This window comes from Manduca sexta, chromosome 6, assembly GCF_014839805.1.
Source record: "Manduca sexta isolate Smith_Timp_Sample1 chromosome 6, JHU_Msex_v1.0, whole genome shotgun sequence".
NCBI lineage: Eukaryota > Metazoa > Arthropoda > Insecta > Lepidoptera > Sphingidae > Manduca > Manduca sexta.
The window spans coordinates 8,618,615-8,679,562 of record NC_051120.1 but is presented as its reverse complement, the minus strand read 5'-3'; the positions used below and the strand labels follow the sequence as shown (position 1 = coordinate 8,679,562).

Sequence of the window (60,948 nt, the reverse complement as noted above, 5' to 3'; positions counted from 1 at the left end):
GGGTGCTGTTTGTAAATCGTTCTAATGATCATAATTCGATGTTACATAAACTACCAAAGGATAGCCGGTAGGAATCGGATTATATGAACCGTTCTACTGCAACCAGAACACATGGTTCTATTAAGGTAAATTCTGTTTAGCAATTATCGTATCCAATGCTGAAGGAGATTATGGAGAATTCTAGGTTTTACAAACCTAAGAATTCTACATAAGAATTCCAAAGGTATAAGAACTCAAGGCGTACTAAGCGAGAGCGATGAATTAAAGATTAAACTCCAGTAGAAAAGGAGTCCCATGATCAGCAGTAGGAAATGTACAAACAACGATGATTTTTTTTACTGAGTGACTCTCGCGAATCGCTCAATTAAAACCCAGAAATATTAAAAGAGATTTTCAAGCAAAGTTTTTTTTTATACGGGCATTGCAAAGTAATAGAATCTTGACGTCGCTATGGTATTGGTTTCTATTGTGCTTTTACAGTATTCAAGGAACAAAAAAAAATAGGCAAAACAAATTCATAATTTATTAAAATCTATATCTCATATTACAATAAAATTTAACTATTTATATTTCTTATCGCCCATAACATTTTTCGGAAATATCAAACAGTAGACACGCTTCAGTGCCGAAATTGACAAAATCACTAATATGACCACTACAACTGCTAAGTCCAGGTACATTTTCTGGTACCAGGGCACGTTGATAGCCGGAGAGCGTAAATGGGGAGCCCCTTTGGTCTGTATGACGTGTTCTACCCAGTGGACCAGCTCAGCTCCAGGGCGCACTGGCCGATCGTGGTATATGAAGGATAACTCTTTCACTTTCTCTCTGTACCTGAGGATAAAATTTATAAAGTTAGTAGTGTCCACACAGACATAAACGTACTAAACATACATCTAGACAATCATAACATATCGACGATCCTTATTAAAATGAACTGCATTTATTTAAGACAATAAGGATCGAAGTGCTTATCGCCATGGTAATATAACACTAAACAAGCGATGTATATTCGACGGTCCCTACGTAAAGTATTGAATCCGCAAAATTGCATTTTGCAAATTCGATACTTTATTATGATAACAAATGGAAAGATGAGCAAGCAGCTCGCCTAATGGTAAAAGCTTTACGTCAATTCCCATACAGACATATGAGAGATCTACCACTAGTAACTTGGTGATAGTGTGAGATGTGAGAGTCCGCCTGGGTAGGTACAATCGCAAAGTCTATTCCTGCCGCGAAGCAGTGTGGCGGTTTGAAGGACATTGTAGCCAGCGTAAATACTGGGCATATTAATACTTAATATCTCATGTCTCAAGATGTCGAGCGCAGTGGAATTTCAATCAATATTTTATAATGCAATGTGTTCGATGATGTTTCTACTGTTTATGGGCGGTCGTATCGCTTACCATCAAGCGAACGACAAGCTCGTCTCGTCATGCAAAGCAATAAAAAATAATCATAAACAGTAGCATCGAATAAAATTTTTGAAATTCAATTTTGTTTTTTTTTTTGTTAAATGTATCTTCAGTAATGGCAGCAGATAATGATATTTATTTTTGATAATTAAAAACGATTAGTGTTATATTAGCTCGGATGTTGAAGATAATGTTAAGACCCTAATATAACTAAAATAAATAGAGAATTAACTCACTTCGGATTACTAGTCATTTCTACAATATTTTCTCGTAAATCTTCAGCCATTGTGAAAGAGAAATCAACTTTCTTCGCAATCCCCTTGCCTACAGCTCTGTTCACATTGACAAACTGGTCAGCAAACACCGGGATTCCTATGATGGGAACGCCGTAGTGAATGGTTTCCGTGGTTGACAACAGACCTCCATGAGTGATAAATAGAACACAGTTGGGATGAGCTGAAAAATATACAATTATTATAAACAAATAGATAGAGAAATTGTTCTTTGAACAAAACTCCTCTAATTATGTCCGTAAGACGAATTAATTCCTTGTTTAACATTGAAATGAAACTATTTTATGGATTTTTTCACGGCCTTGTATAGTATAATTTTTAACTGACGTTTCTAAAACTGCAGCCTTCGTGAGAGAGACAAAATTATAATGTAAAAGCGCAACAACATCCATAAAATAGTTTTATTTTAATGTCTGACGTCCTCGTAAACATAAGAAATTAGTATTCCTTATCTAAACCAATACTTGTTTGAACACCTACCTATTAAATAGGTTCAGAGAACAATGTTTTTTAGCATAACTTTATAAACATTTACTTTTTTTAAAACTAGGCGTTGATCGCGGTTTCGCTGTCGTAAAACCCTATGCCTACGAAAGTCTCTTAATTACTGTAGCTATACGTAGAGCCATATTTATCACGACAGCGCCATCAATAAAAAAATTTAGACTAAAAAATATAAATTATTCCTGTGGACGCAAATTGTCGGTATAAATAGTACTACTACTAGAAAGGATACTTGGCTTAAGCAACATTTTTTTTTCGAAAATTTGTAAGTAGGTTACAAAACGTAGAAAAGGGTGCTAATTTTAAATAAGTATGAACAGAGCGTCTCAAAAAAATTACAATTAGCCTTTCAATCACCTATTTGTTAATCCAGTCTTTCCATGTGCCAAATTTGATCCAAATCCGTTTCGGGTATTTTTGTGTCTACTTCTGACATTTTCGCTAACAGTTTCATTTGCAATATTAGAAATAAAATAAAATATTATAGGAAGAATTATGTGTTTAAATAGCACTCGAAAATATTAACAAGAAATAATTTTTAGTAGTCAAATGTAGGTCATAAGATCTGGATTATATAAAATTAATAAGTTATGACCTAAGCGTAACAGATAGTTACTACAATCAATTTCAAGTTATAATTATATTGTATTGTTTGTATTGTATCAGCCTATAATGTCCCAATGTTGGGCACAGGCCTCCCCAAGATCCTTTCATGTATCATGATCCTACGCTATAGTGACCCAATTATTTTTTAATAATTCCAGTTCGTTTCGCCATTTTTTCTTTGGTCTACCTCGACGTCCACGAAGTGTCGGTGCTGCAAGATAGAAATCCTGGCCCTAAACTCGTCAGACATGCGACAGTTATATTATATGATATAATTTATAACACATAAATCAATATTTGATTAACCGCTCATCAACAAACATCTACTTGACTAGCAATTCGAGTTAATAATAATTTATTTGCTTAATTTTAGGAAACGCGTTATCGTTTGATAGTTTTATCATTATTAAGCCCCAAGCAGACGGCCTTGTGCAGTCGTTCCATACATTAATGGAGCACGAGTAACAGGCGAGAATATGGAGACTTACAAATATTATCTTTAAAAATCAATTTTGAAACTTTTAACATACCAAAATGTTCCTTAATCGTCTTGTGTTGATTGCAAATTAACTTAAATTAGTAAGATATGCACGTAATCAATAATTTTAGTGGCATTTTGATTATGAAATTAATGATACAATATCCATAAAACAAAAATTTTAAACAACTAAAGTAAATATAACATATTGTAAAAATATGATGTAATTTAAAGAAATGGCTTTTAAAAATACGGTTGTCCCAAGATATTAATGATTATTAAAGATAATTTTACTATACCTATATCGACGAAGATCGCATTTATATTGAGTCATGCGTTGTAAAGACGACAAATAATGACAAGCAAAATTTTGTCAAATCATCGAAAGCATTAAGTTCAAAGTGCGATGAAAACGTCGCGACCTTTATATAAGATGAGGCAGTCACCGTTCAATCGTCTTATACTCATGGCCATCTGTTTCTGCTGCAGCAAACTTTAGTTCTAACTTCAGGTTTGAGCAATAGTTTATATGGACATTCTATCCCTATATATACGTCAATGCTCGTGACTTAATGCAAAGCATAGAAGTTGCACTAAGCGGCAGCAATTCAACTCTAAATTGTCATTAATAATCGCATCGACGCGAATGTTTTTTTCAAAATTATTCTACTAAAATTACTAACTAATACAAAAGTAACCTCTCAGTAAAAGCGAAAGCCCGTCTCAACAGTATGCAGTATTTAATAGAGAATAAAAATAATTTTAACAAAAAATTAAACCACCTTCAAAAACTACTCAAAACCAAAAAATAATTTCACATAACAGTTATATATTGGATACCAATTTTGGTGTCGGTGCCTAATTAAAATTGCTAGCTGCCTTGACCAAAGTTCGGCTAGGATTCATACAAAATCTAATCAGTAAAAGATGCTGCATCATTCAACGCTTACTAAATTATTATCAGCATGCCTTACTGTATCTATGTGGTTACGATGAGCTAGTACTCAACCACGTAAAATTAAAATAGGCGTTATAAATAAAAATCACATACGACGAAAAACTCTCAAATGACAAGCAAGTACAAAAAAACATTACCATCAAAGGATCGGAATTCAAATAATTAAAACCAAAACCATATTTCAGTAAAAAGTATTTGCGTCGCCAACACTATGTATATTTTGGACGGTAATTAGTATATTATAGCATTCTGACCAACTCAGAGCTCTCAAAGACTAGGTACATTGAAATTCTTACCTAAAATACTTGCTTGCGGTGCCCATTCAAGTATGTGTACATTCTTTGGCACTTTAGGGAAGTCTTCCTCAAACTTCCAGAACACAGTTTGTTCCAATTCCCCAAACATATCAAGGAGACTCTTCTTCAAACTCTCTGGCATGTCCTTGCTATTCAGATTAGATCCCATACTGAAGTAAACTACACCCTTTTTCGCATTGTCCATGATTTTTTGCAGATCCTATGAGCAAAACAAATTCTATGTTACACAACCGTATGTAATTTGGTAGTTGCTTGCAAAGTTTCATTTGCCAGGTCTAAGATTTAGATTCAATGAATTTATAAGGCTATTTACGTAAAATACTGAAAATATAGGTATAGGCGTTAAATACTCAATTTCAAAACCAGTAGCACCTTAGCACTTACACTCATTTACCAGAAATCTTAAAAACAATTACTAGAAACTTTTAAAAAAAATTGGGCTTGTATAATCTAAATCTATTTTGAATGAATTAATGAAGGTAGAATTAGATTATTAACTTATCGAACTATCTATTGATATCTATTTTGTGAACAATTGCTTCATCTGTTCCAAAGCGATTCAGGATACAAGTAATTCGGGTCCAAGCCGACAACCGCGGGTTTGTGTTGTACGCAATGAGAGTACAAAAAAAACTATCAAGAACCTTATAAACACACGTTCTGATGACGTTGCAATGGACATTGCTTAACATTGAATTTCTTAACATTTTCGCTTATAACTTTTTTATTTATACTTAGTTCTACGACTAAAAGTTACTGGACCAAAGTTGTAGAGAATTTAATTTGCAACAAAAAATGTTTATAATTTTTTTTGTCAGATAAATAGTTTAAGAGATACATCTTAAAAACCATTTCAACCCCTATTTTCAAGATGGCGGCCGTGGGACAAGGGTGGCGATCCCACAAACTTGGTTTTAGCTTTACATTGACCCCCCCTACACTTCAAAAAAATAAAATTGCGTCCTCTAAAAAACGCAAGGTAAGACCTAAAAAATGTAACATTTCAATGGACTAACTGTGTTTGAGGGAATTTTGTAGGGTGAAAGGCTTTTCACGTGGCTGACGCCGCGAACGACACCCATTCTATATTCCTTAATAGTTATTACCTCTGGCAACGGTTTGACTTCTTCGTTGATGTGGTACCCTCCAACAGCCTTGTAGCTTTGTGGCAGCCGCGTCGCCATTCCAAGGGAAACGTGAGAGTTTCCCAAAACCAGAGACGCGTTGTATTTTACTTCTTGGAACGTGGCCGGCACCCTCCCCCTCTTTCGTATTAGAGGGGCGATGACTTCATCGTACATGGCGCTTTGTTGGGCATCATGGTACCTTCAATTTCGATAAGTAAGAATACTATTTGGAACGTCTGACTACGGGCTAAGAATATAGAAGTAAATGATGAATTCATACATCATTTTGCGAGGCGAAGTAAATTTTCTTAAAAAAAACCATGTACTTAATCGTGTACATCTTTCAAAGAGATAGAGCACGCTGTAGATTGTAGACCTAATATTCGTCACACAACACACATAGCTACTGCGCCGTCTTGTCCTTATTTTACCTTACAAATTATATTAAAAAATCTTCAAAACAAATGCGGGATTCTTGACGAGTCCTCAATAAGTTTGAAACGCAACCGAAACAGTACCTGGGCTTAATTTTAAGGCCCACCTCAGTAAAGATGCCAACGATCCAGCAAAACATTTACATCCTGCCTACCATTGCTTTGTTATACTGTAAAACAATTTACATTTAAACCGACTGAAAACTTACATATGCATGTAGTAAAGGGTTTTCAATTGAATCCACAACTGCTCCGTCCTCTGCCAGAAGTTAAAGGGTGGAATATTTTCTCTTAAAGCATCTCCGTGGTACGCAGGATTTAGTCCTTCGTCAATCAGTCTCATTACCATCCAATGAGGTTCAAGACTCGATACCCAAATAAGTGGTGCTTGTACTATTTCTGCAATACTGTGAAAATAACATTTGTATCAAAAAGAGCTATTTATTCTATATTATTGTTATTTTTTCTAAGCTTCGGAAAATATGAACATAGTTTCATTGATTATTTGATTTAACCTAACAAAGATATCATAGTACTAATTTATTTGCAATATTTTGTAGTTTAGTATTAGCCTATAATATAAAGTTTTCCATAACCTCAACTTGTATAATACTCGTTGCGTGGTTAATACTCCCTGAGACGCAGCAAGCTTCCGCTCAGAATCATGAAACTTCTGCAACTGTCTATCCTGGCTTACTTGTGTCAGATGAAGTATCCCCAAGTCACTGTTAAACGTTGGTACATAAAGAAACATTAATAATAAATTTATCTTACCCGGCCCCTAATTCGCAATACAGCCATTCTACTATAACTAAATCGAATTTCTGATCAACGTCATTTAGTAATTTTTGTACATTTTCGTTTCGATAAGTCGCCCTTAGCATCAGATTAATTGACGATATTATTTGATTTGGATCATTTACCGTTGATTCTTTGTTCAAGATGCTTTTTAAATCGAATGTATTTTCTGCAATAAAGAATAAACATTGAATATTTTAAGAGATTATCGTTGTTATATGAGATGATTGATGATGATGTTGATATAATAGAAGTCACTGGATATAGGCCGTTCTAACAGATTATATAAATCTGGACGCCTTCAGAAGTAACTTGCTCGGTGACGTAATGTAGCACGTACCCGTTGCCACCACCGATCTGAGATATCAACTTCCAATCTCAAGTTGAAAATAGTAATATTGCGTTTTTCTGCTCAGCATGAGCTCGAAGTCTAGAATTACTACCGTTGTTGCTAACGCTCGCCCCCTGTCACACTATAGGACGGAATATATACAGCGAAAAGCGGGTGCCTTAGTTGTGCCTCTGCTTACCATTTCGGTAATTATAATACGTGTGTGTATATTCAGTATTTGACGTCTTGGGGCTAATGAAGATAATGCCGAGGCAATTCTTGTGCGCTTGGTCTCCACACCAAATGCACGCCCATACATGTGAGCACATTTGCCGCGACCCTAGGCACACAGTTCAGTGTGTGTATCTCATGGTTGCTACGTTCACAGTGAGGTCTATAAGGGTTCGTGAACATTTCCCATCCCTCTCCTTTCCAACCATCCTAATAACTCCTACTGCTTCCTCTTCTCTTCCTTCCTTCTATCCCCTCCCTTCTTCCTTCCGGGCCCTAAAACCGAGTAGCTGCTTGCTGCCAGCTAACCGTCCGCTGGCGCCTACAATAATTGCGGTAGGGCCCACCAACTCATCACGGGACTGCCGTGGTTGCTAAGCCGGGGGTTCGCCTGTACACCGTTAGCAGGGTACCCCCGGTGATATCCAGGGCAGTTGCACCAAAAAAAATAATTAAAAAATGAAGATAATGATGGTTGTTGGTTAGGTGGTTTATTTATACTCATGGCGTTAGTATCTTTATCGTGGCGTCAGTATCGTGCATCGATTTAAGTTAGACATTATCCTAGAGCTGATGTACGACAAGCAACTGATCGTTACATACTGCCAAATTACCAGAAAAGGTAATACTGGGTAGGAACCCACCATAGTGGCCCAGATGTCACGTTCCTGGGTCAACCCGTATAAACCCGGTTTTAAAGAAGCCGGTATAATTAGGGACCGGACTCATTTTTGTTCTTTATTACTGTCAAATATTTACGTTATATAAATTAAAACACAGAAAGAATGATTTAAATCCGGTTAAAAATCAAGAAGTTATAAGTCTTTCAATTTCGGTAGAAGGGGTAAGTAACAAGAAACAGAAAAGAGGCGCAATAGCCACGTGTGACGTCATCGGGCATTACGACGCGTGCGAAAAAAAGAGATGAAGCGATATAACCACTTGGCGCCCACTTCGGCACATATTAATATTTGAAATATGAATTACTTGCTCATTTTTTAACCAATTTTAATGCAGTTATCGCAGGAAGATTTCTTTTTCGTATTATTGACCATTACATATAGAATAATGTACAAAATCAAACACAGGACGGTCCCCTATTATTCATTTGTGAGGGATAATTCGGGCCAGTCAACACTATCTACAGGCACTCCACTTACCATCAGTTGCAATGAGATCACTTTCATGTGCACTTATAAAAATGAATTTCGTAGGTACGTACTATTATTATGTAAGTAGTCACTTACTTGGTAAATAATCGAAATTCTTGGAGATATCGATTTGATGCAGTTTTGGATGAGGCGACTTCTCCAAAATAGGAGTGACGAAGGTGACCTGGAGAAATAAATTAGTCGTATTAATTAAGTAAGTGATTAGATATAATATTTGAGATATCTGCATCTATAAAACAATATACTATTAAAATATTAGTAACTGTAAATGATATTTGTGAGAATAATCAATTTTGTTGGAAATGCAGAAAAATATTTACAGATATCGTACATTAACATACAAGGCTTCTTTTTACCCCGAAAAATTACAAAATGCACCTTTTTTAAATTGATAAAGACCGATAACAGATTTAAATGAGCGACTCAGCTGATTCCAAAAAAGCAATATTCAGGCCTTAGACAAATAAAATGAAAACTAATATCTTCTCACTTCAATTATCTCTATTCTCTTAGTTGGAATTGACAAACCTCGACACAAAATTGATTTGATCGAATGTATATGCTTACATTTGTTGTACATACATTTGCCTTCACTCAGTTCACTGTATATGGTAAGGTAATGATACCAAAAATAGCTCAGTACCTAACAAAGCAGTAATCAAACATCCTAGTAAAAAAACATACAATATTATGCGAATTTATGCGACCACAGACAAAATTGTAGATTTAAGTTTGGTTCCAAACGCGATGGCATTTTAAAACAGTTTTTTGCGGTATGAGGCGACAGAGAATATTATTATTTACAAGAAGTATCTTTTTATAAAATAAGATAAATTTAAAGTACTGCCTCGACGACTGCCTCGGTGGCGTAGTTGTATTGCATGTCCGGTACAATAGCGCTCTGAGGTCCTGGGTTCGAATCCCGGGTCGGGCAAAGTGATATTTGGGTTTTTCTGCTCAGTATCAGCCCGGAGTCTGGAATTTGTGCCCGATATGGCGATAGGCTCGCCCCCTATCACATCATGGGACGGAACATACTTGCCGAAAAGTGGGTGCCCTAGTTGCGCCTCTGCATACCCCTTCGGGGATAAAATGCGTGATGTTATGTATGTATAAATTTAAAGTACATAATATATTTACTATTGCCATTGAAGTATAGGTGAGTTTTATTCTGCATTTGATTTCCACACTTATTATATTTTCACGACATTTTACTGAACTTAAGTAAAGTTAACTGATTGCACTAATTGTTTGCCAAACATACAAAACAACTAATCAAAAACGAAACATGCAACAAATTTATTGCCAAATATTATGCAATTTATGAAATATTCAATTACGTGGGCCATAAATGACTTCCTTGCTTAGCGAGATATGTATCATACTTATCTACTTCTCATATAAAAATATTTTTATTATTTCATAAAGTCAGGCACTGACTCAGTAAATAATAACATTGATAGTAATTTTTAAGGAAACTGAATATATTATTCAGCAATAAATTTCAATTCTATGGAACAATCTTAATAAATAAAACTGATTGAGCATTATTTGAAGTATGGTCGTATAATTCAAAGGTACGCGCGCACTTTATTTTATATTTTCTACATTATCAAAATTATGATGTATATCATGAATGTTGTTTTAATTAAAATAAGTTTGTTTTACTGTCATTATTTGATGTGAATCTATATTGCTTCATATTTTTTTTGGAAAAGATGTTTACGCGAACATGCGTAGGTGCTCTTGACCTATCATTTGGGTAAAACTACGCAGAAGTGCGGCTAATAGTGCGCAAGCAGGAAAGTTACATGGGTAATGGGTACATATAATTGTACACACACGGTTTTTTTTTATTGATTTGAATGATGAGACGAGCATGCCGTTCACCTGATGGTAAAGGATACGACCGCCAATAAACAGTAGAGACCAGCACCAAATTTAACATACTACATACATACATACATAACATCACGCATTTTATCCCCGAAGGGGTATGCAGAGGCGCAACTAGGGCACCCGCTTTTCGCCAAGTATGTTCCGTCCCATGATGTGATAGGAGGCGAGCCTATCGCCATATCGGGCACAAATTCCAGACTCCGGGCTGATACTGAGCAGAAAAACCCAAATATCACTTTGCCCGAGCCGGGATTCGAACCCAGGACCTCAGAGCGCTATTGTACCGGACGTGCAATACAACTACGCCACCGAGGCAGTCAACATACTATATTGAAAATATTTGATAATTAATTGAAGTGATAAGAATGTTTGTATTTTTTACATTCTGTGTTTGCTTGTAATGGACTGTGCAACTTATTGTTAACTATCGTGTATGTTTTATATTTTTGTAAAATTGTTACAACTGTAAGCAACCCCTAAATAAACAAGTATATGTCGATGCGTGTGAGCAAATGTGGCTTTTTGGAAATTCAATCCCAAAGTTGGTTAAAACTATACCGGAAAGCCAATTTGCTATTTGCGATCCCCAATGGAGGTTAGTTGGGTAGACAGGCCGTTTATCCCTCCCTTTCTCCAAGTATTGTGCCGACCCCACTTCGAAGTGGAATAAGAGTAGATATAACTCGGGGTCCTTCAAAAGGAGCGTGAAGAAGCAATTATGCAGGCCGGCATGACTGTGTCGACCGTTCAAAGATGCTTGTATCTTCGGCCAATCGGCATTTTCTATGGACTTAACTTTGCTTATCATGAGGTGCAATGAAGCCAGTATGCCAAGATTACACAAAAAAAAATAATTAAGAATCTTACTTACGTCATGTCCAGCTTTGAGTAGATGATTGACAACTCCAAATCCTAGAATGCTGTGACTTTTTCCGGGAAGGGGGAAGACGACCAAAATTCTGTATGCATCGCAAAACTGAGACGCCGTCAGGAGGCCAAGTAGGAGCCACGTGGATCTCGTCATTTTCTGAAAGTATATAAATATCATTGTAAATGCAACGATACTTTGGCATATAGATATTATTATATGAATAAGTTGGTGCAGTTTTGGCTTGAAATATGACGTGTTTTGTCTTATATGTTCCTATAAACACTAAGGATGATGTTAATCTATACAGATTTATAAATCAATGTTCCTTTTTTAGTCTGTATGTTATCGATTTACTCATTTCTACTCAACGCATTATTATGAAATTTGGTATGGAGATAGTTTAAAACATTGAGAAGGTTAGGCTACTTTCTATCCCGGGATAATATAAGCGGAACTTTTATCCCCGAAAATTCATTCACGTGGGTGAAGCCGCGAGCAATGGATAATTATGTACATATTGCGGCATGCAATCCGATAATCAATAATTAACCGATTATCGCGCCATTCAAGAGAAACGATACATATCGGAAAAAAATACCGATAAATATCGATTATCGAAAAAAATACCCTATTGCTTTTTTTACACTAATTGCGAATAAATTCGCCGAATAACTTGGCCTATAAATATAACTATGAATACACTCGAATAGTAGCAGTTTTTACAAACACGTATTCAAGACCCGTACTCAATTTTTAACTTTGATGTAAGTCGTTTATCGTAATGTTGAATTACTTTACAGAGACATATAGTCAATAGTTAAAAAGGTAATTTTATTTAATTAAGAAACACCTGAGTTGATTTTAAAAAAAAATATATTATAATTTTTTTCAATAGTTGTATACGGCTCAAAACAATATAGGGAAGGGAATTTTCTCTTTGATGGGTACGCTTCGAAACTCATGACGGTAAATGTCTAACTTCCACAGGGTTCGGTGTTGTCGCCTACTTTATTTCTGCATAATGATATGTTATCATTTGGCAACATTCTTTGTTATGCAGCACACAGCACGGTTCATGGGCGATACTGTTATGGGCCTCCTGGTTCCTTGTGAGGAGGTGCGAGGATCATGTCATTGGGGTCAACCGGACTTTGGCCTTATTACTATATGGGTTTCCAAGAACTTAGTTGCCATTACGCTTACGATCACTTGCACTGCAGTCACTTTACCTTGCCAGAATTAAAAATAAAAAGGTGTTAATACTCTTTTAGCCACTTTATTAAGAACTACTACCAAAAATGGTGATCCTTCTTTGGTTTTTAATGTCGGAGGAAGCTATGTGTCCAGTTGATTGTTGTCTGCGTGCATAACGCACAATAATTGTTAATCTAATATTATTTGATTTGTTACCTTTTTCTATTACTTAAAACCTTACGCCTTAGCCATAATGTAATAAAAGTTTATTATAATTATATATATATATATATTTTACGAAACGACCAATCAGAGCAAGGCACGTGCCTCGAGCGGGGTCGAGGCGCCATCTTTACTATTCAGGTAGGCCATGAGTGCTTTGGACATAGAATGGAGGATTCATGATAGTGACTGATCGAGTTGGATCGTTGAGAATATTAGTTGGTTTAAGTAAGGTCGGTGCCCTGAACCCGCTGCTCGGTCCTAATTGTCCACTTTTCTATCATCATTATTGTAAAGTGACAAAATATTGTTTAATTTAAATTGAAATATAAAATATCAGTGATCATTGTGTTTTGTGCTCGCATTTTACCCCGATGACGCCCACTAGTCTGCAACCACTAATGACGATGTTGACGGGAATAATGCTTCTCCGACATCAGAAGTGGGATCGGTGCAGGCACAAAACGTGAGTGGACGGATAGCGGCAAATGACGGATGGTGCACGTTATTCGAAGCACAATGAAACCAGTATGAAGCTACTCGTGGAGCGCTTACCAACTCATCGAATATCTCGGATAAGGGCATCACGCTGCCTAAATTCCAACTGGCACATACAAACAAACACTGATGCCCAGGCCTGGCTGTCAACGGCAGGCCATCTGCTTATCGGATTGTGATAAAGAGGGAAGTAAATTAATTCTCACACTTAGTGCGGCAATGAGAGGCTCGTCTACATGGTTTTCTCAGATAGCTTTTCCTAATATGTAGTGGATAAATTTAAGGAAATTGTTATTTCTCGTTTTGATACCTTTAAAAAAACATGTGCAGCGACCAATGACGTTTTACAAATAGAGTCGTCATAGACTAGCAAAATTGCACAAAGGAGCAGCACACTATTTACTAAAGTCACATGCTTGTACAGCCCTTGCAGCTCATATTGATACGGCCCGAGCATCGACCGCCGTGGCCATCTAGTTTATTGGTCTCTGGTCGCCATGACAGTCGAATGAAATGTATTTATTGGTTAAAAATGAGTTGAATTATCTATACTTATTACTAACGTAAGGAATGAAACGTTTTTTTTTTCATTCACAGTTGGAGTATAATTTGTACATCGTCTAAAAACACAGGAGGGCGTTTTATTTATAAAAATACAAAATGATTGTGGGCCGACTAGCCGCGACAGTGGTTGGAGATTGACTAAGTGAATGTCGGGCAATTGCCTTGCTTTCGTCTTGTCAATATTGAGCTCGGACAACATGTCTATGTAATGAAAACATCTTAGGCAGCGACTATATTAAAAATGCTTACTGATAACCCGCAAGAAGGAGAACGTCTTGCTGCATATGCAAATATATAATCACAATGCACACATTTAAAGTCTCAAAGATTGATGTTAAGTTACAATAATTACATAAGTTAACATACTAAGTACTTAAGTATTTTACTCAGCAAAAAATATATAATGTAATTTTTTTTATTCATTCCACTGAGAACCAATTAATGAGACCATGCTGCCATGTCATAAGCAGATAAAAAAATATAGGCCATAACCATATTGCTATGTGATAAGTAGATAAATAATAATAATTATTATATTACTATAAATGTACACTTATAACAGAAAAAATAGAAGGAAGCAAATTCAAACAGCCAACAACACTCACCTTTCTTATACGCAGAAAAAAATCACCCCAATTTCATATGCAAGGACCTAATATTTTAGTTTAAAAACCAAATTACTAAAACGACTTTAAAAATAATATCAAATGTTTAATGGAACCACTCTGGAAGTATATTCGTTGAAATAAAAACAGAATTATCGAAATCAGTTAATAAATAACTTAGTTTTGATGTAACAAACATTAAAAGAATAAAAATATACGTCCAAACATTCTATTGCTATATAAATTATGGAAGTGTTTAAAATAAAACAATATCTTTAATGTTATCTAGACGCTATTATATAAAGCTGAAGAATTTGTTTAAACATGCTTATCTCAGATAATTACTGGTTCGAATTGAAAAATTCTTATAGCGTTGAATAGCCCATTTATCGAGGAGCGCTATAGGCTATAAAACATCACGCTTAGGCTTATAGGGCGGAACATCAATCAGAAATAAATTCAATTTCATACCTGTGTTTTTAATACATGTGTAAATACTTCTCAAACGTGTCACGTCACAAAACAAACAAAAGAACTGAAGAAAGAAACTTATGTTATTATAGAATTATAATGCATTAGAAATTTAATTACTAACATAATGTAATGTTATATTAAACTAAACCACGAAATATGGTTAAGTCAAATATAAATGATTATGGTTCAGTATTTTCATTTCATTATATATTTATTAGTACCAGATTCCGTTATATCATAGTACATATTATACTAAAACTCGGTAGAATTAGCAAGGTGTAAGAATAGTGAATTTTTTCAATAGGGAGCCCGACACAACATTAGATATTATAGGTACTAATATGCATAAAGAAGTCTGCAAATAGTTCCGATGATAATACGATTATACATAAATTCTATATAAAGGGAAGCCGACAGTAATCGGATTATAGGGACCCTTCGTCTCTGCATTCTGCAACATTTGTAAAAACTATACCGACATACCTCCTAAATTTAAACCTGATCCTGCAATGCGACTTGCCGAAAGAACCCTCAGGTTTTTATTAGGTCTAAGACCCAGGACAAGGTCCCACGAGGGCACCAATAACTCGAGAAGATAGCCTTGCTACAACATAACTAAAGAGCAACTCGTCGAAAACATGGCGCCCAAAAATATTCCGCAGGAAGCGCTCGAATAACATAGACCGGCAGTACGAAACACTTTTTGTATTTTTTTTATTGCAATTGAATGACGGAACAAACATGACGAGAAGAACATGTCGCTAGCCTAATGGTAAGCGATACGATAACTCACAAACACCAGCAACACCATACAGAACTTTAAATTGTACAAAGTTGTGCGAGGCACTCCAATGCGCACTTCACCCTGAGACATAATGATGTCTCATAAGACTCTTGTCCGTAGTCTTGTCGAGTCCTGTAGTCTTGTCCAGGAATTACGCTGCCTCCAATGTCCTTATCGGAACTCAATAGTGCATATACATTGGTGCTTGGCGGTAGATATAGACATTCCGATGGTAACAGCCAGGTTTCCCAATAGCCCCTCACATAGGACAGACCTACCACTATTATGCGATGATGTACTTCATATAATCGATCGTAAAAAGCATATCTAAATAAAAAAAAAATGCTTCTGTATCACTCTTTTACTTTTCTACCTCATTCGTTAGTTTAAAACCTTTCTCGTGGAACCCAAATAGGCAATAATTGCATTCATTAAACATAACTTTAAAACCATTAGCGGTTATGCCTCATACCGGTATTTGTTTAATTTGAATTAAATACAATTAAAATCACATTCACTTGATATTTTGAATACATCTAATTATAATAATAATAATAATAATAGCAGCCCTGTATTATATACTTGCCCACTGCTGAGCACGGGCCTCCTCTACTACTGAGAGGTATTAGGCCTTAGTCCACCACGCTGGCCTAGTGCGGATTGGTAGACTTCACACACCTTCGAAATTCCTATAGAGAACTTCTCAGATGTGCAGGTTTCCTCACGATGTTTTCCTTCACCGTTAAAGCGAACGATAAATTCACAAAGAATACACACATGATTTTTTAGAAAAGTCAGAGGTGTGTGCCCTTGGGATTTGAACCTGCGGACATTCGTCTCGGCAGACCGTTCCATACCCAACTAGGCTATCGTCGTAACATCTAATTGCAGCTATTGAATTATAATTAGAAGAACTGAACAATTTTACGTAGAGTTTGGAGTTCTAAATTAAATTATAGCGTTTAAAAATCTAGAAAAATCTGATCAGGAAAAATAAAAATCATACAGCGTGAGCAGCAGTATTCCTGACAATATTCAATGGCTTAAATCAACGAACGCGCAAATTAATATAAAGCTATCTGAATCCGCAAAGATAATTCGAGTGGATTGATTTACTCACTATGAACGTTATCGATATGGTATTTGTTGGTATATGCTACCGACTTTTATTGTTAAATGCAGCATGGCGTGGACTTGGTTCAATTAAATTGCATCAGACGCAAAAATTTACTTCAAGTTTCATGCTTTTTATAGCAAATGTCTAACGGGTAGATCAGTCATTAATAAAATGGTCTCCGTAAAAACTCTATGCGATAATTACTAATCTGTACACTACTATAGTATTTTCAGTATTACGAAGAGTTCAATACATTTTCATAATAGACGACAATTTTGGTCTTATAATCCTAAGTATTAACATAAAGAGAAATTGGGAGCTAAAAGATTTATCTCAATACCATCATCATGGATCGGAACAATAATTCCTAGTTTTATATTTAAGTTTACAGACGCTGATATTTTTATGTTATCCTATAAATTAAATGCTATCTACTTTCAATAATATGAATCGTAATATTATTCAAGTGTATCTTTTCCTTACTAAAGTACAATATAAAATGTAGAGACTAAAGATGCCATATTGATAGAGAACGAAAATTAATTCATCACGAGCGTAATACGCAATATCTACTGCCTTTTCACTTAGTTTTTACATTGATATTTGGGATACCGGCTCATCTTGACTTTACTACATTCGATTGCTGTTCATGGGCGTCGATAATCACTAAACATCAGGTAAACTGTATACTCGTTTGCCCTCTATGACTTATTTAAAAGAATTTGAAAAACTAAACATGTACCCGCCCAAGAGAGTTGTAAAATTCAACGCTAGTAAAATTTACTCGTTTATGTTATTTTCTACACAACTCCCACCGCCTCCAGGGTATAACAATACCAAGAACCAGAATTGCGAAGTACTGAACTGAGCTAATTCCCTCAAAGTATCTCTAAACATTTCCAAAAAGGTTTACTAGACTTGCAGGTAGGTTAATTTCATTAAATACTTCCCATTAATTTGATATTTAATAAACGATATCTCAAGTGGAAAAGGATATGATATTCTATCATTATTTCATTAATCCATGAAGTTTCAGCTATAAAAGCCATGGAGAGATGAACGGATATTCATTCCTTTATTTAATACTAAAGAGTTTTAAGCAGAATGAAGGCTGTTATTCTGTGCTGCATTGTATCTTTGGTACATTGCTACGTTCCACATCCGATTGCCTATGGTAAGTGTATTTTTTTCATATATGTTATAATTATCTTTGGTACATTACTTTTATTGCAAACTATTTTGCTGAAGGTTCTGCTGGTGGAAGTTCGTTTCCAGGGAAAATGTAGACTGTTAATGGAAGTTCATTCAAAATCTGTTAATTAGGCTTCCTAACCAAATACAATGTTAACATCCACAGACAATACACAGTCTAAACGAGTGACTATAGATTCCAGAGGAATACAATTTTCTACAATTCCACAGAATATAGTAACGGAGGTTAACAACAGTATTTTTTTTTTTTTGATAATCGATCGATCTGATCGCGATAAATACTTTGGGCTTGGATTTCAAATTCCAACCTTAGTGATTGGCCATCAATGACTTCACACTATAAAGGAAACCATAATATTTACTCATCTAAATCACTTCAGTTGGTGTTTGAGTAGCAGAGACTTGCAAATTAATCAGTTAACAAAAGGGATACATTATTGTAGTCATCACATTATTATATATGTATGTCAACTGAAAAGACTTTTAGAGATAATAGTTATATCTTGCTCGACGCTTCCATAATGTTTTACATATCGACTCTAGTTGATCCTGTCACAATATCACTTATTTCTGACGGTTTGAAAGTAAAAAAATAAGGTGCAGGAAATGGTAACGATTGCTGGGCTTTGAGTAATCTTATAGCTAACTCATACTTATTTTTAATTCACAGGCGCATCACGATGCTTCAATTTGTGGGATGAAGGATGCATCAACGGACAAATTGCAGGAGCAGGTCAAAATATTACTATTATTGATAAATGTTTTTAATATGACATAATTATTTTCACATAATTGTGAACTTATTTGCGAGGCTGTAGATCATGGCGTATGTATTCTTCAATAAAATCACCGAAATTAGTATCAACAGTGAAACCTAATTGGAGTGCTCGCTCTTTGTCAAACTTGCTAGGAAACGTCGCTACAACCCGACTTATGGTCTCGTCTTTTTTAAAGCGCACCAAATCAGCCACTTTATCCCCTGCAACAGCTCTCAGAGCATCCACCATCTCACCAACAGATATACAAATACCAGGTAACGTAACACAACGCCATGGTCCAAGTAAACCAGTTGGTAAAACCGCAGCATGAACAATATTCTTCACCACTGTACTAGGACTTGATAACCATAACTCTTGCTCAGGAGGCACCGGGCAGATCGCAGGCACACCATTAAGTGGTTCACGAATAATTCCACTAGCAAATGACGTCATAGCCCGATTTGGGGCACCAGGCCTAACGCTTATTGTTGGCACGCGAAGTATACGTCCATCGACAAAACCGCGCCGTGAATAATCGTTCACAAGTAGCTCGCTCATGGCTTTAGCAGTGCCATAGGAGTTCTGTGGCATAACAGCAGTTAGGTCGTCGACGATTGGAGGCAGGTTTCCACCGAAGACAGCAACAGCGCTTGTATAAACAAATTTAATTTTCGGCACGCGTTGCCTCGCAGCTTCTAGTAGGGCTCTAGTTGATTCAAAGTTGACTTTCATGCCGTACTCGAATTCAGCCTCTGCATGGCCACTGACAACGGCTGCCATGTGGAAGATGACGTCAGTGTCTTCAGTTATTAACTTCTCAGCGGCTTCGGGGACGGACAAGTCAACAGCAACAAGTCGGACTCGAGGATCATCGCGTTTAGCTGGCAATCCAGATCCTGTTAATACCAATTCAGTTACGGGGAAGGGACAGTTTGGTCCAAGCAGGAAATCTGCGACGCGCGCCCCTAAAAATCCTCTTGCGCCTGTCACTACAACTTTCATTTTGAATTTAGTAATATAAAATTATACGTGCGGTAAGATTGCGGAAAAAATTTAAACTAATAAACATCTTGAACTTTTTCGATAAGAATTATTTCGTTCAAAAATAACAATGATAACCACGTTACATAACATGGAACATAATATTTTTCGATTGTATTTACAAAAAAAAACAAAACGCTATCCGTGTGATAACCTTTAACAAACACGTTAAGTAACTGGATAGATACATACGTTTCGAAGCTGTCATGCTATTCAGTCTTTATTATAGCAGAAAGTTAACAATTGACATCTCCGGGAGTTAAATGATCTCCAGCGTCTATAGACTTGACCATTGTTAAATTGATCGTTTACGACTGTATCTACCCCACGTAGAAATACTCGTATACCTACGGCGGAAGGCTCCGAGGTTGCGATAGTGATATCTGAATGACTCTATAATTATAGTAACTTATAAAAAATCGTTAATGAAATAAGTAATTACTGCATCCTGTACCATCTAATAAATATTGAATTTGAATATCTACTCAAATTCAATGAAATATGTTTTGAGATGTAAAGTTATTATTCGTAGTATACTCTGCAGGTGGTGATGACGAATACCTAAATGGTGGCTTCAATCCCGGCAAACGGTGTGTGAACATGTGGGATGAGGGATGCATTAACGGACAACTCAACGGAGCTGGTAATAAATGAGATAATTACTAATTAAAGATTAAAATTATATACGTCGCTCACCTGCCAGTCTTACAAAAAAATGCTTCCAGAAACCATCAAAAAATAATTGACTTTACCTACACTGGTTACCAAATCCGACGTCTTTTTTAAAGTTCGTTTTTTGTATGTCGGTTCAAAACAAAATGTAAGCTCATTGGATTTCTGGAGTAAAAGGAACGTAGAATTCCAAAACAGGTATAAGTTATTCAGCCTTTACTTTCACATAATAACATTTTCCTTAACGATGAAAATTTGGAAGTCTCTACAAAAATAGTGCAAATAAAATCAATAAATTAAAATGTTTATTATTTCCTTATGATTATTTCCCGAACACATAGAGCAGGGAAAAACTGCCGTAAAATGGCGACATTTAGGTTCCATTTTTAATACCCTTTTTAAATCGTTACCCGATGAATCATTAAAATGGGATAAAATTTAAAAGGTATGTTTAAATAAAGTTACAAATGCTGCCTATTTTTCCTAATAATTAATCGATATTTTACCGACACGTGGCAAATTTTAATTTAAAATACGAATTTGATTCTCAGGAAATGACGACTATTTCCTCAATGGCGGATTCAATCCGGGCCGCAAGCGTTGCGTCAACATGTGGGACGAGGGCTGCATCAATGGACAACTGAACGGAGCAGGTAAATTGTAAAGTAGGTCACACACTGCAAACTGCTATTGACGTAGAAACGGGTTTTTTCAATGCTCCGTTGTCTTTCGACGATGCATTATGAACAGTTTGATCATGTTATAAATTCGCGCTATCAAGACTTATTGAAGTGTGGCCAGCATAAGTTTTCAAATATTTTATACTTTTCTACTGATCTGGATAGTAAGGTATATAGACAGGTGTGTGGAGTTGTAATAGATTTAGGGTGTACACCGTAGTTGATTTCTCTTTTCGTGCTTGTTTCTGGTCGACCTCACTCTTTTAACTAGAATGAAAGGCGCCTTAATCATATTTTCATTGCATCTACACATAGCAACTAGGTGCATTAATGTTCGTTTCACATTCGTAATAATAGGCGCTAAAACGTGCATTACAATAGCTTCAAACTCGTGAAATTAAAATATAGATTGAGTTAATAAAAAAAAACTAGGTGTTAAGAAAATTTTTTCATATACTTAACAATTTTAAAACATTATTTCAGGTAATGATGACGATTATTTGAACGGTGGTTTCAACCCTGGAAAACGATCGCTACACATTTTCCCGAAAAACATGCGCAAGCTTCAACCCAAAATGGAATAATGAAACAGTTACCTTCCACACAAGGACTTCACATCTTTAAGTTCCTACAACCTGCTTTTATATTTAATTTGGCGTTGATATAATTTGAAATTGGAACACCAGCTAATTTCCTCTCTGTTTTTTCTGTTTTCAAAATAAATTGGTACACATTTATTCATGTTGACTTTTACTGCACCTATGCCAATATTTTTTTCCATCGAATTGAACTTGCGTTTAATAATTATATGTTCTGAAATTTGTCCACCTAGTCAGAAAAATTTCGAAGGTATAAAAATTAGCAAGAACTAAGAAGTATATAAGTTTACAAACAAATAAGCAGGTAAGAAGTACCTAGTTATTTTATATTAGGTAATAATACAAAAATTGATTATTTTTATACTTACTAGTATATCCAAATCAAAAACAATATAAGCAGCTTCATTTCGAACTCGATAGGGATTCAGTTTTAATTGTTCGTGAGACAACAGGCGTTGTTGATACAAAATTGCGTCATATTTAGTTTAGTATCCATCCGTCGCTTCCCAAATGCATTGTCTATTTTAAGAAATGTATCATCTTGCTCCCATGCGTGAATGATTAAAATTAATATTACTTATTGTCTTAGTACCATAAAATGGAACCTTACCTATATTAGGTACCCAGCAAGTTTATTAATAAAAATTGTGTACGTTATCTTCATATCGTCCAAAATTAAAAACGAAATCCTATGTATACGTAGGTACTTACATAAAGCGTTAACTATAAATTAAATAGATATAATAGCTGCTCATATTATGGGAAATTCATTCACATAAATTTCTCTGCTGGCTGGTAGTCTCTGCTCTATTCTCTCTCTCTTTTTCATATTTTACACGTAAAATGTGATTGCAACAACCATTATTTCCCAATAAGAAATTGAAAACTTCCCATTAGGTACTTGAAAAGCAGACATTAAACAGCATAGGGTGAAAGATATTTTCAACTATGCTAGCTGCATAATTAGGGCATCTAAACTAAGACGCTGCCCGCAGCAACACGGCGCGGTGTGCTAACCGTATTTTTGGAAGTTAATTGAAATTTATGATGTATGTAGAAAAAATAGTAACCTTATTTCTACAATATGTTATCTATACTGTGGTTGTTTATTTTTTTATCTTTATATTAATTTCATAGTGAAAATGCCACTACAATTGTGGTTCCGCGCATTCAGTAATTCGCAAACCACAAAGACTATTAGATTGACAATTGAATAAGCAATATTTTGGCATCTAAAAATTTTTAAAGACCTAAATTTTATTTATAAATTATTCATAAATCTTAGCATATTCCCGCCCGTAACTTATACGCTGTAAAAATATAAAACAAATTCTCAGTCGCTCAGTTCAAATAATATGAAGTAGAAAAAAAAAACAAATAAGTGTAAAACTTTATTGAATCCACATAGATTGTGCCAGGGACACACAAAAACAATGTAGAAAAATATTCTTCGTTAGGAATTTTACATCTAAAAATATTAAAATATTCTAAATCTATAGCTATGTACATTGTATAAATGCCTAAATTTATTGGACGCAGTTTGGCTAACGGCTCAATTGCTTGGCAAGTATAACAAGTCTTTATGTTGTACATTTTAGTTATGCTATGCGAAAAATGAATTTTAGTAACGCCGTATAAAACTATTCACTATGCCAAATAATAAACATGTCGACATGTTGAATAACGTTGCGAAACTGTATTGGCAATTTTCCGTTTCATAATAAAAATGGTCGACGCGCGACATTTTTCTAACCGCCACGCAAGCAAATAAGGCCATGTAAAAACCTTGCTTTAAAGCTACAATCTGGCAAAAAACGAAGATTTTATGTTTGTAAATATTATGAATTGCACAAATCTTATTGGTTACCGGTTTCGGTAATTTATTTTTTAATAAAAAAAACATCATAAGGATCGTCCTCGTAACAGGCAAGCATTTATAAAGGATAGATTATAAGTGTTGCAACATGTAATTTGCTGTAGCTTGTAAATGTTAGATGAGTTTTTTATTAATTCAAGAGACTAAGCGACGTTTTGCGTGCGACGTCATTCCTTTAGTAACAGCTATGTCGGGCAATCTTGAAATTATGTTATGACTAATTTTGTGTATGTTTATGGCAATTTTTTCGCAATATAGAGTTAATAGTTATTTCTTATGTTTACACGAATGTTAGACATCGAAATAAAACTAGTATTCAAATTTTATCGCGGTTTTTTTTAATTTATTTTTTCTCGATATTTCGACTGCAGCTTTCATGGTTTAGTTTCAGCAGTCCGTTCTGTGACCATGAAGGCTGCAATCTTCGAAACGTTGGGAAAAAAATAAAATACAAAAACCACAACAAAACCCGAAAACGAGTTTTATTTTGATTTATAAATAATTGTCAAAGTCCTTCAAAACGCCCTTTCGAGTTGCCCAATTAGTCTCTAGAATTAAGTAATCGACTACTGTAAAGAACACATACAGTTAAAAATAGATAGCCAAGTCATGAAAAAAGTCTAAATCGTCACCGGCTAATCATATTTAACAGGCAAAAAAGTAATCAGTAGATAGACATCTAAATTTGAAAATAGAACTGTATTAAAAAAAAACTTGTGTCGCTTAATGTGATTGGTTGAGAGACTAACACGTGACTGACGTATTGTTCTTTCGACCAATCACAAACATCAAAATTAAACGACATCATCTTACTAGTCGCCTTTTTGAGACCAGAGGGGCGTAAGAAATAAGTATGTGATAGAACTAGCAAACGAAAACTGAAGGAAGATTATGGCGTTTATATTACCTACATTCATTGACCTGTTTTACTAATATCAACTTAGTAAATAAGTCAATACAGAACAATTTTATTATAACAAGCCGGTGCTGAATAAACATTTCTCGAAAATATAATAAAAAAGATTTGTGCGAACATAACCCAAAACAACTATTTAGTTCTATCAGATTTATCACAAAAGCGGCTCAACGAAAACCAACTTATGAAGTACTACTAGTTAGTAGGTACATTGGTATTTCTAAAAGCGGTGGGTAAAAGCATTGTACTTAAAGTATGGGCAAAATACTATTACAGAAAATGTATCTTTGTATGACACAATTCAAAAATTACTATGAAAATTTACTTCCCATCTATTTGCAAATGTTTAGAAGCCATGTTTGTTGCACTGGGTATTTCAAAATATAATATAGTTTAACACTGATGCAGCAACTACTTGACTTTAGAATCCAGTAATAAACATTAGGGCAATTATAAAACCGGTGGCAAACTGCCTATATTTTTATTGAGCGATTTTTGAATTGTGTCATATAAGTAAAATGTAACCACATATGATTTTCTTTTAATAGATCAAATCTCATCAATTTTACAACAAATTCAACGACATTAAAATCACATTTTCATTTGTCTATGAAAGTCTTGTTTGAATATCATATTTTATTGTCAAAATAATATCAATCAACAAGTATCAATGGTATCACAGTATCTTATCATTGTCTATGACTTTATCATTTCAATCAGGGCTTATCAGTGATAATAAATCAATTGCATTCTTCACATGTTAAACGAACAATATTTTTATGTTAAATGTTACCTAAGAAATCATAAGCAAATAGAGATCTTTACTGTCTTCGCAGGCTAAGTACATTCTATGAGCTAAAAATTAAAACTAAACATACAAAGTTACACCGATTGACACAAATATAATAAATAAAAACAAAATAACCACCACAATTTCAATTAATCTGTCCCCGATAATGGTCTTGTGAGTACTGCATCACATCTAAAGGTGGTTTATTATATGCAGCATTCAAACCAGAACTTTGTGCTGTATTCTTTTGAACATTAGCTTGCCTAAATTTCGTAGAATATTTATAAAAGTCTGACATCTCAAAAGGTTTTGTTTCTTCCCTATACGGTATACATTTACCCTGTTCTATAATTGTCAAGTTTTTCGGCGACTCAAGCGACACCGCTGCTGGAGACAGCATGGGAGGACTGTGTGGCATTTGATTAGGACTCTGCATTGCCGAATGGCGACCGGATGAGATCATTATCTCATATGCTTGCGAATTTCCTATACTAGATGTTCTCTTCAAGCTAGAACTCTTTTTGAGAAGAGGTGCTTCAGATTTTGTTGGAGAGTCTAATGACGTCTCGTACCATTGTTTCTCTTTCACTTTCATGTCTGCTTGAGAGAGTGGCGAGAATTTGTTCATACTAACAGAGTCGAAATTTGAATACCCTGATTTAATGCTAACAGGACTTAATGCGTCAGGGTATGGTCGTCTCTCATCCCTACTGTAATCATCTGTGGACACTTGCAGTTGTAAATGCATTGGGTTTCTCATGACATTATGCTCTCGTAATGGCAGTACATTTGGTACAGCAACTACCCTTTCTGTGGGCAAGTGGGGTTGCTCCTGAATATCAGGCTGTGATCTGTGTTGATACATGGGCACTGGAGGTCTGTAGCCATCCGTCATATTCTCCAAATGCTGACTATAGTCACTATGAGACGTTAAGTGATAGGTTTGAGTCCTTTGCAAAGTGTTGCGACGCACCCCATCTGGTCGTCGTTTTGACTGCCCCTGCATCTGATGATGGTGAAGACCACCTAAATGCTGGCTTTGAGCTTTAAGTTGGGACGCATAATGGTATAAAAGTGGTGTGTTCCGTATACCATTTGGTACCACATGTGGGGCAACAGTACCATGATTATAATGAGTTGCTATATCAGGATGGCTAGAGCTGAAATGTGTTTCTCTTAAACGAGACACATTATGAGCCTCTGGAGCACCATTGTAGTATATCTTATTCATATACTCAGTTGTCATAGTGTGGTGTCGATAAATAGTACCATCATTTTGGACATTCTCATTCATTTGCTCCTGTCTTGTAGACAATGTGGGGTATGTATGAGACGGATGCATAGAAAACGTGTCTGTGTTCCGCTCCTGAGGCGGAGAAGGAAAGAAATTAGAGCAACTAGTCTCTGGTCGCCGTATATGCCTTGAATGTGAACTCTTTGTCGACACACCTGATATGGAAGGAGTAGACAGCCTGTGCGTGTAGTTTTTACGGTCAGCATCGTGTGGACGTTCTATTGGTGCAGCCCGGAGACGTCTCGACGAGTTATCCGGCCCGTCCTGAACATCATTACCCTCCGAACTTCGATCGACACTTTTTACACTACCTAATCTCTCTCTTTGCGGTACCTCAGGACTTAACGGCGCTTCTGGTGGCATAACACCAGTCAATTGTACTTCTTGCACGCATAATTTGTACAGTTCTTCGTTTTTGGCAGCGAGGATTTGTTCCAATTCCTTTTTACGAGCTTGCAGCTTGACAAACTTGTCCTGCTTATCGGAATGCAAATCGCTACCCATTGTGCTGGTGCCCATTATCAAAATCAAAACTTAGAAAACACAACACATAAGTCAATACAGCAACACAAATAATATACAAAATCAAGACTGTCAATAAAATAAACGAAATAAACAAAGAAAATCATAAATTCTTAAGCGTTGACACATTTTACTACACGCACCCATATTTGTTTTTTGAAAAAAGTTACGTTCGCAACAAGTTTGTCTATGGTTTTTATTACATCATAATTTCAATACCCTGGATTTAAAATAATTACTTTCATTACGTACATCTATCAGTCTAACTTCCATAAAATACAAATAAATGCTTAATTTGCCTCTTTTTTTATTTATACAATCCTAAATATATATTTCTTTTTTAATTAATGTCTGTATAGTCTTTTATCCTTTAACTAATTTTAAATAGAAAAAAAATAAATTAAAACATGATACGGAACGTCAAGTTGTCAAATTGACAATCTTCGACGTCACATTTTATCTTATCAAAAATTGTAACAAGGTCTCGCCACGGCCGATTTAAGTGGTCATGTAAAGTCTTTATTAAAAAAATCTAATTATTAGATCCAATTCCACTTGCCCCGGTACCCATAAGCCATAAAACGCCATCAAAATGTCCCGTGTCTACAAGGCTATTATCGGCGCTGCTGATAAGTTTGTGCCTGCAAAACTCCGTCCTCTGTGGGAGCACGATGCTGGTGAGTGACTTATAAAAGAAAAATTCTATTGACCTGGAGGTTCGAGAAATTTTGTTATTGTTTCTTTATTTTTGTAGGACCAAAAACAATTTTCTTCTGGGCGCCCGCATTCAAATGGGTAAGTGAAAACATAAATTACATCAAGGTCGATCTATTAATATTCATAAACCTTGTTCAAGGGTATGCGACAATACGACACTCGTGTAAATAATATACAATTCTATTTCCATGTGCATAAAGGAAGTATTTCTCTGTAATTGAATCGGTCAGTTAATGTGACAGTAAACTAATGAATAAATATTCAGTTACTGGATCATGGTAAAGCAAGGGCATTATGTGATAATGATAAATGAGAATCTATACATAAGTAACAAAATAGTATTAATAATTACATCAACAATAATAAAATGTTATAAAATAATAAAATAACATTATACTTTAATCTGACCAGTATATTTCTAGACTGTTAATTAATAATTTTTGTATGTTTATTAATACAATATTTTTTAAACAAAATAATCATAATAAATTATCACACAGGTCACAGATATTTACCTAATGACTATAAATTATAAATTAGTAATAAATTACAATATTTTAACAATATCATAAATAACATATTATGCAATTCAAGATGCACATTATGAACTTCTAAGGGTTCGAAGTATAACATTAAGTTTATTAATATTTTATTTCATGCATGATGTATGGAATTCAACTCTTAAAAACCACCCAAGTGAGATAAAACCATTTTGTGACACTCAAATGAGTTGGGAGTGTAAACAGTAATCTTGTATCTAGTGTGAATTTAACATTATCAACGGATTAAACTGTCACATTGCATCATGATAAGATGAAATAAAACTCAATTAGGATCATAAAACCAGAGCTTAATATGATATAAGATAATTAATTTTTCACAATAACAGTTGGAAGGATTTAACAAAACCAATATACCATATTCACTTATTAAAAAATACTTAAATGGCTCTAAAAAGCATGCAGCCGATAAAACACTATGCATATTAATAAATCATGCTAACTGCATGGTTTTGTTAAGTATATTATTAAGTACTCAATAAAAAACATAATGGCCCTTAATATGATAATGGCTACATAAATACAACTATTTAGGTATTTATGTATGTTTAATGGATTGATGTATAAATAAAAACACTTGAACTCATGGTATTTCGCATGATAATATTAGTCCTATCACAATTGTTAGAATTATTTCAGTCTTTCTCGGTATATGTACACTGGCATTTGAAAACAGGCTTGCTGAAATGCCCATATGGTCTATCACAATAAGTGTAACGGTAGCTTTCTAGATTTGTTTAAAAACTACAACTTAAAAGAAATTAAGAAAATTGTATATATTAATATGAAGTAATAAATAAGGTTTTTGATTAATTATGAAAACACAGTTTGTGGAAACATCTTTCAAGTTTTCAGATATTTGGTTAGTCTTAGAACATAAGTATATATTTTCAAAAAAAAACCTACATTAATTTAACTGTTAGCCGTAATATATTACATTATTATTCTGTGTATCCACAAATCTCAATTGTGATTGTTGTGAAAAATGTCAAACTAATCTGTGTTTTTTTATAAAAGAGGGTAACTATTTGTTATGTATGTCTTGTGCCTAAGGTCCAAAGGCAGAGAAGATCATTGCACACTATGGCACTTCACTTCATTGTACTATATAATACCCATAAACATATTGTATCATCAGCAGTGTCTACAGTCCAGGCTAATGAATTTAGGTAAAAGGAGTATGTAAATAAAGAACTAAAATATTATACATAATATTTATGTAATAACTAACATAAATCAAACAATTTGTAAAAAAACACGAATCAGGATGACGCATTTGGAAGCATGTCAAATAAAATTTATTCTGATTCATAAGTTTTTGCAATAAATCCAAAGATTGATGTTAAATCTGTAACAAATATATTTTTATGGATTGTCTTATTTGTCGATACAGATAATATAATTTATTATTTTCATGAGCCTGGATTATTAGCATGCCACCACAAACTATTATTTAAATTTGGAATTCCTCCAGAACAACACGCAAGTGAATGCTCATGCCCTCTTAACACTTTCAGGGATTGGTGATGGCTGGTTTGGGTGACTTGAATCGACCTGTCGAGACCTTGTCTATCCCTCAGTCCGCGTCCTTAGCAGCAACCGGTATTATCTGGTCGCGTTACTCGCTCGTCATCATACCGAAAAACTATAGTTTGTTTGCAGTTAACGTGTTTGTTGCCATAACAAGTTTATACCAAATAGGCAGGGCTATCAAATACGAACAGAGCCTAAAAAACAAAGAATCAAAGCAATAACAGTAACATGGATGTGATATAGTTATATTTAAGCCCTATCGCTAGCTTGGCTAGACGCTTAGTGGATCACATTCGGTTCTCCCCTAGTATATAGAGGTATAAATAGCTTATATTGGGATTAGGGTGTCCAAAGCACATTTTATTTATAAACAAGGCATTTCGCCTGAAATTCTGACATTAATGACAACTTCAGTAGTGATGCATAAACTGTTGATAGATATTTAAGTTATTTATTTATGTAGCTCAAAACTTGCGTGGCAATATTATTTTTATAGTATATTTAAACGCTTGATTTTTAAGAGTATTTTTGACTGAGCATATATGTAAAATCATCTCCAATTTATTAGATGTGTATGGTAATATATTAAATGTTTTAAAGGGATATCAATATGTTTCCAATGTTGACACGGATTTATGAAATTCGCGATAATGGTTTTTCTCGTCCAATATCCAGTCCTATTCATTTCCAGAATAGCCTAACATATCTGATGTCTTATTGCTAGAAAGAAATTATTTCGACTTAGATCTTTTTCTAATAATAGAAAAAGTCTTCATAAGGCTCCTGTGAAAGGAATGTGACTGTGTTCCTTTCTGAAAACAAGCATTGTATGTTAACCAATAAGTGAACATTTAATGTCTTTTCTACTTTGTGTTGTGTACAACTGACTTTCTAAATATTCGGTCTTTTTTACTATATGTTGTGTCTCGTGTTTAATATGTTACCATAGCTTCGTGTTGATACAATGGTGCTCTAAATTTTAATAAATTAAGCTATCTGGATCTGTGATAGCAAGTTAAACAACTCTTACATTCATGTTATATCTCATGTTTCTCTACGGTATATTGTAAGCATTATGACGGTTTATTAAAACGTATTTTTTATGAAATGTGTCTCTATTTTTGTAACCTTTTTATTAGAAATTATATTTATTTATATTTTAAAACTTTCTGTTATTTATATCTTCTATTCTTTTTTTCTATATGTACACTGGATTTATTTTATGTAAGTATTTTATATATATATTATGTCATACCTTTTATGACTACTGATGTTGGAAACGGTGTTGGATTCTAACTAACTAATGCGCACTTAGTGTAGACGGTCATTTACAACTCGCATGTTTTTCGCTACAGCTATTCTAACACGTATGCTTGCAGGTATGGAATCGACACCCATAGTATGGTAACGTATTAATAAGCTCAAATCTTTCAGGCCCTAGTGATGGCATCTATCGACGACTATCGACGTCCGCTCGATAAAGTATCGACAACACAGTCGGCCACTCTAGCTGCCACCGGGCTCATTTGGACACGCTACTGCCTCGTAATTAAGCCGATTAATTATTCGCTTTCTCTATGCAACTTCATGTTGGGAGTTGCTAACGGCGTACAATGTTACAGGGCTTATAGCTATCAAAAGAAAATGGGGATTGTTGTCTAGAGATTGTCGGTTTATGTAAACGTTGGATTTTTTTTTTATGCATTTTTAATAGTTTTAATTTTACACAAGCGAATAATCGCGGTATGTGTTCACTAAAGATAATAAGTCACAAATTTTCACAAGTTCAAAGAACAAATTTTATTTATAATTTACAAGAGTTCTAATGGGAACTTTAAATTGTTTATTTTAATTTGATTGAAATTTTTTATAAATATTTTTGTGTGTACTAGTCATGATCAGTTCCAAAATCTTGCCATAAATTGCCCACCATGAAGGTCAAAGAAACTAAAATTATGTGCCAAATTATATTCTTTGTATCGTATATAATACAAAATATAGTATTGTGAAACATAACTACCTCCACTAATACGTATTAATGTACATATCAGTAACGTGTTTTGATATTAATTTAAATATAACATGTAGAAAAATCTATTTTGCTAAAAATATTGCAGTTAACCCATACAAAATCTGAAAAATGTGAAGTAGAAAAATAATAAATACTTCTAAAATATGTACTTAAAAATACTGATATGGGTAGGTACTTAAAACATACTTTTATAATACCAATAAGGTAAATAACATTTTACCATTATATATATTTTTATTTATAAAAATATTTATTCCTAAGGTTTTCTTTTATAGTGCCATGATATTGTAGAATGTAGATTATCGATATCCAAGCTAATATTGTTACTAACATCACTAATGCTTGTAATAATAGAAAAGTAGATGTAGAAAGGTAATGCACGCATGTTTATTCGCACTTTGTTTCCTTCATTAAAGATTTGAATTTCATATTTTAGTTTATTATTCTACTTTATAGTATTTGACTGCTGTTCTGGATGATATTTTTTTCATTATACCTACCTATATGTAACTATACCACTTCGATGTCTTATTATTACAAGATTCTATTGTATATTTGATGTGCAATTGAAATATATAAATCATATGATTCTAATTTTAGTGAAAAAATCCAATAATCCCAAAAGATGAATAAAGGAAGAACCAACCATAAATTACTGTCTCATATTTGCCAACTTGAAAATTTTAAATCAAATTTTTGCAACATAAGTAAAATTAACATAGGACCTTGTAATAATGAACCAACAACTTATTTATGAAATAGAGAAAATTTCTGTACAAGTATCTCTAATTTTGATCATGTGACATTGTGTTTTGTGATCTTTAGCACGCGAGTCCTGAGTTCGATTTCCAGGTAATAATAATATCAACCCTGTATTATATACTTGCCCACTGCTGAGCACGGGCCTCCTCTATTACTGAGAAGGATTAGGCCTTAGTCCACCACGCTGGCCTAGTGCGAATTGGTAGACTTCACACACCTTCGAAATTCCTATAGAGAACTTCTCAGATGTACAGGTTTCCTCAAGATGTTTTCCTTCACCGTTAAAGCGAACAATAAATTCACAAAGAATACACACATGATTTTTTAGAAAATTCAGTGGTGTATGCCCTTGTGATTTGAACCTGCGGACATTCGTCTTGGCAGTCCGTTCCACACCCAACTAGGCTATCGCCGATTTTCCAGGTAAACTTGTGTGATTTTAGTACAGCACTTGATTTCCAAGAGGCTTATATTAATTTACATGGTAAGACTTTCATTACATCTTCGAACAGGAATAGCATTGGCGAAGTGCGAGAGCTGTAATTGAACCTTAGTATATAGCTTCAGGAACACATATGTAAGTATGTATATTAGAACTACACACGTGTAGAATAAGTTGTATTTTCATTTTAAAATCATGTTTATTTTTTTATTATTATATTAGCGTTTCAGTTTTGTGCTGTACTATTTGATATGGTATAGTGGATATAAATATATTTAATACAGATTTTAAAAATATATATTATCGTTCAGGTTCGTATAGATTTCTTAACTTCATGTTGGAAACTTTGCTCAGATGCCAAATAGAATAAGAAATAGAAATTTCTTTGTAAGTTTTTAAATCAATAAACTCAATATCCTGGGCTCAGTACCGGATTTTCTAGTCCGGTTGCTCGAGCGACGGGTTCTAGAGAGGGCTTCGAGTGCTTAGCCCATCCAAAGATTAATATGCAAAATGGAATTTAATACTTTTCCAAAAAAAAAATTAAGCTTTTCCTTTATTACATCTAAAACATTTATGGTATGTTTCCAGTACTTTTTTTTATGGTTGTGTTACTTAATACTGCAAATATGCTTAAAGTACTTTAGAATCACGACATAGGCCACTCTCGTAAAATTACGAAATTTCGCTTACAACAATTCCTGAAAGGCTCGAAGATTAAGAGTAATACCACCTCGCTCTTACTGGATATACAAACACCTCAAACCAATACAGGTATTCTCATACCACCTTCCTTCCAGGGCTTGGTGATAGCCGGTCTAGGAGACATCAACCGCCCCCCTCAGTCGATATCAATGTCCCAGTCGGGCTCGCTAGCAGTAACAGGCCTTATATGGTCCCGATACTCGCTCGTGATCGTGCCTAAGAACTACAGTCTGTTTGCCGTCAATGTGTTCGTGGCTTTGACTAGTGGGTACCAGCTTGCTAGAGCTATCATGTACCAGCAGAGTTTGCAAGACAAAGATCCTAAGAAAAAGAAATAAATAATAAGAAGAAATTAATGTTGCGGGATTGGTTGTGTGCCTATATTTTTTACAATCATAAAATAGAACTGAATTTGGGTGATTATTTCAGTTATATCACTGTTTAGTTTGGTAACATTGTTTAGTATTGCAACTTGTTTTTTTAACAAATATTCTAAGTTACATTTTTTTTTTCATTTATTTTTGTGTTTTAATTTTTTTATATTTACAAACGAAAAGTATCTTTACAACAAAGCTAGATAAGATATGAGTTATTGAAAAAAAACAACATATTTAAATAATTTAATTTATTCCTCAACCAATTGCAGCAACTTATCCATACTTATAGGCATAAAGGTCCGTCCACTATCATCCGAGTACATAATAACATTTCTAATTACATAGCACTGCAGATTGCCTATCTTGTATATCGGGCGTCCTTCCCTCGTCTTGCCGGCTATGGGTACAAAGGTTATCTCCTTTTCTATGCATCTAGATTCTAATAACTCGGAGAAACTCTTCTGTTGGCTGGCCGACGCTAGTACCTCTGAGATCCTGGTGGTTTCTTTCGCGTCGACGGTGAAACGCGGTGGTGGGGGCGGCTCGACTGCCTCCAAGTCAGTGCTTCGGTTCATCATGTCTAGGGCTTTGCGGAATGCGTCACGTACTGCCGGCTCCTTGAGTACTTCTTCAGGGAACATTTTCTGTAAAAATTGTAAGATTGTCATTCTATTTCAAATGGAGGCTATTCTAGATTGAAAAGTAACGGTCTGCAGGGGCCTTATTCTCTATCCCGCACGTTATTTTAACCGTGTGTAACAAGCACGTAACACAACGCATCATGTTTAGGACTATAGAAATTTGGCTTACAGAATACCATTCCACGCACCTTTCTCGAAGATAACATGACACGGCCGCGTTACGCGTTTACACTATCATACAGAATAAGGGCCTTGGTAAGTAAAGTGTATTAGTATGTAGCAATATGATTTCACTCATGTATTCGCAGTCGGAATCGCCGACCAGTTTCAGTCAGACCGACTACGAATACGTGAGTGAAACCGTGTTGCTATATACTCAAATATGACGACAAACGAAGCATATTGTATTCCATAATAACTAGAATTAGACCGTACTACTAGATGTATACTGACTAACCCAGAACGCGACTTGACCGAAGGAGCTACAAACGATTTTTTACACCATGTAGGTATTGTGGTCGGTACGCAACCGGGTTCAAAATGTAAAGAACTACAATTCTTATTTTTACTACTGGGGGCTTATTCTCTATACCACACGTTATTTTGACAGTGCGTAACAAGAACACAACGCACCGCGTCGCGTTCAAGACTATATAAATTAGCATACAGAATACAATACGATAATTTCTCGTAAATAAACACAACCGTGTTACGAGTTAACACTGTCATAGAGATTAAAGCACCAGGGCCCTTATTCTGTATGATAGTGTGAACGCGTAACGCGGCCGTGTCATGTTATCTTCGAGAAATGTGTGTGAAATGGTATTCTGTAAGCCAAATTTCTATAGTCCTAAACATGATGCGTTGTGTTACGTGCTTGACACACACTGTCAAAATAACGTGCGGGATAGAGAATAAGGCCCCTGGTAAAAGTGATTTAAACATACTGCACGAAAAAATAATATTTAAATATAGATGACATGCACTAAAATAGCAGATATCGGCAATATAAACAAGTCAAAGAAATCATCGAATGAAAATCCACACGGCAGCTGAGTTGGAATCATCGGTTGATGGAAAAATAATAAACTAATTTTATTATTGAAAATATCTTTTATTGATCCCTGCATTTGAATCCTTGTGACCACAACTTGGTCAACGTAGATATAGATCTACTTAATCCTAAAAGTTTTTAATTTAACTGCAACTATTTCAAATAGAAGAAAAAAAAATCAGATATCTTATATTAATGGAACATAAACACAAAATGTCCCTTCATTAAAAATGTATCGTGTACCGAATTTCGATTTTGATTCGAAAGAAGGCGCGTTTTGAGAGAATGCTGGTTATAATTTATCATTTCGGAATTAAGCATGTTGACATGTTTATCTCAAAATACAAAGAAACCAGGGAGAGCGTTATTTATGATAAAATAGCGCTAGGCTGTGATTAAACATATTGTAGATAGCGAGATTGTAGATTATTCAGTTCTGTTGCTACTTTTTCAGCTAGGTAAATCTGATATAAAGAACATTGTACCTGACACTGACTACCTTGGGACTGCTGTAGTGGCAACATATTATAATTTTTATTAATCTATTGTCTTGATTTAAAAAAATACATTTTCTTAAACTCGCTATGTAGTGATAGGATATTCCAAAAAACATTTCCAAGCCCGATATGTCAAAGAGTATGTACATATGCACAGTCTTAAAGAATATTTAAATCCTACAGACAAAGTATTGCCTTTCCACGTACTGATACGCGTGACAGTGTGACCCGTGCGTAAATATTGTTACGTTTTATCAGTAACAAACATTAAACATATTGCGTACATTATTTATCGTTCTCCTGGCATCTGCATTGAAATGATCACCTGGTAATACATTAAGTGCCACTTAGTGGCATAGCTTGCTAATGAGGAGCATTATATCAAAATTTGTTGCAGGTCATTCGGGACAGTGCGAACTTTTAGGCGTCTACTTAGTTTATTGATTAATTGATTCGTTCTTAATCGAATTTCGGCCACGGCGGCCGAATTCAGCGGAGATCAGCCAGGTACACAAGAGATATAGTATACTAGTGTGTGCGCAATACACTGGTGCACTCTCTGTTCCTTGCCTCTCATAGTAAGATGACATGGCAACGCGACATGACCAGAGATTATAGATTATTGAAACCCCAAGAAAGGACATAGTAATTTTTTTTTAAAATAAATATTTGGCATACACGACTGTGTGTTCAATACTTACTAATAACAACTAGCGTTTCAATTACCATAGAAATATAAACTAAGCCTTTTGAAATCACATTTTGCATACACATTTAAAATAGCAAAAAAAAAACCTACCAAATAAGTGGTCAGAGCGTGGAATAAACTCCCAGAACATGTGGTTACAGCTGGAAACATAAACCAGTTTAAGAACCGACTGGACAAATACTTAGCTACAAATGAAAAAGGCATTATCAGTTGTTTCAACTGCCTGCCTGATGTATATAATAATAATAATAAAAAATGACTATATCACAACAAAACCTTTCTAACCGATTCAGAGGACGATATGACCCTGGCTATTCGTTGTAAAAATGGGTTCTTGAAATTACAACACTGCAAAAGACCGCAGTTCCGTCCTCACCGTGGAGGACCTCGCCGCGTTCCCAATATCCCGACCCTTGTAATAGTTACGGCCCGTGAGCCCACAAATACGGTACTAATGGTTAGATTGTTAGTATTCACACACACTCATTTATCCCCGAAGGGGTATGCAGAGGCGCAACAGGACACTCACTTTTCGCTGAGTGTGTTTTTCCCATGATGTGTTAGGGGGACGAGCCTACCACCATATCGAGCACAAATTCCAGATTCCGAGCTGATACTGAGCAGTAAAACCCAAATATCACTGCCCCTACCCAGGATCTCAGCGCTGCCGTACCGCGCATGCAGTACAAATACATATTGTTAGTATTTGTAATGGTTAATGTATCTATCCTCTGCCAGTTCCAATAAATGCTTGTCAATTGTTAATAATCCCAATACATACCTTGAACTCAGTGTAGGAGTTGAGCACGGTGGCGTGCGTGGGGTTGGTGTTGAGCCAGGCGGCCAGCGCGGCCAGCCACCTCGGCAACAACGCGCGGCTCGCGATGGCGGCTATCGTCGGCGCGCCCAGCAGGTCCAACCAGTCCACACACCACTGCCATGCCGCTGTGGAAACATTATGCTATAAAATGTATCACCCTGTATGATGTCTTAAAATAATTTTTATATCGTAAGTTATTTTTGACCACATTACATTTGCAGATAGAAAATCCATTACGCATTGTTAAATAAGGCTATTTTGCAACATCATGTATTATAATAAATAGCCTTGTATAATGATATTTAAAGTGATTTTTATATCATGGAATAATTATTTTTTACCACAATACATCTGGAGATGGGTTTTCATTTACATACTGTTAATTAAAGCTATTCTTGTTATCTGTTTGGAACAACCTCTACAAATTAATTGCGTAATATCTCGCCTCTAAATGATCTTTAGAATTATGTCGACATACATACCACGACGCTAGATAAAAATTAACAAGAACACTTATAAAAAGTGTAGGTACTTCTGTACGCAATTATAAAAGTGTAACCAAGATGAATATTGCAATTTTTGCTGGAATAGAATGTAATCTATAGAATTATTGAAATATTTTCACAAAGCATTGTAAAAGTTGCAATTGCGGCAAGAACTATCTTGTTTATACTATAATATAAAACAAAGTGATCACAAATGCTGCCGCAGCTCGACACCTTTAATCGATCTAAAAATAATGAATTCTGTCGACGCGACCTTAATAAGATAAATGTCACTTCACCATCATACATGGCGTTAGCTAAACTGCGTTTTTTTAAATTTCTATATAATTCACAAATTTTCATATATTATTGTTACAATGTTACGTGTGTCTCGCAAATAGGTTTTGAGGTTGATTTGGTTCCACCATTGCGACCTAGTTTACTCTTACAATGTTATGTGTGTCTCGCAAATAGGGAAGTGAAGGTTGATTTGGTTCCAGCATTGACACACAGTTTATCATTGCGTTTGTGGACTATAATAATGAATGTGTGTGTGCGTACTGTTGTCGCCGCCGACGAGGTGCACGGGGTGGTGCTGCAGGCAGTGCTCGAGCTTGGGCGCGACGTGGTGGTGCAGCACGGCCGCCAGCGCGCCGCCCCACGCGCGCCGCCACGCCGCCAGCACGCCGCGCGCCGACGCGTCCGCCGGGTGCCAGCCCGCCAGCGCCGCCGCCAGCCGCGAGCGGATCAGCGGGTACACGCTCGTCGCCAGCGCCGACCCTGCAGAACACAATTGCACAACCGAGGTTTTAAACCTAAGTTATACTGCAATAATCTCATATAAAACTGTTTTCCACTGACATAGTTTCATGTAAAAATGTAAAAAAAAAATATCCAAATTAAATAAATTAAGATTTCCGACCGCACCTGCGATGTCGTGCCACGGCAGCACCCAGTGGTGCAGCGGCTGCGCGTCGCTCGTGGGGTCCCAGGCGCGCACGGCGCACAGCACGCGCGGCACGATGTAATATAAAGTAAGACCGCACCTGCGATGTCGTGCCACGGCAGCACCCAGTGGTGCAGCGGCTGCGCGTCGCTCGTGGGGTCCCAGGCGCGCACGGCGCACAGCACGCGCGGCACGATGTAATATAAAGTAAGACCGCACCTGCGATGTCGTGCCACGGCAGCACCCAGTGGTGCAGCGGCTGCGCGTCGCGCGTAGGGTCCCAGGCGCGCACGGCGCACAGCACGCGCGGCACGATGTAATATAAAGTAAGACCGCACCTGCGATGTCGTGCCACGGCAGCACCCAGTGGTGCAGCGGCTGCGCGTCGCTCGATGGGGTCCCAGGCGCGCACGGCGCACAGCACGCGCGGCACGATGTAATATAAAGTAAGACCGCACCTGCGATGTCGTGCCACGGCAGCACCCAGTGGTGCAGCGGCTGCGCGTCGCTCGTGGGGTCCCAGGCGCGCACGGCGCACAGCACGCGCGGCACGATGTAATATAAAGTAAGACCGCACCTGCGATGTCGTGCCACGGCAGCACCCAGTGGTGCAGCGGCTGCGCGTCGCTCGTGGGGTCCCAGGCGCGCACGGCGCACAGCACGCGCGGCACGATGTAATATAAAGTAAGACCGCACCTGCGATGTCGTGCCACGGCAGCACCCAGTGGTGCAGCGGCTGCGCGTCGCTCGTGGGGTCCCAGGCGCGCACGGCGCACAGCACGCGCGGCACGATGTAATATAAAGTAAGACCGCACCTGCGATGTCGTGCCACGGCAGCACCCAGTGGTGCAGCGGCTGCGCGTCGCTCGTGGGGTCCCAGGCGCGCACGGCGCACAGCACGCGCAGCACGATGTAATATAAAGTAAGACCGCACCTGCGATGTCGTGCCACGGCAGCACCCAGTGGTGCAGCGGCTGCGCGTCGCTCGTGGGGTCCCAGGCGCGCACGGCGCACAGCACGCGCGGCACGATGTAATATAAAGTAAGACCGCACCTGCGATGTCGTGCCACGGCAGCACCCAGTGGTGCAGCGGCTGCGCGTCGCTCGTGGGGTCCCAGGCGCGCACGGCGCACAGCACGCGCGGCACGATGTAATATAAAGTAAGACCGCACCTGCGATGTCGTGCCACGGCAGCACCCAGTGGTGCAGCGGCTGCGCGTCGCTCGTGGGGTCCCAGGCGCGCACGGCGCACAGCACGCGCGGCACGATGTAATATAAAGTAAGACCGCACCTGCGATGTCGTGCCACGGCAGCACCCAGTGGTGCAGCGGCTGCGCGTCGCTCGTGGGGTCCCAGGCGCGCACGGCGCACAGCACGCGCGGCACGATGTAATATAAAGTAAGACCGCACCTGCGATGTCGTGCCACGGCAGCACCCAGTGGTGCAGCGGCTGCGCGTCGCTCGTGGGGTCCCAGGCGCGCACGGCGCACAGCACGCGCGGCACGATGTAATATAAAGTAAGACCGCACCTGCGATGTCGTGCCACGGCAGCACCCAGTGGTGCAGCGGCTGCGCGTCGCTCGTGGTCCCAGGCGCGCACGGCGCACAGCACGCGCGGCACGATGTAATATAAAGTAAGACCGCACCTGCGATGTCGTGCCACGGCAGCACCCAGTGGTGCAGCGGCTGCGCGTCGCTCGTGGGGTCCCAGGCGCGCACGGCGCACAGCACGCGCGGCACGATGTAATATAAAGTAAGACCGCACCTGCGATGTCGTGCCACGGCAGCACCCAGTGGTGCAGCGGCTGCGCGTCGCTCGTGGGGTCCCAGGCGCGCACGGCGCACAGCACGCGCGGCACGATGTAATATAAAGTAAGACCGCACCTGCGATGTCGTGCCACGGCAGCACCCAGTGGTGCAGCGGCTGCGCGTCGCTCGTGGGGTCCCAGGCGCGCACGGCGCACAGCACGCGCGGCACGATGTAATATAAAGTAAGACCGCACCTGCGATGTCGTGCCACGGCAGCACCCAGTGGTGCAGCGGCTGCGCGTCGCTCGTGGGGTCCCAGGCGCGCACGGCGCACAGCACGCGCGGCACGATGTAATATAAAGTAAGACCGCACCTGCGATGTCGTGCCACGGCAGCACCCAGTGGTGCAGCGGCTGCGCGTCGCTCGTGGGGTCCCAGGCGCGCACGGCGCACAGCACGCGCGGCACGATGTAATATAAAGTAAGACCGCACCTGCGATGTCGTGCCACGGCAGCACCCAGTGGTGCAGCGGCTGCGCGTCGCTCGTGGGGTCCCAGGCGCGCACGGCGCACAGCACGCGCGGCACGATGTAGCGCGCGGCGCACGACGTCAGCACCCACTCCGGGCACGCCGCCGCCCACGACGTCAGCGCGCGCACCATCGGCGCCGGCACGCGCGGGTTCCAACTCCTAGAGACAAATGTAATCATTATAACTTGATGACAGTCCTAAAAATTTGTTATGATTAATTCTAAATTTATTATTATTTATTTAAGGACGTCACAAATATTTGTTAATAGAATTAACATAAACGACAAATAAAACTTACATTAGTTTCTTTTACAATTAAAAAAAAACTTTTACAAAATATACATTCATGCTTTTAATCCACAAGTAAGCAGAGACGCAACCTGCGCACCCACTTTCCTTTGTGCATATTCCATCCTATGATACGGATAAGGGGCGAGCCTAACGCCATATTGGACACAAGTTCTGTTTCACTCCAGTTAAGCAATATTAATTTGTCTGACCCGTTGATGCGAAACCTCAGCACATCAGTCGACCATAATATAACTAAGCCTCCAAGGCAATAACATTGCATATTAGATGAAAGTCACCATATCAATAAAACCAATACTCACTCAGCAGCATTGTTAATATGCTGCACATAGTGCTGCCATATAAGACTGTTGTACGCCTCCTCGGTGAGCAGTTTCCTCCATTTGAGGAAGGTCGGTATCGGGTCCTCTGGAGCTTGCAACGGGTCCCAGGTGGCGAGCATCGCACTGAACAGCGGACTGATTATGTTACCAGCTATCGTGCCCAGACCGAACATCTCATATTCTAGTGGGAATGATTCCTGTAACAACATATTATTAGACTTAGCTAATTAAAATAAAAAATTTAAGTGTTATTAGAGATGAATACCAAAAAGTGACTATTTCTAATTGATTTTCATTAATCGGAAATTCATCAATCATTAAGTTTAACTGCAACATTCGCTTTCTAGTTATGTACAGTCAGCTTCAAAAGTAGGTGAATAAATTCAAAGCGATTTGACACATTAACATCAATCGAGATACTATTGTTCTTTATTTATAACAAAGTAAACCTTTTAAAGTTTATTTTATTGAAGAAAACTCATTTTTCATACGAACACAAAAGTTTAAAGACAAATTGAAGTTTTGAATTTGTTCTACTATTTTTCAGGCTGACTACTTGCAACATGCCTTGTACTACAACTTCCCGAATAGATTATAACTTACGATCTCAAAATAATGAACTCTTATTTTCATATACCTACCTTCAAATCAGCGAGGACTTCATACGCCGTTTCCAGCGAGACGTCGGGCTTGTTCAGTTCCTCGACCTTCTTCAATATAACCTCCACTTTAGAGATCACTTCATCATGGTCTTTGAGTTTGATGTTACATTCTTCCAGATCCCGCTCTAGCACCACTATCTCGTCTTCTGCTTGTCGAAGCTCTCGAGCGTTTTGGATTATGTCCTGAACGAGAGTTATTTATTTGAGTGATATAGGTTTGTATTTATTTGTAATTTAAGACCGAATATTATTTTGAACAGAACATAGCGCTAGTTTTATATTTTATTTTATTTTTGAAGTTACATATTGTGTTTTTACAGTGGGGACAAATAATCCGCTGTAATGCGATACATCCAGTGATGACCCCGATCCTCAGTCATGAGGTACCAACTACAGAGAGAGATTATGTTTTTAATAGGTTAGAGCTCTGCTCTGTTTAACTTATCGTTTTTTATCATTCAACATGGTTTTCTAACAAACAGGTTGATTGGTTACAAAAATGTCGAAAATAACAATATTCAATGCTTAGTGATCAAATAGTCTATTATGGTAAATAGACTCTGTTCATGATTAAACGATCAAAGCATATGTATTGACATAGTCGTAAAAAATTTTACTCCTTAAATAAGAACGATAAAATCAAAATAATGTAGTTAGTAGTGAATAATGACCTGTTCGCAGCAGTCGACCATGAGCTCGAGGTTGTGCAGCAGATGCGGCGCGGCGAAGTTGTCGCACTTGCGGCGCGGCTCGTGCTCGTAGCGCGGCGCCTGCGCACGCAGCGCGTGGTAGCCGCTCAGCACGCGCTTCTCCTTGCCCGTCATGTCGATCACCGGCACGCGCGACAGCGAACTGCTGTGGAACTTGTACAATTAATATTCTAGTCAAACTGTAGGTATTGAGTATGCAATCTCAGGAATCAATTGAGTATTACAATTAAATATGTGGTTACATTTAGTAATGCAATGACCCTGTATAACAGAGACGGACAAAATATTAAAATATAAATTGCAAACTGATCTTGCTCATAGCTTATGTAAATTATAAAAATTTCAGTGTGTGTCAGGGTACACAGAGAAATATTCAGACTATTATCCTAAGCATCAGTCTTATCTTCTTCGAATAAAAAGCGCATGTCAGAAATAAATCCTTATTCATTTTCAAGTTTATAATATTCTCATCTCTATGCAAAATACCTGGCTATAGTATGCATCGTGGGTTTACCCTCTTGTATAACGTCGGCCGCATCTCTGTAGAAGTATCGGCCCTTGTGAGACTTCTTCCAGTTGTACGTCTTCTCTCTCTTGTCTTTATCCTGGTCTTCTTTCTCTTTCAGACGACGCTCTTCTTCTTTCTTAGCCTTTTGCTGTTGAAATGTATTTTTTTATTTAAGTAGTTAAAATACACACTATTATAGAAGGCAAAGGATGGTTTGGTTATATTAGTGTTCGACATAAAAGTTAGTTACTAAGGAACTACAATTATATTTGTCTTACAGGTTAAGATAAACAGGAAATTATTCAAATAATATATTTTAATTAAAATAGTGAGATAATAGATTTTTCTACGAGAATAATTGTAGAAACGCATACTTACTGTCGATTTCTCCGGTCCATACGCGCCAATTGCCCCTCTACCTTTTCTGACGGTAGCCTCAACTGGCGCCGAAATACCTTGCAGGTCTTTACCCAAACCTTTGCCTGGTTGATACCCCATCTATGAGACAAAATACCATGAATGTTGAATTAAAGTACACAGAACCATTTGTATAAGATTAAACACATCACATCTTGCAAAAGAACCTTACTATAAATAATCACGATTCTAAAGTATTTTAGTACACCCATAATTTAATTTTTAATGAACAAGAGGTCTTTGTAATTTCTTAAAATTTATATGCAATTTACATCACAAATGAAAGATAATGCTATTCCAATAAGGTAACAAATCAAGAGGAAGTCTAATAATCACTTAGGCCCTATATGCTGTTTACATCATGGGCGAAAAGCTTAGGCAATTCCAATCATGTAACAATTATATAAATAGTTAACAATAAAAAAAAATAAAATAAATGGCCGAAATCTCCTAATAAGTATACTGTAACTCACCTGTAGCAGCAGCTTGGCTCCGATACCCTTTGTATGCTTCTCCCATGTGCCAACATTCCCGCCGAGGTTGGGGGGGCGCATGCCCTGCCCCTGTCTCCTGATGCCCGCAGTCTCGCTCTCATCCGGCTCTTCTAACTGTTCTTCATCTGAACTGTTTGCTGCAAACTTTGGACGAGATGTTGAAGGCTCTGCTGGTTCTAATTCTGTAGAAAATAATAATTTATTTCCAAATCAAGAGAATTACACAGTCAGATTTAGCAAAACATTCTACACTAGGCACTGCCTGTCTTGTAAAATGAATTAAGTAGGATTACCATTTTATAAGTACTTTAATAAAAAAAAGAGGTATCTTATACAGAACTCATGGTGCGCAAGTCCAACTTTCACAGACTTTTCTTGTATGTTCTCAAACTATTATTTTTTAGTTTTCATTAATCAGTATTCTTATATTTACTATCTATACCTGGAAGAGATTGTACTTGTACGATGGTACTAATCATTGCAATATATATAATTGTCTTTATTTTCAAAGAGTATGACATATGTTTTTAATCTCCATAATAAACTTTAAGAGATCAAACAATAATAATGGGAAAGCATAATTTTTTATATTAAATAATTATATTATGTTAACAATCAGTTCAAATATTATCAACAAGTCACTATGCTATTCATTTAAAAGAATATACACACAATAATTCATAACATGAGATCAGAATAGATACCAAATAAAAACAATTTATACCTTTCTTTTCTTTCTTCTTGCCAGCCTGTTGGACTCCACCAGCCACAAAACCAATGGGCGCGGAGAAGTCTTTAGGTTTTCTTGTCCTCTTTCGGACATTGTCCTCGTTGTCTTCTTCATCACTATCCTTAGCCCACACACCTATAACCATGTATGAACAATTTAATGTGACATCTAATTTTGATACCAGCAATTATCATGCTAAATAGATATATTATTATGCTAAATAGATTTTTCACACTATTTTCAACCAATTTCTGATAGAATGCGAAATGATTATTTCCTTATCTTTTATAAGCTTAAAAAATCTTGTGTTCTTTGGTATAAAATTAAGAATTCTTGGATTACACAAACTGCATTAAGAAAGCCCTAATATTATAAAATCTGTCTTATTTTTCTATTTAAATGTCTCTTGTAAAGTTGACATTTTCAAGTTAGCTTAGTGTTAATTCCAGCTACAGATTTGTTTATTCCATAAGTTAAGTAAACCAGGGATAATATATTTAAAGGAAAACTTTTACATGCAATACAAGTTTATGGTCATGAATTACACTGCAGTGATAGTTATATTGGATTTTTCTACTCAGTGTCAGCCCAGAGCATGGAATTTGTGTCTGATATGACAATAGGCTTGTTCCCTATCACATCACGGGACTGATTATGTATGACGGAAAGTGGATTCACCAGCTGCACTTTTGCCCATCGCTTCGGGAATAACTGGTGTGATTCATTAAACTACACTTGATTTACTATATTTTACAAATTTTATAAGGTTTCATTTCTGCAATTCAGTTTAAATGTACTATAAATTGGTGGAACATAGACATTGTGGTCAGCCTAACTGTTGCAGATTGATACTGAATTATTACATAGAATATAATTAATACTCCACAGTAAAATTTAGCGTGAGTTAAAACAGGTAAAATTAACTGTTTCGTACAACAGACGTGTTGCACAGTATCACAAGTTGTATTATTTGGATCAATGCTTGTATTGTGTACGCAAAAGATAAGATATACCGTAAATTTGCTGCTCTTTTTTGGCTCTCCTACTTCTATTGGGGTTGAATTCATTGTCCAAATCGTAGTCCGTAATTTCAAAACGTATAACCTCGTCGTCCGACATTATCACAATATAAATAAAGCTGTAAAACGCAAATGAAATAAACAATGCCTATTCAATCCGTTTTTAATTAAATTATTGGAATAATTCAGTAAATTAATTTGTGTAATTGTTTCACGTATTTACAAATTACACCCAGAATTACACCGTTCATTATGACATTTGGAAAATGTATTCTATCTGGTAACTACAGATAAAAAAGCCAAGCATAATAATTTTTTTTAATGGCAATCTCATAATCGACTATTTAGATTTAAAGATGATATATTTTATGTATGCTATATCAATATTTGTATGATAGTCGATAAGATTTTGCTATATTATTGAATCGTTAATGGCATAATCATATTATGCTTAAAAAATAATAATTGATGTTCAATTTTTACTTTTAGATCTACGACTGTTTAAGCAAACATCAAGTACGGTTCATGTTATAAATTATCGAAGCTGCCTTGGCATCTACTTTGAAATACCTACACTCTAAAGCCAACTGCGCAATCCAAACAAAAAAGATTTTTACCATTTAATCCCTCAGAGAATTTATCCTTTCCGAAGTATACTCTCCAGGTTTAATCCTCAAGTCAAACCCAAATTACAAGTCTACATAATACCAACGCATGAATTGAGAACCTCATTTTTTGGAACTCAGATAAAGAAAAAACAAGTTAGTCTCATTTCTTTATTAAAAATTCAATTTTAAGTATATAAATTGTCTTATCCATTCTCATTAGATCATTGTGCCAAATTTTAACAGTTCTTAGACATACCAAATGGCAATTATTAGTATACAAGAATATTGGCAAGGTATTAAAAGAGGTGAATTATTTAAATACAGTTTCTATTAAAAAGGGGTTTAGCAAAGGACGAATGTTTTCCATTGAAAGTCGCGTACATGATAATACCAATGTAAACCGCCTTATATGTATAAAAATAAAGCTTTATTATAACATAAAACTACAAATAATAAATATTATAAGAACAAAATAACAGTTAGTTGGCGTAATAAAAGGAAGTAAATATTGTATTGTACGCGACCTTCTACAGATGACTACAAAATTGTTAATTTCAAATTGGTTAAGACTTTTCATATTGCACTTGGACGATATTGCGTATCAGCAATGCCATCATTCCTTCCGCTAGTCATTTACCACGAAGATCAAAAATATAAAGATTCTATGCAAAAATTATTTTCAAAAATTCACTTCGACAAAAAATTGCTCCAAAATATTCCATTTAATTTACCTGTTATTTATTTCGATACTATCAATTAACATTAATTCTATTTTCATAAAAATACACAACCTTTTTTTTAACGATCTTCGTGAAAGGCGCCATGCCTAGCGGACGTTTCGGGGACCACATCCCTACATTATAATAAACTCCGAAACGTATGTAAATAAAAATATTTTTCATCCCTCGGACGGAAACGGACGTTATCCGTAATTTACACCTAATATGACACGTGGTTTTTGTTACTCACGATCACACTCCTATTCGGAGCTATAGTTAATTAATGAATATTTGATACCGATATTTTAAGTTAGAACGTAATTACAATCGATTTGGATCATTTACACATTAAGTATTGTATGTATAATGATCGATTGTGCTACTTACTGCACACATTACCTTCATATCGATATCAAATACTAAATCATTATTAACACTTCAATTTTTAAATGTGAGCAATTATCGATATTTTAGAATCGATGACGTCTGACCAATTTACATATGTAATAAACCTCATTACATTATAGCAAAATATTTTTTAAAATCCAATCAAAAATCTTTTCTTAGCATACTTCCATTTCAATACATTACAATCACATTAACATTCGATATAATTCAAAATAAAACACATAGAAAATCATTCAAAATTATTACATTGTTAATAAAAAACAATAAAACCACGAAATTAATCGTCTCACGAAAATAACGGAAGCCAGTTAAAGAATAAAATCAATGTCAAATGTTACCTACATTACAAACTAGACATAATAATTAAATTAATTGTAATGTCCAAATTGTGATATTTCGTTTTACATGTAAACATTTCTAGACAACAGTCGAAATTTGTCTTTTTAAAAATCAGCAAAATTATTAAGTATAAAACTAAGAAGTAGTTCGTCTTTTAATCGATATTTATCGATAACAGTGCCAATCGATTAAGATATTAAAACACTGAAACCAAGTTGTACACAGTCATGGAAATTACAAAATAGAAATAAGATCTTTACCTACATAGAAATGTTTGCCAGTAAAACGTAAAAAATACACGAAAAATGTTAAAGTACTGTTAGAACACGTATACATTCATGAATTAAAAATCGCAATAAATTAATTACCATCGCAAAAATGTATACAATAGGTCGTTTGAACATCACAAAATCACAGTTCATAATTACGTTGATGGCAATAGCGTTAAAATAATTGCTACTATCTAATAAAATTGCGTATATATTACCGAAACAAGCCGGTTGCGTTTGGAAACGAGTTTTACTGGAATTATGGTACTTATTGCCTAGAGCTTTATGCAACCAAAGACACTAAACTCATGGCAAGTAAAGTGCGGTCCAAATATGTTACAATACTTTAAATATCTTAGCGGTCGTATGAATTATATCGACATACTTTGTTGGATTTCTTTTTAAAGTATAAAACAATACATGGACTAATAAGTTAACTTGGTTAGCGTAGAACGTTTGAATCCATACCACTACATGCAAACGACTTGTTTCGCTAATATAGTACCTAATATTAAGTATGTAAGGCTTATAGTCTAGGATCCTTATTCATAAACGCTTTAAGATTTAACTCAAAAAATGTTATGCCGTTTTTTATCTTACGTTGTAATGTTTTAAAATGGAACAAAACACAATATCGTTCAAATTTGACTCTTAAGTGTTTATGAATAAGGAACGCGTACTTTTCCGTACGTTGATAATGTAAACATGATTTGTTCGTTACGCACGCTTTGATATTAAGCCCGGTGCACACTGAAAGTGCAGTTGCAAGTTGCAACATAAGTTTTGCTCATACAAAATGTTAATTTGACTTTAGTGTACACGGGTAGTGACAAGTATGGGCAATATTTATCAATATAGTATAGAAATTGATTTGTTATGATAATCGATAGAAACTAAAATCGATGAGCTTTCAAACAACAGTCGATGAACATATCGATAAACAGTCCATAAATGTAACTTAATTTAATTTCTTTTTTCGATCCCTAATTTACTATATACACTCATGTTTAATCAAATATTTTTTTCTAAAAAGGCGGCGTTACTTTACAAATATGGTCACAATTTAAAATAATTATCGACCATGAAGAATACATAAAATTATTCTTATTACACATTGACAATTCATCCAAATATGGATCTTATTAAGAATATATTTAAGAACAAAGTAGAATAAAAATTACCGTATTTTTAAGAGTTTGATACGTGCCGTAGGCCAATAAACAACTTATCGAGTCGAGGAAGTCACTAGAATGAAACCATCTTCCAATTTCTTCTAAAGATCTTAAGAATCGACTACACTACAAGCTCTATCGAAAATACCATTGACAATGTTTCTACCACTACGTGATGTCTTCAATATTGCTATTAACTTCCAAACTTTCAATCGATATAACACTGAGCTTTATCGATATTTATCGATTTACTTCGCTATCACTTTAAGATTATCGATATCGATATCACACTGGGGTATCCACACAACGTCCATAGACAACTTGTTTAGTTTTTAAGCCGTTGCTGGCTTTCGCGGTCAGTCATAACGCAACCGTGCTAATGTACGCGTCGTCTTCGTAGTTCTCTGCTGAGAGTCTTAAGGCGTGTTCTTCGCACAGGGCCGCTAGTTCTTTAAGCCATTCATCAAGCAGAACCGCGTTGAGAATAGACCGGAGCGTTATCGACTGATTCCAGTAGGATTCTTGAGTGAATATTGGTCTTTTCAGTGGACTAGAGACCGGTTGGAGACTGTGCGAAGTAGGTTGTGATGGTGATGCTGTAAAAATATTAAAATACAGTAACATGTACTTTTGTTTTGCTATATAACCGTAAAGTACCATTATTAGAAACAACCAATATTTTAAAATTTAGCAAATATTATCGAACAATTTAAGTTACTTTCCATATGCTATTAGATAACATTAAAAAATATACGACTTCAAGTCAAAGTGAGCTAGTAGACAATACTTACAATTATGAAAAAGTTTAAATTAGGTAATAGAAGTATCGATAATACTCATTAAACTATCGACCATTGAATGATCGATACCTTATTCGTTATATTAGCTAGAAATACTGTCGAAGCAATTACTACTAGACTACACGTTAAATTAGTAGGTTACAGTCAATTGTAAGAAAAACCGATAAAGCATTAGAAAACTATCGATAATTTGTACTCACACGACATTCTCCTGTTGAACATGCTGGACAAGCTGTTGGAGAGACTGCGCCGCTTGGACTCGACGCGTCGGAACGGAGACTCGTCCGCGCGGTACGCCGGCGAGTCCTGTACTCGTGGCTGACCTGGGACACCACAAATTAACTTAGAACTGGAATAAAATTATATAGAATCGTCAAATAATAATATGGGTGTTAAAGTAAAATTTTGCCATAAGAACGGACTAACTCAACGTTTACAATTAACTGCCGAAGTCATTGAAGGATCATTAGATCGACCAAATAATATATCAAACAAAGAATCTATGTATACGCGTGTTACACAACCTTTGTTCTCATTGATTTGTGTTATAGCTTCTTTGAAACTCAACTACACTCATTATAACTTAACCATTTCTAGTAAACAAAATAAATAGATATTGTTACTTTGTTCGGTAGTCGGGCCGCGCGACTTCACCAGCGCCATCTCTCTCTGTATGAGGAACACGCGCGCCTTGTCCACTAGTTCATTCGCGTTGTCCAGCCCGTCTGTAAGCTCGTCCACTTCCTCCTTTAGTGTACTTAGAATCTGAAAAAAGATCAAATATTTGGTAACATGTTACGCGATGGATTTAATGTTTACGTCGGTAATTAATTAAACAGAGTTTGATTTTATTTGGATTAACAAAAAAAAAGCATAACACAATCTGAAGCGTGATGATGTAGTTAATAGACCAGACTAAAAGTAGTCTAAAAAAGAAACCATTTTGTATATATTACTATTAATAGCTTATCTCAAAGATAAATTCGACAAATACTACAAAAGTCAAAGCCAAATACTTAACTAAATTATTTTATTGATACTCACTTGGAATAGAGAAGGTACATTCGGTGGCAACACAAACGCCGGACACAGCAATAACGACGTCAGAAGAGGGGTGGGCAGCGACGCAAGCCTCGATATGAGACACGTAACACGACAGTTGACTAGCACTTCAGATTCTAATATCGCGGCCGCTTTCTTCAGGAGACTGCTAAGTAATGGACCTGAGAGTGAAAAGGGAATTTAATGTAGATATAAAATCATTTAACAACGTATTTTGGTAAAATACTATAATTAATTGTACAGCTTATTTTATTAATAATAGAAAAAGTCGATTAAAAAAAAATCGAGTCATTAATAAAATATATAGATGACTATCAAAGTATGTTAAGTTAAAATAAGGTCTAATTCTCACCGATTATTGATTCGGCGCTCGCTCTCCAGCTCCTAATAAAAGGCACTTCATACTCCCTCACAGTTTCGGGCTTCTCAAAACTCTTCCTAAACAAATCCTCAGCGTAACCTTCTCCATTTTCTTCGATTTTGTATTTAAAACTCTCGTAGTCACTGCTCTCACCCATCGATAAATTATCATTCTCTTTCACATCACTAGTATGATTCATGAAATTATCGACATCTTTTTCATCGATGTTCTGGTTATCATTTGTTTTAGAGTCGTCTGCATTTTCGGTAAAAGACGTTAGACTGTGTTGTTCTTTCTCCGATGTGTCGCTTGTTTTTAATGTATCGTATTCACTTGTGCATATCGATATCAAGCTGTCTAGTTCTTTAGTGTTGTTCTGGTTGTCCATTTCTTTAGTTTCCTTCGTTGAGTTGTTGTTAGTCTCTCGTTTTGGTGTTGTTACTGCATCGTATTTGGACGTCCAATTGCTGCAGGCGATCGCGCGCGTCACTATTTCGAATCGCGCGTCGCATAAGTACGCATGATAATTACCGTATAAAGTTTCGTTGGGATTCTGGAATGAAAGAACAATTATTGTCTTAGTACTAATTATATTTTATGTTAAATTAAATTTTGTATTTACTTATGAATAATTCAAAAAGAAAACTCAATACCTACAAAAATTAAAATAATATTAAGGTTTCTAACTAATTTAAAGTCTTTCTTGTTCAATCTCTAATGACCTAATTTTTAATTTCATGATAACGTCGATGATTATAATATTTTTATCGATTCATTTTTAAACAACTATTATCGATAAAATTATTTAAACTCACTCCGTAATTAATCTTAGTTTCCTGGACCAGATGATTCAATGCTATATCATCATGCACGCCGTTGATCCGCCTCTCATCATCCCTCTTGAAGTCCAACACCCTCCTCCCACTCAGAGCTAGCTCGTCTACCCACTGCTTCGTCTTCTCTATAGGTCTTGCGCAACACCTAGGCGTTAGAGATAGGAAGGCGACCGCCGCGTCCCTATACGGCTCCGGTTCGGCGATCTTGTGTCTATGGCTCGCCACCAAATGCTGGCCGTTTAGTAAATGCTTGTATATTAACTCTATGGTCACATCTTCGCAGTTTAGGTCGATGAGGGTCTCCATTAATGATAAAGAGACGAGTGATAACTGGAAAGTTGGGTAGTAAATGGGTTAGGTTTTGTGTGTGCTCATTAAATAGTCGATATTTATGTATGTATGTATCAAAATTATATTCCATTTTTTTTTATCTACTTTAAATTATACGTTATTTCTTGCTTTACTGTACAGTATCATGGCTGGCATATTATCACAATCACTGAATCAATAAAATGGCCAATAATTGTGTCTCAACATGTTACGGGAAGTGGACGTCTCCTTAATTTACGACCACTCGTAAACAAGTTAAGGATTGTATAAAAAAGTAATCATACAATAAAAAAACTACCTGTGAATTCCCATCCAACCTCCTTAACATAATATCAATAACTCGAACGCCGTCGTATTCATAGACAAACAGGAAGTGCAATACAGCTCGAAGCAGCCCCTGCTTGGTGACGCACCGCAGCGCCATCTCGAGGTAGGCCATGGCGGCGGCCTGCTCGCCCGCGCCACTCTGCAATTGCGCCGCTTTCGTCTATCGATCGACGACAGGGCCGTGGTAGGGCGCGGTTGAGTGACAGTTATCGATTTGTGCATCCATTCAAAATCGATTATCGATTCGATTGTATAGGTTTGGAGTGACAAATGTAATTGATATAAATTGATTGTGTTTGGCAAAATTTATCGAACTAAAGTTGTTGGATATAATATGGTGAAGAAATAGTGTGTAAAGAATATTTTTGTGTTACTTATTTTATGATTCGCTACATTTCAATGAATAACCAACACCACAAAGTGTAGCTAAATTGTACGTTAAGTATAAAAGATATATGAAACTATGCTATTTTCATGCTAGTAAGACGAAAGACGAGGACTTTCTATTACAAATTGACCTAATTTATCCTACATCAATAGCCGTTGTAATATGAAAAACTTTATACTTTTTTCCTATCAGTTCTCTTACAGAAACGTCATTATAAATGAAATCATTTAAGTAAATACATAATCTTTTAATAACGCAACTTAAGTCGATAAATTGCACTATAAAATATCAACAACTCCCAACACTCTTGCAAACAAACTTTTATGCAATAAACATTTTTAGTACGAGAAGCCAATCAAACGATGTTAGATGAGCTGTCACTTAACCGTTTACAAAGGTCGACAAGGTTTTTTTGAAAAAAAAAAATTAAAAAAAAAACTTTTTTCCAATACCATTACAGTATAGCATATATAACAGTTGAAGTAAATTATGGTATGATTTTTTTGCAAAACTATGCTAAATTTGTCGACCAATGTTATGAATAGATGTACGTATGGCCCATACCGGATGTGCACAGCAATATCCCGTGCGCAAAGCCCGCTGACGTCAATCATAGACAAGAAAACACCTCTGATAGATACCGACATAAACCTAAATTGATTTATCATTAAAATATTAACAGTTTAAATAGAAGTTGATTAATCGATTTTTTTATTATATGTTCAAATATTTAGGTTCATTATGCGATTTCTATTAGAGGTTATGTTACAGAAAAACCTTTTTATGTGTGTATGGAAATGATACTATAATTTTGAGCTCACGGTAAAACAAGATTTTAACCATAGGGGGTATTCGCAATAAGAAACTTTAGGTTTAACAATATAAGAAACACTTTACAAAAAATTGCGGAAAAACTAATTTATTTAATTAATATAATTAGTAATTTTTTTACATGTAATGTATTCATATTTACGATATAATATGTTATAAGAAACGTTATGAGCCATGTAATATAGTATCATTTCAAGTAACACACTATTTTACTAATCTTTATCGAGTGTAAAATATGAAAACTTTAGTAAATTTTCACTTATTTTTAATGCTGAAACGAGCAAGATGGTCACATTACAGTAAACGTCACTACTACCCATAAAACATAACATACAAAGCTGTAACATATCTATTAACACTCGACAAAAGTTAGCACAAAACTTCACAGAATAAATCACAAAATATATACTTAAATAATACACATAATAAATCTTACGCTATATAATAATAAAATATAATCAAATCATACGTCACTATATTATTCGATATATTTTGGGTACAGAAAGATACGAATAGAAAAAAATGCAGAATTAAATCAACTAATGAGGTCATAATATTTAAAAAGTTTTTATTAATGTTTTAACTGATTCCATCATTCATCATTTTATCACATTATACAAAAGATAAATACACATATAATATTATGAAATAAATTAATTAAATTGGTAAATATCTTAACATACTAGCTCACCTGATCCACTGAAAGAAAGTCTATCTGATTAGTCAATATATAAAGAGAAACAATATATGGAAAATTAGTGGAAAGAACATATTACAATATTATTAAAAGAAGACGCTAGAAGAAACAAAACATTACGACAAATTTACAAAAGAGTAGAAACAAAGAAAATTTTTGGTAAGAACATTCATATTTTGATTTTTTTGTTTCGATTATTAATGTTTCTTGCAATTTATACACACGTACAAATAAATGAAAACACACAGAAATAGTATTTGATGAAAAACTCCAAGAACCCATATGAATCCCAACATTTTCTTTACTATTAAAATCATTACTATTATTTTGTCAACAAATACTTTGGCTGTATGTATCGTGGTTCTTTTATACACTAATAATAAAAATAGTAATGCAATGGAAACTTCATCATACAGCCAAATTTATATATAATATTTTAACACTAATAATTTTATTAGTAAAGAAAATTTAACATATAAAAAAAAAAATCACTCATCCCACACCATTCACACAATAGATGTACATTACCTGTAACAATGCGGGACCTAGTACTGGCACTAGGAATCCTTGGTACAGCAGGTCGAGTAGATGTTTTTTGATTGACGGATGAGCAACCTAGGAAAAAAAACATTGCAGTAGTAAACACAAATATTATATTGATGTTGAATTGTTTTAGCGGAGTTAGGTAAAAACGCTACTAACTAATGACGTCATAATGCAGTATTTGTTTTTTTTTTGTTTTTCTTTATATATTCGCTCTATGTATTTTTTAGTAAAACAAATGTATTGAAATTCAACAAAAAAAAACGGTGAGACGTCGATTCGTAACAGCATTTTATAAAAACCTTTTCGTTACGCACATTTATCTTGAGTAATATTCTACATAATATTATACATATTATGTCCTATAACACATTATTTTAATTTTTTGTTGCGTTTTTTTTTTTGGATTATGAATATATTATGTGACTCACAACTCAAAGTCTGAACCGACATCGATAAATTTTATATGGCATAAACTCTAACAAAAAAAAAAGATAATTTTTATTTAAAAAAAATCACATTTAACTTCAATGCTCTGTACTTCTGTAGTAATCATCCCTTCACAAAATTGAGGTCAATTTTGGTCATATTTCAAAGCTCCCATCCAAATTAGACTCTGAGATAAGCGTATCAAAGTACAAATTCCTTCGCCAAATGCTCACCTGTGCCACAGCATCACAGAACTCGAGAGAATCAATGAACAGCGTTAGTTTGTGGACTTGATTCACGTCGTCTGGCGTCAGTCGGTAAACTTTATCGCCCAGGGTTCTTGGAAGTAGAGAATAGAGGCCACTTAGACCTGGAAAGAAGAAATAATTTATTAAAAATATTAGGGGGAAATGTATTTCAAAAAAATGTATATAATGTATTGATAGATCTCTCGTTTTTAATAGTTCGCTTTATATTTTGATCATGAAATTAAAAATTTTGCTATGTTGTGGTAAAATATCGTACGAATTTCTTGTACTGACAACGTTAACATTAAAATGTAAAAAAGTGACGCACCCAGAGCAAGTTTTCTATTCCTGGTCAGATTTTAATCGCTAGATATGTCGAGAGGTGCTGGGCTTGCATACTAGGTTCGAATACATTTTATGTATGTATATTTGTCCGTTTGAAGATTGACTGCAGACGAGTCAAATGACAACTAAAAAAATTTTTTTTCGCAGAATGTTTGAATATTTGTGTTGCAAACCGTACATTGGAGTAAAAGGGTATTTAGATAAAGGAATACAGACGATGTCACAATACGGTTGTTTTTTTTTACTACCACCGAGCAACCATTCTCCATCCACTAAGCGCGAGGGTACTGACCGGTGGCCAGCACGGGGCAGGTGTTGCCGGCGAGCATGAAGTCGGCGAGCGGGGCGCAGCGCGCCGACATCTTGGCGCACAGCAACAGCGCGTCGCGCGCCGCCGCGCCCGCGCCGCCCTCGCGGTGCACCGACGACAGCAGCAGCCGCACTATTATGAACCTGCACACACAATCATTATTTTATTTATATTTTCGATTGAGTGTTTTATTCGTCTCGGCAGTCCGTTCCACTCCCGATAGGGTACCAGACTCATTTTTGTTTTTAACTAGTATCAAATATTTACATAATATAAATTATAACACAGAAGGAATTATTAAAATCCGGTAAAAAATCAACAAGTTACAAGTCTTTGAATTTTGGCAGAAGGGGTAATTAACAAGAAACAGAAAAGAGACGAAATACCCACATGTGACGTCATCGGCAATTACGACGCGTGCGAAAAAAAGAGATGAAGCGATATCCCCACATCGCGCCCACTTCTGCACATTACAATATTTTAAATATCAATTACTCGCTCATTTTTTAACCAATTTTTACGCAGTTTTCGCAGGAGTGCTTCATTTTCGTATTATTAACCATTACATATAGAATAATGTACAAATTCAAGCATAGGCCGGTCCCCTATTGACAACATTTAATTTTTTCAACATACTCAAATGTTTATATTTTATGAAACTAGATCTAAAATTATGAGACCCATATTTTTTCTTTTATTAAAATTCAGATATTTTCATTCATGATTTTCACTTTGAATTTTGTTTTATTCTAAAACGATGTAAGCACCAAATGACGTGACATATAAGGTTCAAGACGTAATGACCTTTGCTTTGCAGCAAAAAAGAAGTGAAGTGACAGTTTTTTTGTTTCTCTCTCTCTCTCTTTAAAAGTGACAGCTGTGACGGACCTACATTTGACATTGACAAATAACGGTGTCTTAGTTTTTTTAAATACAAAGTAAGGTGGACCAAGGAACAACTTCATTCAACTGTATGTGTGACCTCATCAAGCATTTTTCGGTTTTTAATGTTTACCTTTGAAATTAAGTATTAAAAAAATATTAAAAATACATAATCGAACTCAGAGTAGAAAAAATAAGAAACTATTTTTATTTTAGGCACGTTTACATTTTAAAATGTTGTCAATTGTACTGTCGCCGGATGATTTTTTTTTTATTTTAACAACTGAACGAATTTAGATAATATTTGGCACTCGAGTCGCATCGCCATTTTTCAATACAAATTTAATTCCACAATTCCACTCGTCGAAATTTCCTCTCCTAATCCTATACAAGAAACGTTCATAGTTCATAAGTAATGCGACACGCAAACGCGTGCTACTGACACGCAACGTGTTAACCGATACGCGCGTTCATCCGTAACCGGTTAACAGTATCCGATTACTTGAGGAAGGCATACGGCCGATTACAAAACTATCCCGATCTTAATCTTCAATCCGATATAGAAAATTAACGAGTCAAGATACGTCATTTGTAAGCTTTTTTTATTATAGGGGCAAAAGAGCATATGGTTCATCTGTTGAAGTTTTTGACGTAATTTTTTTTATATATTTGCGTTATCAACAATTGTCACATTGAAATATCTACAAAAAACAAAAAGGTTATACATATATAAATCAAGCTAAATGCCATACTGAAGTAATCACAGCATGTAATAGGCCATATAATTGCAGTATGTTTTAGTTAATACCAATTAATTTAAGGAAAGAAATGTCAAGAACCTTTTGCGAAATTTAGCTCCCACTGTTTATTTTCCTATGTTAATTCAAGACATTGACTATCTGTGTGCTAAATTTCATCCAAATCCATTCAGCGATATCTAACAAACAAACATCTTCACATAATTTCTCATTTATTTTATTAGGTTTTATTTATTGCTTTGAATGACGAGACGAGCTTGCCGTTCGCCTGATGGTAAGCGATACGACCGCCCATAAACAGTAGAAACACCATCCAACACCTTGAATTACAAAGTATTGTTTGGTATTCGACTGCGCTCACCATCCTGAGACATGAGATTTTAAGTCTTATTATGTCCAGTAGTTATTATGTTCAGTGGTTGTATTTATTTAACACTCACTCAGCTTGTGATCCGTTCTGCGTATGCGTCGTAAGGAAGAACAGATCTATGAACCTCGTGTTCTGCATCAGAGCCACGCATATTTGATTCAGCACTTTAACTAGTTGACCTGGAAACGAAACTACCATTAATATATTGAAACAAGCCGTCAGTATCACTCATTGTAACAATATAATCTCTGTAGTCTAATCGAAAAATGATGACACAATTTGGATTTAATTGTCCACTAAACTAACACTGTATACAAGGTGCTGCAATATTGACATGATATCTAAACTATATACAGGGGGATTCATTTTTAATTTCCAAATGTAGACTTGTCTGAATAAATTAAACTTGACTCACTTTCCAAGTTGGGCGGTGGTAGTTCATTTCTAAAACTGCTGAGCAATTTCAACAGCGGCCTGAGGAACGGCTCCGCTGCGATCACCTGCAATATTTAAAAAAAAAATTACACCTACGTTAGAGAACAATTCTTTAGCGGAAATATTTCCTAAATGTAAACAAATGACACTCAGTGGCATAGATGTGACCAACGGAAGATCAGCGCTGGGTTCACTGTCAGCATATTGCTGAGTTGGTGCCTTTTTTATGACAAACGTAGTTTTAATGTGTTTTTTGTATGTTTCGTTTGTTTGTCTGTTATGTTTATGTAACTTGTGTTTGTTGCAAAATAAATTTCTTTTCTTTCTTTCTTTCTTTCAGATGTTATGCGTGCTCGCTCGCCCGCTCTGATGTTTCCGATGCAAATCCCGGGTCGGGAAGTGATATTGATAGTGATATTAGATTACTCTTACCTGTGTACTGTAATGGCTGACGAGAATTCCGAATAGCTTGAGCTGTTCCAATCGGACAGCATT

At 36.0% G+C, this 60,948-nt stretch overlaps 7 protein-coding genes across 9 annotated transcripts in view; 2 read left to right on the top strand and 5 right to left on the bottom strand.

Annotated features, from left to right (window-relative positions):
- Window positions 1–504: 504 nt before the first annotated feature.
- Window positions 505–14,789, bottom strand: LOC115448946 (UDP-glucosyltransferase 2-like). Its single transcript, XM_030176580.2, has 9 exons — window positions 14,521–14,789; window positions 11,438–11,593; window positions 8,743–8,830; window positions 6,910–7,102; window positions 6,345–6,542; window positions 5,681–5,900; window positions 4,554–4,773; window positions 1,655–1,874; window positions 505–834 (listed from the first exon to the last, which is right to left on the bottom strand). Exons 2-9 carry the CDS (start codon window positions 11,588–11,590, stop codon window positions 561–563), a joined length of 1,566 nt encoding a protein of 521 aa, XP_030032440.1. The 5' UTR covers window positions 11,591–11,593; window positions 14,521–14,789; the 3' UTR covers window positions 505–560.
- Window positions 14,790–17,903: 3,114 nt separating this feature from the next.
- LOC115448957 lies at window positions 17,904–21,999 on the top strand. Its single transcript, XM_030176603.2, has 5 exons — window positions 17,904–18,069; window positions 18,778–18,840; window positions 20,451–20,549; window positions 21,130–21,231; window positions 21,742–21,999. The coding sequence occupies exons 1-5, from the start codon at window positions 18,000–18,002 to the stop codon at window positions 21,840–21,842; spliced, it is 435 nt and encodes a 144-aa protein (XP_030032463.1). The 5' UTR covers window positions 17,904–17,999; the 3' UTR covers window positions 21,843–21,999.
- On the bottom strand, window positions 18,589–20,379 carry LOC115448956 (D-erythronate dehydrogenase-like). The gene has a single exon (XM_030176602.2). It carries the CDS (start codon window positions 19,865–19,867, stop codon window positions 18,908–18,910), a length of 960 nt encoding a protein of 319 aa, XP_030032462.1. The 5' UTR covers window positions 19,868–20,379; the 3' UTR covers window positions 18,589–18,907.
- Window positions 22,000–23,235: 1,236 nt separating the features above from the next.
- Window positions 23,236–27,413, bottom strand: LOC115448944. The gene has a single exon (XM_030176578.2). It carries the CDS (start codon window positions 27,250–27,252, stop codon window positions 25,585–25,587), a length of 1,668 nt encoding a protein of 555 aa, XP_030032438.1. The 5' UTR covers window positions 27,253–27,413; the 3' UTR covers window positions 23,236–25,584.
- Window positions 27,414–27,674: 261 nt separating this feature from the next.
- On the top strand, window positions 27,675–32,527 carry LOC115448940 (mitochondrial pyruvate carrier 2). Of its 2 annotated transcripts, none has more exons than XM_030176572.2 (3): window positions 27,675–27,932; window positions 28,010–28,050; window positions 30,050–31,173. In XM_030176572.2, the coding sequence occupies exons 1-3, from the start codon at window positions 27,848–27,850 to the stop codon at window positions 30,284–30,286; spliced, it is 363 nt and encodes a 120-aa protein (XP_030032432.1). In that variant the 5' UTR covers window positions 27,675–27,847; the 3' UTR covers window positions 30,287–31,173. The 2 variants fall into 2 exon arrangements, with proteins under 2 accessions (XP_030032432.1, XP_030032433.1); XM_030176573.2 differs by lacking the exon at window positions 30,050–31,173 and adding an exon at window positions 31,500–32,527 and having other exon boundaries at window positions 27,685–27,932.
- Window positions 32,528–34,616: 2,089 nt separating this feature from the next.
- LOC115448939 (septin-interacting protein 1) lies at window positions 34,617–47,241 on the bottom strand. The gene is made up of 12 exons (XM_037446542.1): window positions 46,981–47,241; window positions 45,962–46,102; window positions 45,217–45,419; window positions 44,705–44,824; window positions 44,305–44,474; window positions 43,780–43,963; window positions 43,088–43,291; window positions 42,426–42,643; window positions 41,777–41,973; window positions 39,151–39,369; window positions 38,066–38,229; window positions 34,617–35,027 (listed from the first exon to the last, which is right to left on the bottom strand). The coding sequence occupies exons 1-12, from the start codon at window positions 47,084–47,086 to the stop codon at window positions 34,632–34,634; spliced, it is 2,322 nt and encodes a 773-aa protein (XP_037302439.1). The 5' UTR covers window positions 47,087–47,241; the 3' UTR covers window positions 34,617–34,631.
- A 507-nt stretch (window positions 47,242–47,748) lies between these two features.
- Window positions 47,749–60,948, bottom strand: part of LOC115448938 (UPF0518 protein GJ17503) — a 32,459-nt gene continuing 19,259 nt past the window's right edge. The window contains exons 4-16 of one of the 2 annotated variants that reach the window (XM_030176568.2): window positions 60,886–60,948; window positions 60,434–60,518; window positions 60,089–60,197; window positions 57,991–58,151; window positions 57,339–57,475; window positions 56,662–56,748; window positions 54,189–54,377; window positions 53,540–53,890; window positions 52,716–53,277; window positions 52,346–52,524; window positions 51,925–52,066; window positions 51,502–51,624; window positions 47,749–51,097 (exon numbers count right to left, since the gene is read on the bottom strand). The exon at window positions 60,886–60,948 is cut by the window's right edge and continues 7 nt beyond it. In XM_030176568.2, coding sequence (XP_030032428.1) covers window positions 50,862–51,097; window positions 51,502–51,624; window positions 51,925–52,066; window positions 52,346–52,524; window positions 52,716–53,277; window positions 53,540–53,890; window positions 54,189–54,377; window positions 56,662–56,748; window positions 57,339–57,475; window positions 57,991–58,151; window positions 60,089–60,197; window positions 60,434–60,518; window positions 60,886–60,948 — 2,424 coding nt within the window. In that variant the 3' untranslated portion in view covers window positions 47,749–50,861. The remainder of the gene's footprint in view (window positions 51,098–51,501; window positions 51,625–51,924; window positions 52,067–52,345; window positions 52,525–52,715; window positions 53,278–53,539; window positions 53,891–54,188; window positions 54,378–56,661; window positions 56,749–57,338; window positions 57,476–57,990; window positions 58,152–60,088; window positions 60,198–60,433; window positions 60,519–60,885) is intronic. The other variant, XM_030176569.2, reaches the window with a different exon arrangement.

What these genes read in the sequence shown, in the direction of transcription:
- LOC115448956 (XM_030176602.2), bottom strand. Translation starts at nt 19,867, where the DNA reads ATGAAAGTTGTAGTGACAGGCGCAAGAGGATTTTTAGGGGCGCGCGTC.
- LOC115448944 (XM_030176578.2), bottom strand. Translation starts at nt 27,252, where the DNA reads ATGGGCACCAGCACAATGGGTAGCGATTTGCATTCCGATAAGCAGGAC.
- LOC115448939 (XM_037446542.1), bottom strand. Translation starts at nt 47,086, where the DNA reads ATGTCGGACGACGAGGTTATACGTTTTGAAATTACGGACTACGATTTG. An exon ending in GCCGTGGCACGACATCGCAG is followed by an intron (nt 39,370 to 41,776) that starts GTGCGGTCTTAC and finishes TGTGTTCTGCAG; the next exon opens with GGTCGGCGCTGGCGACGAGC. An exon ending in CCTCGTCGGCGGCGACAACA is followed by an intron (nt 38,230 to 39,150) that starts GTACGCACACAC and finishes ATGTTTCCACAG; the next exon opens with CGGCATGGCAGTGGTGTGTG.
- LOC115448957 (XM_030176603.2), top strand. Translation starts at nt 18,000, where the DNA reads ATGAAGGCTGTTATTCTGTGCTGCATTGTATCTTTGGTACATTGCTAC. An exon ending in CGGACAACTCAACGGAGCTG is followed by an intron (nt 20,550 to 21,129) that starts GTAATAAATGAG and finishes TTTGATTCTCAG; the next exon opens with GAAATGACGACTATTTCCTC. An exon ending in TGGACAACTGAACGGAGCAG is followed by an intron (nt 21,232 to 21,741) that starts GTAAATTGTAAA and finishes ACATTATTTCAG; the next exon opens with GTAATGATGACGATTATTTG.
- LOC115448946 (XM_030176580.2), bottom strand. Translation starts at nt 11,590, where the DNA reads ATGACGAGATCCACGTGGCTCCTACTTGGCCTCCTGACGGCGTCTCAG. An exon ending in TATTGCGAATTAGGGGCCGG is followed by an intron (nt 6,543 to 6,909) that starts GTAAGATAAATT and finishes TTATTTTCACAG; the next exon opens with TATTGCAGAAATAGTACAAG. An exon ending in ACCGCAAGCAAGTATTTTAG is followed by an intron (nt 1,875 to 4,553) that starts GTAAGAATTTCA and finishes TATATTTTTCAG; the next exon opens with CTCATCCCAACTGTGTTCTA.
- LOC115448940 (XM_030176572.2), top strand. Translation starts at nt 27,848, where the DNA reads ATGTCCCGTGTCTACAAGGCTATTATCGGCGCTGCTGATAAGTTTGTG. An exon ending in TCTGTGGGAGCACGATGCTG is followed by an intron (nt 27,933 to 28,009) that starts GTGAGTGACTTA and finishes TTATTTTTGTAG; the next exon opens with GACCAAAAACAATTTTCTTC. An exon ending in GGGCGCCCGCATTCAAATGG is followed by an intron (nt 28,051 to 30,049) that starts GTAAGTGAAAAC and finishes TAACACTTTCAG; the next exon opens with GGATTGGTGATGGCTGGTTT.